Here is a 72,089-nt window from a genome sequence, read left to right as displayed (position 1 = left end):
ACACTGAAGAAAAACAAAGATTATCTAAAACCCAAAAAAAGAAAATAAATAAAAAAAATTAAGAAAATTAGGGGGGAAAAAAAAAACCACAGGAGGGGGTGTGGGTGTGGGTGTGGGTGTGGGTGTAGGGAGGACTTGGGCTTTGGTGCGTGGGAGTGGAATTAGCCAAAAGATGGTGAACGAGAAGGAGAAGATTATTAGTATTAGCCCTTCTCTTCTTTACCACCTTCACCTTCTTTATTTTCTTCCTCTCATTACCCAAACTTCTCTAACCCTAGAAGAAGAATCCACTCCTCCTTCTCTTGTAACCCTTTGTTACGCCATTGAAACTAGACCTCAGCCCTTTTCCTTTCCTTCCTTTCTTTGTTCTCTCCTGCGATTCTTTCTTTTTCTCTTGTTTTGCTTTCTGGGTTTTGGCTCTTTCTTCTATTTGACAGAAGAAGGTTCACGATTTCCCTTTCCCCCCCGGGGGTGACGCCTGGTGCTCGGATTGTCTTCGACCCAGAAGGTATTTCGGGTCGTTGTTGTATTTTGTTTGATTTAATGGGGATCTTCTTGTGTCGGTGTCTTGAATTCTTTCTGGGTTTGTGGGTTTCTCTTCGTTTATGGTTGGTGTCATTGTGTTTGTGTTTATGTTTTGGATGATTTTTTGTTTCCGCTTTAGGGTTTGTTGTTTGTAATTTAGGTATTTTTGTTTGGGTTTGCTTTCGATTTTTTGTGTGTTTTTGCTATGCAATTGATTTGATTAAGTATAGTTTTGTTAATGTAGGATTGATGTTGAACCGTTCGCTCTCTTAGTTTTGGGAAAGGGGTTCTTTTCTGTTTAGATGATGCATTCTTAAACGATTTGATTCAATTCTTCTCTTTTGCTGCTTGGTTCCTTTTGTGGTGTTAAGGATTTTAATGTGTCTCGATTCTTATATTGTAGTTTTGCACTGGGGTTGTTAACTACGATTTTATCCAGCATATTTGTTTGATTGTTCCATTGTAAAGTTAGTAACCTTGTTAAGAAAGCAATGATTGGCATCATTCTCTCTAAATCTCATGTCAACATCTCACAATTTGTCTTAACTCTTAGATGGGTACACTTATTACGATCCCCTAATTTTTATTGTATATTTTAATTTTGTTGAATACTTGATTTATGGGGGGTCTTTTCTTCTTGTGTAATGTGTAGAGTAGCATTGTGAAAAGAACCAAGTATATAGAATTGTATTCTTCTGATGGAAGAGTTTGGGGCTGCTGCTCGATTTGATGGTATCAATGTTGCTGTGAGGAAGAAGAGGAGCCAAGCTTGTCGTCGCCCTCGGCCTGATTCACAGCCTAATGCTGAAATTAATGATGATTCACCCATGTCTTCAACACCACCTTTTGATGATACAAATAAGGCATCTAGTGATGACATTGTTGGTTGTGATTCAAATTCAAATGGGAAAGAATTTAGTCTTAATCATTGTGGATCTACTGTTTCTCATTCTAATGGTGATGAAGATGATAAACTCCATAAAATGGATATAAATGATGGTGGGTTTAATTCATATTATAGTAATGAGCATGGACGAAATGGGTTTAGTAACAAGCGTTCAAGTGAAGGTGTCCTTGCACCAGCGAATTGGAAAAGCACGAATGCAATTAAAGATGGCGTTGAATCAGAATTAAGAAATTCTGATGTAAGTAGTGGATGGAATGGTGAAAGCTCCACTTCTAAGCAGTCAGGAGATGGATTTGGAAATGAAAACAAGGTTAAAATGGTTAAGTTAAAGGTTAATGGTGTGACACGTACAATTCAAGCCAACTCTGCCTCCAATGGAGTTTCGGGGGTTGCTGAATCCTCTTCAAAGAGTTCTCGGCATTCAGATGCTTCTAAACTGCGGCATAAGCAGGTATTAAAGGGTCTTCTTATCAGCTTGAGTGTAGAGTATTGGTTGCATTTTTGTAAAGAACTTTTCCTTTTTAAAGAAAGAAGTCATCTTATTAAGTTTAAATCGGTTACAGAATCTCATTTTTGTTTATCATTGAATAATTCCTTTTTGATGGATTCGTACTTACCATATACAAAATGGCGCTTTTGTTAGTTTAGCTAACAATTTCATTATTTGGCAACTGAAATCTCAAATTTTATGTTTATGGAATAATATCTTTCAAATTAATATAAATGCTTTTGTAACTCTTAGAATCCAGGGGTGATCTTATTTTGAACATTTTTTTTTGCAGGCAAATAACGGTGACATTTCCTCTTCGGATAAAAAGAGTGGCCTACAAGGTATTCCTTGGAACTCAAGAGCTGGTTTTAGTCTTGGTAGGGATGATTCTATGATGGGAAAGGTTTCTCGTAAGAACACCTCTGGAAAGGAGGAGGAGAAGTCGGTGCGCAAGAGCAAGCGGGTTCCAAAAAGGCGAGTACTTGATGAGGAGCTTGGTGATGATGAGGATGATGAAATTCGGTACCTGGAGAAACTTAAGACATCTAAGGTAGCTGCAGTTTACAAAGAAGACGATGAAGATTTCAGCAGGAAACATAGAAAACTTTCCATGGTTTCAAGCATTGAAAATGGTGGTGCATCAAGGTCAGGTGGTAAAGATGGGAAGAAAAAGTCTAGAATAGACGGAGTATCTGGGGACAATGATTACGAGGATGAAGAAGATTCAGCATCTGATGGTGAACTTGATGGTAGTAAGAAGAGGAAGAAGCCGAGGAAGGAATCTGTAGATTCATTGATGGATGGTAGGAGGGAAACGACCCTGACAACACGTCAACGGGCCCTGCAGTCCAGCAAAGATTCATCAGCAGCACCTGGTGCTAGCTTTATCGAGTTTCCAAATGGTTTACCACCTGCTCCATCAAGAAGTGAGATTTTTTTTTACATGATTTAAACTGTGGTCTATAATTTATTTGTAGGATTTGTTAGTTATAAATTTCAATATATTGATTGCCTTTGGTGTCTTTAGAGCAAAAAGAGAAGCTTACAGAGGTGGAGCAGCAGCTGAAGAAAGCCGAGGCTGCCCAGAGACGTAAGATGCAAGTAGAGAAGGCCGCTCGGGAATCTGAGGTTTGTATATCTCATTCATATTTATTTTGACTTGTTTTGGAGATTGTATTGTGAAATGGCTATTGCTATTGCAGTTTGCTTATTTCAATCATATCTTTCAGGCTGTAGCAATTAAGAAAATCCTTGGACAAGATTCTAGCAGGAAAAAGAAGGAAGATAAAATAAAGAAGCGTCGGGAGGAATTGGCGCAGGTACTGAAACAAACCATAACCCTCTCTCTAGCTCTTGTGGGTTAACAAAACTAGCATTAGTTAATACTTACATCATTGTTCTAATTCTAACATATAATGTACTATACTCTCCTCTCTGGCAGGAGAAGAATGCTAATGCTTTGTTAAATGCATCACACACCATCAGATGGGTGATGAGTCCTACTGGGACTGTAGTAACCTTCTCCAAGGACATGGGTCTCCCAAGTATTTTCGACCCGAAGCCTTGCGGGTAAAATATCACCTCTCTTGTAACCTCAAATTCTATTATTATATCTAAGGGGTAGCTCAAATGGTCATTCATGTAGTTTGCTCCTACAAATGTCTTAGGTTTGAATAGGATTAGGCAAGTCTAGTTTTTTCTTCTTCTTTTTTTAATGCTTTGTTATGTGGTACTGGTGATGTTTCTAAAATGGTTTTATTATGATGATTGTTCAGTTACCCTCCTCCACGGGAAAACTGCGCTGGTCCTTCGTGTAAAAATCCATACAAGTACAGGGATTCCAAGTCAAAGCTTCCTCTTTGCAGCCTCCAGTGCTACAAAGCTATGCAGGGAAAGATGGTACCTGAAACTACCTGCTGATGCATCCGTCTATTCTTGCACATTTTTATGTTAATATTATATTATATACCCTTCTTTATATCTATATCTAATCTATATAGCACTCTGAAATTGGAGGATGGTGAGACTGAGCCGTCTTTGTTGAGTTGCAACTCTTTTAACATGTTTTTTGATCGATTCCTCAGTTGATGTAATTAGCTTAGCTTTAGTTCCTTTTATATATATATATGTATGTATGTATGTAGTTAGATAATAATACTTGTTATTAGTATTTTTTTAGGGAGGGTTCTTAAAACCTTTGCGGCACTCTGTTGTTCTAATTTTCCAAAGTGAGGATTATGCATGTGTTTATGAGCCAAAGGAATATATTATGTTAATGACTATTTCCACCCATTTGATTCACTCAGACTTGTCCCAAAATATTCGACTGTTTTTTTTAACTTCCAATTGTTGTCATAACACGCAATGTATTTTATATTCGAAGCCTCTAAATGTTGGGATTAAACATGTGCTATTATTTTTTTGTCAAAATAAAATCACGTGCTATTATTTTATTATTTTTACAACTAATAAATGAAAAATATCCAATTCTAATTAAATGCATGTTGAGTATACAATTTTCTATAACGTAATTATTGATTTTATAGTTGGTATGTAGTCATGTTAGTTAAAGGGAATATCTATATAACAAAGACCCGAAATTGGTTTTGTTTGCAATAAATAAATAATTTAGAGGAAGGGCAGGGCAATATAATATATTAAAGGGGCTTTTACAACTAACTATCTTTGATAGGAGCATATGGAGAGAGATGACCTCTTTTCAATTATTTAGTAAGAAAAATATCTTATTTTATTCATGAAATTATTATATGTATTTTTTAAATAATCTATAAAAAAAAGGACATAAAAGTGTAAATTTTGTTCCATTAGAGATGTTTTCGATTCACGTGGTATGATTTGAGGTTTTTTTTAGGTCATCGTCGTAATTATCTAATATGGTGTATGCAATTTATTTTTTTATTTTAAGTAAAAAATAATTGTCAAATCCTAACAAAAATTCACAACATATGAAATAAAAACTATATTTGTAGTCTTAATACTTCAATAAAATTAATAAGACTTACTGAAAAAAAAAAAAAGATAAAAGACACAAAAATCTTAAATAGTCACAAAACTCTATTCGATTTACATAAAGTTCAAAATTGCATGATGTAGTGCTGTAATTTAAGCAAGCTGGCAGTTTTTTTTCTTCAATAATTTGGCTCAAGAGTGTGTTGCTCGGGATAATACATGACAAGCATAAAAAGACTCAGAGAACAAAATTATCATGAAAATACAATATAGTCATATAAAAGTTTTGACAAATTCTCGGGTGCACCTCTGGAAGCGGCACACCGATGCACCCCCTAATATTTTTTACTTGAAAAGTATTTTCGATGATTTTTTTTTTTATGACTGTGTACATTATTATTATTTAGAACATTCTGCAAATTTTCAGAAAATTCTGAATAATTTACAGTGCTGAAAATAAGGTTCAAACATGTTACATTACACAGGCATAAAAAAATTAGTCACACGTGTAACAATCTATTTTGAACATAGTTTCAGGTACTGTAAATTATTCAGAATTTTCTGAAAATTTGCAGGATACTCTAAATAACTACAATGTACACGGTCATAAAAAAGAAATTTGCCGAATATACTTCCCGAGCCAAAAATACCAAGGGGTGCACCAGAGAATTCCCATAAAATTTAGTCTCAATTTAATATCAGTTATAAATATGAATAAACTCTACATTATAATAAGTTATTGTAATGCCCTGAATTCTCCGATATGGTTTAATGGCGGGATTAGTAGGCCGGGAGGGCCATACTTGTTTAATTATGCCATTAATTGATAATATGCATGTATATGTGAATTATATTATGATATGATGTTATATGCCTGCATGTGGGTCAACATTTGAATATTATGTTGTTTTGATGATTTGGCCCTTTAAGGGTAAATTTGTATATTTGGGTGCATATTGTGAATTGTGAATGAGATTCCATTATTATGGAGATATATTCGAGCTATTCGGCATGAGACGGTCATGTATAACGGATTAGCGATTTTGTCATAATGGGGTCAATTTTGGGGTAATAGAAATATTTATTTGATGATAAATTGGGAATATTTGAGATCAGGAGGAAATTTTCGGGACCCCAAGTACTAGGTTTTATTTGAGGTTACTTAAGCTTGAAGTAGCTTATCAGATAGAACGTACGTTAGAAAACCTCTCGTTCTCCCTTTCGTCAGTTTGTTTTACCGTTTGAGCCTTTTCGAAGAAATCTCGAGTTCTAGGAGTCAGAATCAAGCGAGGATCGAGGCATAGCGATCCTAGGAAAGATTAGAAGCTTCTTAACCGAAGGATTTGACGGAAAACAACCCAATCGAATGTAATCGAAGTTTAAGTTTTGAGTTTCTCGAGTTTTTAAGCTTTGAATTAGATTTTGTAATTGTTGAGTTTTTGGTTGATTTGAACCTTGGGTTTTGAGGGTTTCGGAGCTTTGGGAAGCTTGGGAACTTTGTTTTGATGATTGGGGAATGTTTAGGTATGATTTTGGAAGCTTTGGAGTGTTAAAAGCACGTTTGGGAGTGGCCCAGAGTTAGGGGTCGCGGCCCTGCTTTGAAGAAGCAGGTGGGGCTTTTTGTGCCTGCTGGGCGCCGCGGCCCTTGCTTTAGGAAATTATGGGGGTCGCGGCCCAAGGTGCCAGGCCCGCAGCCCTTGCCCAATTTTCACCTCGTTTGCACGTTTTGACCCCGGGAACTTAGTTATAGGCCTCGGGAGTGTTCCTACTACTTGGATTAGTTTGGATTGATCTCTCGGAGGCTAGATATTGGTTTGGGAACCTATGTTGATCATTATTATTAATGATGTCCCGTGTTTGGTTATGATTAGGTGACCTCTAAAGGACTAAAGGTTGATCGTTCTCAAGGGTCGTTCTTTTAATCATTCTAGCTCGAATCTGAGGTAAGAAAACAGTGTATGAATACAATTGCACCCTGTATATGTATATGACATGCGTGATTGTTATTGAGGCATGTTGGTTGATAAATGTGGACATGGATTGCATATTATATGCTAGCGAATGTTGTATACTTGTATATGTACTGACTAGTCAGGGACACTGACCTAAGAGTCAGAAATGGCATAGCGTCGTGAACGCCAAGCCAAATGAAGATTAGATCTAATCGATATCAGTGTTGAATGGCTCTAAGGCATTAACACTGGACCAACCCTAAGGTCGATGAACTTATAAACGCTTGGCTAGTCTAAAACTAGTTACTCAGAGCCAGGGTATAAGGCCCCGGTGACTATTGTCACATGGCTAGGAAACGATGTTCCAGGGTTATGACTCTATGGTCATGAGGAGGGTTATGTTGGTGACTAGTCACCATACACCTATCCTGGTCAAACTTATGAAAGGTTCACTTATCAGTTAAGCCCGAGTGACCCTATCATCACATGGCTAGAGGGGGTTGTACCCACTATTGTGACTTTTGCGACTATCACCTATCTGTTTTGGACTGATAGTCCTGAATGATTATTATGATCATTGTTGATATTATATCATACTATATTATGTTTTCTTGCTGGGACTTGGCTCATGGGTGCTATGTGGTGCAGGTAAAGGGAAAGAAAAGCTCACCCAGCCTTGAGTGGAGAGCTTAGGTGGTGATGTGTACATGTGCGACCGCTTGACCACCACGGCCAAGGCGTTCTCAGAGAAACTAGGGGGGTTTACCCTATTTTTGCCGCTTAGGTCGATGGGATTGTAAATTTGAAGCAGTAATGACCATTTTATACTGAAAACAACTTGTAAATGTTTTGATTAGCTCTGCAGAGCAGTTTGTAATGAAAAATATCCATTCCTTTTTATTGGTTTTCCACCTTAACCTGTTAATCACATTTAGAGCACGTTTTTAACCAAAGGACTCGGGTAGCGAGTCAAATTTCTGATTCACTATAACTGTTCTGGGGTAATCAGGACGTTACAGTTATAATATTTATTGACCCCGCTTTTAAAAAATATACCTCTATATGATAATAATTGTCTTAACATTAAATATATTTATATATATGTTATCTTATAGATGCTAAAAAATCATGAAAAAATTAGGGCATGATTGGTATAGTATTCAAGAATGATTTTATGTTTTCAAAAATTAAAAGATGTGGGACCTACAAATAAAACTTGATTGGTTAAATGTTTTTGGAAACTAATTCCAAAAACTACTTCAATTTTAATGAAGGATTTTGAAAACGAAAATTTATTGTTTTCAGTATAATCTTACTATTTTAAAAAATATTTTTTTTCTTGTTAATTTTCTTTTATTTTTCTTATAGTCTTGATTTTTTTTTTCTTTTGTCATTTTCACAAGTTAATCTACTTTTTAAAATTTTTATCTATATAAATTTAGTAAAATAATTAATTATAAAATCATATGATATAATATAATTTAATTCTAATTTACAATATATTTGCTAAAAAAATCATTGATCAAATAAAAATTACAACAAATAAAGGAAAAAATATTTTCACTTCAATTATTATTATACCAAAAATAAAAAATATATATTACATATTCAATTTTTAGATTTTCTACTAAAAAATTATTCAATTTTATAAAACTCAAAAATAGTTAATGGACAATACATTCAATCACATTTTCATAAACATATTTTCAGATACTAGATCTAGATTCTTTTTTCAAAATCATACTTTGTCAAAATACAATTTTTAAATTACTAATCAATCATGCCTTAAAAAAATATAACTTTAATATAAAAAAAATCAAAGTTAATGATAATGCAATATTGTTATGAATTTAATTAATGCACTATTATTAAATTTTACTTTCAGCTAAACCAATCACGTATTCAGTTTCTGTTATATTTTCAAATTTAATCTCAATCACAGATTCAGTTTTTCAAAACTCAAAAACAGTTTACTGACATTGAACCAATCACATTTTCAGAAACATGTTTTCAGTCACTAAATTCAGATTTTTATTTCAGAATCCCACTTTTCAAAAATACAGTTTTCTAATCGCGAACCAATCAGACCCTTAATTATTAATTTAGATTTCTAAAATAATTTTGTATATTTTCAACATTATAGAGATATGTACATTGTAACTATATATTTATGTTATTTTCGTTTATCAATTATTACACATTGAATTTAATATGTTTTATCAATTATTATTTAATTTAAAATTTAAATAAGTATATTTAAAATATTTTATAGACATAATTCTATTAAGTTATAACATACTCGTACGTCCCATCATTATTATTATTATAGAAGTCTTACTGTACTTAGATAATTTCTCTCTAATGAGTACTAAATGCATTAACAATTCAAAATAAGCTCGAACCCATAATTAATAAGTTCTTACATTCCAAAATTTGATTGTCATGGCTAGCCGAATTTATAAAAATAATAAAGGAGCTGAAAAAAAATAAAGAAACTATTAGTTTGAGTAAGGATGAGCCTGAGCAAGTGGCATTGTTCCCGAGGAGATCTTTTCATCATTCTAAGGATGGATAGGGTAGAAAGGATGGATAGGGTAGAGGAGTGGAAAGAAAATGAATATTCTATTATGTTTTTTTGGTAAATTAGTAAGGATGGAAGCTAATTTTCTATACTTTTATATGGTATTAGAGGAGAATTGGAAGGATATTGGGTAATTTGATTATAAATTTTTTTTTTTAATATATTATTAATTATATATATTTATTTTAACTTAATTTGCTAAGAAACATTACAAATATTAATTTTCTTTTAATATATATTACTTATTTATTATAGTTTGAACTATTACAAATATTATTTTCTGCATTAGAAACTATTGTTTTTTAAGTATAAATATTTGTATTATTTATATTTTCAAACACACATATATATGTGCTTAATTTAATTCAGAAAAATCATCATATAAATTTTAAATAAATAAATAATATTATATATAAAAGAATAACATAAATATATTAAAATAAAAATTAAACTAAAACATTATTTGTGGTTTTTAAAAAATATATATATAATGATAACATTTTAGATCACAAACTAGCTACCCTATTTAAGGTGCAATTCATTCATGATTGTTGACCAGCATTTTGGTCAACGACACTAAGTCAAATTAAACAAAAGTAAATAATTTAAAGAGCTGAATTCAAGTAAAATGACAAAGAATTTAAAGTGGTTCGGCCTCAAGAGTTGGTAATGACATTGTTGACGCGGTTCTTCGCCAACATGTAATTATACGAATAAATAGGATGGATTAGTGCTAATTGATGAACCGTAATATGAAAACAATTATATTCTGGATTTGAGAAACTAATAGCATGGGAAGATGGTCACTCCTTTCTTTTTAGGTGATTTGAATGTTAAAATTTCTCTAGTCCACCAGTCGATATTATTGATATCTCTTGACTATTTCTTACAGAGTGTTTCTTTACAAAAATATGCCAACCCCTTGCACTACCTAGGGTCTTGGTATTTATAGGAAGAAGATATCTGGGTTGGCAATGGGGCCATCCCGTGATCTCTTTAACCTTCACGTCATCTCTGTGACACTGATGATTAATTCATAAACCTTACAGGGAAGTGAGGTCTAATCAAGAGGTAAGAATGGGTACTGGGCCGCCTGGCCCAAATCAGATACGGGATGTCCGAATGCACACGTTTATACTGTGCATCCGAGAAATCAGGAATAAAACAGACATGTGATGTCTGATATATGCACGTTTATATTGCGTGGTTGACTTTACAAGGATTAGGGTGTCAGATCTTTGCCGCATCACGAGCTTAATGTGGTGTCAGCTCGTGACACTCATACTGCTGACACGATGCCTCTGAGTAGTAGTTAACTCTCTAATCAGCTCGGGCTGGACAGATGGAGGCCCGTAACAAAACAACTTCGGGTGGATGATTTACACGTGGCAGATCGAATTAGGCCCTTTTCTAGCTCGCCAATAGTGCGCAGATATTTAGGGCGTACAAACCTACGTCCACTTGTACTTAATTAATAAAAAATGTCTCAGACTCAAGATCAAGAAGAACAAAGTTCAACTGAGTTTCCTAAGCCTGAGAGATAATACGTTTCGATAGAGATTTTGTATGTAAAGTGCACTCAAGAGAATAATGATTGTGAGAGATCTCTATTTATAGAGTCTTTTAGTGGGCCATGAGCCTTATAAACATGATATAGGCTCTACACGTGTAGCGTGCACTTGTTACAACTGATTACATATTAAGATTATACAAAAAATATATTTAAATATTAGTTACATAAATATCCCTTAAAACTAGGATCAATCTAATTGTTTGACACATCGTACGAGTAGGATCCATCTTCGAGCAGCTTTATGAGATTAATGGACCCTTCGAGCAAGCTATTCTGTTCAATTTCTTCAAGGCGGATAACTTCCTTCAATTTGATTATGCTCGATCAGCTCATGCAGCTCAACCAGTACTTGCAGATTTTAATATTGTCTGTTGTCGTGTGTCATTTTCATATGCCACATCATGATGTCTAATTTTGGGTTAAACAATGATATTATTCAAATCAAATTTCAATGATTGAGAAAAAATTTGTTTATTCTTCATTGAAGATAAATATTATTTTAATTTCTTATGTAGTTACACAGTCATACTATTTGTTCACATACAACACATATATATGATGTATTTATAATATTTATTGTTATTTAATATCAATATATATTTATGTAAGTTAGATTAAGTAATAAAAAAATATGTTTACTTTTTAAATAAAAATAATAATTTTTTAAATAAAAATTTAAAATATATATTGTATATTATTATAATAATAATATTTAAATTTATATTAATATAATTATTAAATATATATTATATATTATTTTTAATAATGATATTTTATAATATTTAAATTTATATTAATATAATTAATAAATGTTTATTTTGAAAAATATATTCTATTAAATATTTATAATATTCTATTAAAATTAACGAAACATACTATTAAGAAAATATAGAATAAATATATATATATCACGATATCACAAATAGAAAATATGTTGTATATCAATCAGAACTTATTAAAAAAATCCAATAAATACATAAAAAAAAGAGCTAACAATTTTATTATTTAAAAAAAAAAGATAAAAAAATATCCGTGAGACAAGAGTCTACACCATATTCTTCAAGCCCATACTGTTTTTTTTCTTTTCGAATATGAGCCTGATAACCATATATATTGTTTTTTTTGTTTGAAAAAATATATTCATTTCTTTAATATATTAGTTTTGGAGGATAATGAAAACGAATAAATATTAGATACATATACTTTGGATAATTCTTTTACAGGCTCTACCGGTAGGATTTTCAGTATTTCTCGACCTGTGAATAGTTTTCGGTGAGATTTTTTTTTATGACCGTGTATATTGTAGCTATTTAGAACATTATGCAAATTTTCAGAAAATTCCAAATAGTTTATACTATCGAAAAGTGGGTTCAAACATGTTGCTTTCCACTTGCATAAAAAAAATTAGTCACGCGTGCAACAACATGTTTGAACCTAGTTTTCGGTATTGTAAACTATTCGAAATTTTCTGAAAATTTGCAGGATACTCTAAATAGGTACCATATACACAGTCATAAAAAAATTTGTACAAAAAACTGTTCACGGGTCGAGAACACTGAGAGCCCCATCAGTATGACTTAAAGTGAAGTCCCTATAGGAGAATTTTCCCGTATATTTATATAGATATTATTTGAGTCCTTTGTCTCCTTTCCGTATATAAGAGTACTCCCAGCAATATATTTTTTCTCATTACTTCAAAATACATCACCAATTTTTCTTTTTTTTATATTAAGCCATCATCTAATAATTTTTCTATTTCTTCTCTGCATCATTCAAATATTATATCTTTTAATATATTTTATTCATTTTAAATATATAATATGATAGATTGTAAACAATATTATAAGCATTAAATCCATAAATCAGATTCAAAACAACATTATATGCTCATGCAACAATCCAAGAACACATTTTATTTAGAGCATTGATTTAGAATCTAGAGAGCATACCTCCCATATTGCCAATCCCTTCTTGAGCCATTTCCTCCCTTAACAATCTTCAATTCACCTACAAAAAATAAGTGCAAAATGCAAGAGGAAACCAATGGATAGCAAACCCTTTCCACAATACCACATGCTTATCTTCACCCAACAACATATATGTTCTATATATATGTCTCGTATGCCTTCTTACCCTAAGGGGTATATTGGGCCTATTGGGCTTATATTATTAGATATGGTGCACTATGGTTTAATGTGCCAACCTATAGTCTTTAGGGTGCTACCATGTGCCTCAAATGCAATTAGATTAATATTAACCATCCCATTATGATCTTTAACTATTCGTAGACACTCTAAAAAATGATTGTGATAATAGAATTATGTTTGTAATTATATTAGTCCATATAAAATTCTAACATAATATTCATATGAACACATATATATATATATAAAAATAAAATAAAAACTAATAACATAATTTTAGTGCAATGAATAGTGTTGCTCTACATATTGAGCAATTACTATTTATTATTGTAAAAAATATATAAAATAGAACATATGTTGTATGCTAATTTTGACCTTTTTTGATACTTCTTTTCTCTAAAATAGAGGAGCAGCTGCTTACATCAGCTGCTGGGAGTGCTCTAAGAGAACAGATCAAAAAAAGTGGGCCTAGGTGGATTGTAAATCCACTTGACTTTCCCATGTTGGGAATTTATTTAGGGCCACAATTGTATATATAAATGTGTGTTGGGTCATTATATAAATGAGTCAAATTTATGTGGTCTATTTTGAAATAAAATTTATGACTTAAGGGCATGATTGTCATGATTTTAATATGTAGATACCATAAAGGCAATTTCTGATTTGATGAGGGGTCAAATTAGAAATAGTAAATAAAGATTAATTACTGATTTGTCAGTTATTAATAAAGAGGTAATGGTCCCCAATTTGCATCGTATCTTTTCACTCTTGAATCCCCATCATCAAGAGACAAAAGTTTCAGAGAAAGTTTTGATGCAAAATTGGAAGATCATACTACTCCAAAATCGATTCTATGGACTCCGGTACGCTTCCGCTAATCTTTGGCTATTTATTGTTTGATTCTCTTGAATTAATTAGGGATAAATTCAGATTTACAGTATTATAACATTTGGTACCAGAGCATCCCTGAATTAATTCTTAAAAATATATAGTAGTATTGGTCTATCATGAAATTAATTTTTTGCAGTTGTGTATATATATATTTGGATTAAATTTACCAATAACGTGTTCTGGTTTGTTTTTCTGGAATTATAATCATATATATATATTTTATTGCTTCATGCGATTGAAACAATAAAGTTTATAAAAGTAATGTGTTTTGTTTTTCTGGTTTGTGTATTTTGTATGTTGAAACAATCGTTTTTTTCTGGTTGTTTCATATAAAAGAATTATGATTGGTATATATGTAGAGGATTAGTTTATATACATATCCAAGATATATATGTATATCTGTTTTAGTTTATATATGTATATTGGTAAGAAACTGTATGTGTTTCGTTAATGTATATAAGGATTAGTTATATATATATAAAAAAAAGTAATCATTGGTTCCATTGATACTGTAATGCAATGCGATGGCTTATATTTGAGGAGAATTTGATACAGTAAGCATTTTTTTTTTTTGTTTATATTAGGAATTGCTTATATACAGTTTATTAATTTTGAAATAATACAGTAATAATTTAATTCAAATTTTGGTTTTAGAATTTATTAAGGATATCTAATATTTAGTTAAATTAATTGAAACAAAATATTACCAAAGTGATCTCTTTTGTGTAGATTAATTTAATAAAAATATTAAGATAATTGTGTGTATGTAATTCATGTGTTTATTAACTGACCCAAAGGTAAGTTAATATTTGACAGAGTTTCATACATATATATGATGATAAATGTGTGACAATTATAATGTATTTTTGTGTGAATAATATGTTAGTCCAAAGATTGCATATTATTTGACATAATTTATTGTCAATGTTTGATCGCTATAACAAGAGTACCGCTTACAATTAATATTATTGTCCAAAGACTTGATATTAATGATGTGTTTGGTATCTTGAGATGAGATTAACCATTATTTGATTTTATTGTTTTATATGGATTCTTATGTGAGCTTGTTTTTGTTATTTTGTTATATATTCAGTTAATTCATCTACTCCTGCCACAATAACTGCCAACATTAACTCTATTCTCATGCTTAATGGGACAAATTTCAAGGCTTGGAAAGGAAAATTACTTGTAAACCTTGGTTGCATGGAATTAGACTATGCATTAAGGCAAGAACAACCTTCACCTCTTACTGCAGAAAGCACTCCTGATGAAAAGATGGAGTTTGAGAGATGGGATCGTTCTAATCGCATGAGTCTAATGATCATGCAACAATGCATTCCAGAAGCCTTCGGAGGCACAGAATCTGAAGAGATCACTAAGGCCAAGGATTTCCTCGATGCAATTGAAAAACGTTTCGCTAGAAATGATAAGGCTGAAATGACTTCACTTCTGGCTTCCTTGATGTCCATGAAGTATAAGGGTCGAGGAAATGTTAGGGAGTACATTATGGAAATGTACCAAATTGCTTCAAAACTTAAGGCACTTAAGATCGAGCTTTCTGAGGATTTGCTTGTTCTTATGGTTTTGATATCGCTTCCTGCACATTTTAATCAGTTCAAAGTAAGTTATAACTGTCAAAGGGAGAAATGGACTCTAAACGAGCTCATTTCTCATTGTGTGCAAGAGGAAGAACGGTTGAAGCAAGATAAAACTGAAAGTGCTCACTTGGCCAGTGCCTCTAAGGATAAGGGCAAGAAAAGAAAGCATGAAAATGAAGCTGCTAAAGGTCTAGTGCAAAAGAAACAACATAAGGAACCAACAGGTTGTTTCTTTTGTGGCAAGCCTAGACATGAGAAGAAGGAATGTACAAAATATCACGCATGGCGTGCAAAGAAAGGTATGTTTCTTACTTTGGTCTGTTCTGAGGTTAATTTATCCTTAGTACCTAGAAACACTTGGTGGATAGATTCTGGTGCTACTACTCACATAAGTGTTTCTATGCAGGGTTGCCTGAGCTACCGAAAGCCAAGTGATGGTGAAAGACACATCTTTGTGGGCGATGGACAATCGGTAGAAGTTGAAGCTATTGGGTATTTTAGGTTGTTATTAGGAATTGGTTTTTATTTGGATTTAAAAGACACTTTTGTTGTACCGTCTTTTAGACGGAATTTAGTTTCTGTTTCATTATTGGACAAATTTGGATATTGTTGTTCTTTTGGAAACAATCAATTTAGTTTGTCTTTAAATTCAAATGTTGTTGGAACTGGTTACTTGAATGCTTATGACAACCTTTATTTGCTAGAAACAATTGCATCCTATAATGAAACCTTGCATGTGGAATCACGTGGTACTAAACGCAAATTAAATAAGGAAAATTCAGCCTCATTATGGCATAAGCGCTTAGGTCATATCTCAAAAGGTAGAGTTGAGCGTCTTGTGGCTGATGGCATTTTAGAGTCTCTTGACTTCACAAACTTTGATGTTTGTGTCAATTGTATAAAGGGAAAACAGACCAAAACTAAGAGATTAGGTGCCAACAGATCTACAGATGTCTTAGAATTGATTCATACAGATATTTGTGGGCCATTCCCTACAGCATCATGGAATGGTCAACAATATTTCATATCATTCATAGACGATTACTCACGTTATGGGTACCTATATCTCATTCATGAAAAGTCACAGTCTCTGGATGTGTTCAAAGCTTATAAAGCTGAAGTTGAGAATCAACTCAACAAAAGGATTAAAAACGTCAGATCCGATCGTGGTGGTGAGTACTACGGTAGATATGATGGCTCAGGAGAACAACGTCCAGGACCATTTGCTAAATTCCTAGAGGAATGCGGTATTGTCCCACAGTACACCATGCCAGGATCACCTAGCATGAATGGTGTAGCTAAAAGACGCAATATGACTCTTAAGGATATGGTAAGGAGCATGATTGTTCATTCTACCTTACCTGAGTCCCTCTGGGGAGAAGCTTTAAAGACAGCAGCTTACATTCTAAATCGAGTACCAACTAAAGCAGTTGCAAAAACACCTTATGAGCTTTGGACAGGTCGAAAGCCTAGTCTAAAACACTTTCACATTTGGGGATGTCCAGCTGAAGCAAGGCCTTATAAGCCACATGATAAGAAATTGGACTCCAAAACAGTGAGCAGCTACTTTATTGGTTATTCTGAGCGATCTAGGGGCTATAAGTTTTATGATCCCACACTTAAAAATATTTTTGAGACGGGTACTGCAACATTTTTCGAGGATGTTGAGTTTGGGGGGAGAAATAAGGTTAGAGATATTGCTTTTGAGGAGGAATTGAATTCAAACCCAATTTCTACTATCACTTTTGACAATATTCAGGTTCCTACACCTATCATTCATCAAGAAGTGAATCCAGAACCTCAACAAGACAATGTTGAACAAACCCCTATTCCAAATGAGGAAATTGTTCCAGAAGAACAAACTCAACAACCTCAAGAACCAGTGTCATTAGGAGATCCACGAGAGAAAGGAGAAGTGCTATTTCAGATGATTATATTATATTTCTCCAAGAACATGAGGATGACAATGGAATGATGGAAGATGACCCAATCAACTTTCATCAGGCCGTGAAAAGTTCTAACTCTCAAAATTGGATTAAAGCAATGAATGAAGAGTATAAGTCTATGCAAGACAATAAAGTTTGGGAGCTTGTCCCATTACCAGAAGGAAGGAAACCGATTGGTTGCAAATGGATTTTTAAGACAAAACGGGATTCAAAAGGTAATGAGGAAAGGTATAAAGCTCGTCTTGTAGCAAAAGGATATACTCAAAAGGAAGGGATTGACTTTAAGGAGACCTTTTCTCCAGTTTCATCAAAGGACTCTTTTAGGACAATCATGGCACTTGTTGCACATTATAATTTAGAGCTTCATCAAATGGATGTGAAAACAGCATTTCTCAATGGAAACATTGATGAAACAATATATATGATGCAGCCTGAAAACTTTGTGTCGGGAGACCCAAAGACGATGGTTTGCAAATTGACCAAATCCATTTATGGGCTCAAACAAGCTTCCCGTCAATGGTACCACAAATTTCATCAAGTGATTCTCTCGTTTGGTTTTGAGAAGAATATTGTTGATGATTGTGTGTATCACAAGTTCAGTGGGAGTAAACATGTTTTCCTGGTTTTGTATGTTGATGACATACTGCTTGCCACAAATGATATAGGCATGTTGCACGAAACCAAGAGATTTCTGTCAAGAAATTTTGAGATGAAAGATCTTGGTGACGCCTCTTTTGTTTTAGGAATTCAAATACATCGAGATCGTTCTCGGGGTATTCTTGGATTATCACAAAAGAGCTATATCGATAAAGTACTAAAAAGGTTTGGCATGCAAGATTGTAGACCAGGTGATACCCCTGTCGTTAAAGGAGACAAATTTAGTCTTAAGCAATGCCCTAAAGCAAGCCTTGAAATTCAAGAAATGCAAAAGATTCCCTACGCTTCAGCTGTTGGGAGTCTAATGTATGCTCAAGTTTGTACGCGTCCGGATATAGCGTACATTGTTGGAGTGTTAGGCAGATACTTAAACAATCCAGGAATTGATCACTGGAAAGCAGCCAAAAAGGTTATGAGATATTTGAAGAAAACAAGAGATTACATGCTCACATATAGGAGGTCAGATCACTTTGAGATCATTGGATATTCTGACTCCGACTTTGCGGGATGCCAAGATAGTAGGAGATCCACTTCGGGCTACATATATCTGTTAGGTGGTGGAGCTATATCATGGAGGAGTGCAAAACAAACACTCATAGCTTCATCCACCATGGCAGCAGAGTTTGTTGCATGTTATGAGGCATCCAACCATGGCATATGGCTGAGAAACTTTGTCACCGGGCTGCGCATTGTGGGTGGAATTGAAAGACCACTTAAGTTGTATTGTGACAATAAGTCAGCTGTATTGTATTCCAACAACAACAGGAGCTCGACAAAGTCAAAACATATTGACATCAAGTTCCTTGTTGTAAAAGAAAGGGTACAGAGTGGACAGATTTGTATAGAACACTTAGGTACAAACTCCATGATTGCAGACCCCCTTACTAAGGGTTTGCCACCCAAGGTCTTTCATGAGCACACTGCTCGTATGGGTGTTTTAGAGTATGAGGATATATAGATTCAGTGGGAGTTTGTCTTTATTATCCTTTGTGTTTTTTATGTGTTTCATGAAACTTGTATAATTGGATATTTTTCTGATAAGAAATTATGTTATTCAGTTTATTTCACTTTGTACATTAAGCTAAAGTTTTGATCTCTATAAAGTAAAGTAGGACCAATTGAAAATTGACATGAATAGATCACCATGCATGTAATTTTCATACCACATTATCATGATTGATCTATGTCATTTAACTGTATAGATATATGTGACCATTGATGGGTTTAGTTGTGATTGATACAACGAAAATCGCTTTGATCCTATGTTGATATTGTTAATGGACGAGATTGCACATGCCTATGGTTATGATGATAAAGTTATGAGCTCAATAAGGTTAACACATTTATATGTATACATATGTGGCCCAGTGGGAGATTGTTGGGAATTTATTTAGGGCCACAATTGTATATATAAATGTGTGTTGGGTCATCATATAAATGAGTCAAATTTATGTGGTCTATTTTGGAATAAAGTTTATGACTTAAGGGCATGATTGTCATGATTTTAATATGTGGATACCATAAAGGCAATTTCTGATTTGATGAGGGGCCAAATTAGAAATAGTAAATAAAAATTAGTTACTGATTTGTCAGTTATTAATAAAGAGGTAATGGTCCCCAATTTGCATCGTATCTTTTCACTCTTGAATCCCCATCATCAAGAGACAAAAGTTTCAGAGAAAGTTTTGATGCAAAATTGGAAGATCATACCACTCCAAAATCGATTCTATGGACTCCGGTACGCTTCCGCTAATCTTTGGCTATTTATTGTTTGATTCTCTTGAATTAATTAGGGCTAAATTCAGATTTACAGTATTCTAACATCCCATCCTTCCCCACTCTACTGAGTCAAACAAAGGATTTATTCTCGTAAGTCAAGACATTGTCATTCTTTTCTGGCAACTTTTGCTCCTTATCGAAGCGGGTTCAGACACTCCATCTAGTGATCGAACTTAGCCAATAAAAAGCTAAAGTCTTCTGCTAGTTAGCCTTCCAACACTGATAAAAGACATCCTTAGTGCTAGTCGAGCTTCTCCTTAATAACAAACCTTTTTTTTTCTTCCTTGAAGCTTGGCTTTCTCCCACTCGAACTCCTCTTGGTTTTTTCTCATGCCCCCCTTGGCCTCATCGATAGGTGTCCTCAACTCCTTGACTTCTTACTCAGTTTTGGCCAACTTCTCTTTTATGGTCCCAAGATTAGACTAAAAAAATGAAGCCTCAATGTTAGTGTTGTAGCGCTAGGCCTTGGCCTAGTCGATATCAAATAACGCTTGATCACACTTAGGTATTGCTCGATACCCAAACTTACAAGGTCTAAAAATATTAGTAATTATACGCTTATTATTAATTCTTTCATAGAATCTTAATTTGATAATAATTTATTGAATAAATAACAATTTTGCTCCCGGAACTATGACTATTATATGATCGTGTCCTCCGAATAATTCACGATGTTAAAAATTCCTCCCGAATTATACACTTTACTTAAATATGAGACTTCTGTTAGATTTTCTTCTAAGTAGCTAACATATTGATGATGTAACATTTTGTAAATTAATGTGGTGGTGCCATGTGTAGAATAATTAGTAATTTTGCCTCATAAACTTTGACCACTACCAAATTGTGTCTTTTTTTTATTAAAACTAATTTAAATTTTTTTAAGAAAATCTATTTTTTTCTTAAAAATAATAATTAAATCCTTAAAAATAAAAAAATTCATTTTAAAAGATTAAGAAAATAAACAATACTAAAAGTTTCAAATTAATAAAATAAATTTTTAAATATTAAAAATTAAAAATCTAATTAATAAAAAATAGTTTTTTTTACTTTTTTTTACAATATAAAATAAATATATCTTAAAATGAAAATTAGAAATAAATCCTAAAAAAAAGTTGTTTTCCCATTGGTCATCCTCATTTTAAATTATTATTTTTTATTTGTTTAAGTTATTTGTCATTCGTCCTCCTCTTTAATTAAAAGTTTTTCTTTATTTTAGTATTTATTTTAAATTTTCATTCTAAAATAGATCTATTTTATATTGTAAAAGAAAAGAAAAGTAAAAAGTAAAAAATAGTTATTTGTTATTAATTAGTTTTTTAATTTTTTAAGACTTAATTAATATTTTTAAGGAAAAATTAGATTTTTTTAATTAAAATGACACAATTTGATAGTAGTCAAAGTTTAGGGGGCAAAATTGCTAATTATTCTACACATGGCATTGCCACATCAACAATCAAAATGCCACATCATCATTCTTTTAGCTACCTAGGACGAAATCTAACAAAAGTCTCATATTTCAGTAATGTAACATGTATAGTTCGGGGTAATTTTTAACATCGCGAATCATTCGGGGGCACAATCATATAGTGATCATAGTTCGGGGGCAAAAATACTATTTATTCTAATTTATTTATTCATTTTGTAAATCCAATGCTAGGAAATACTAAGATATATTGAAGAAGTATAATTTATAAAAAACAAAGGGCTTTGTGCAAAATGACCCTTAATAGTGTGTGAAAGCAAGTAAATGTCAATATTTTTAATTTTGTAGTAAAATAGCCTAACCACCTTTTTAATATTACATATTACTAAATATGTCCTTTAGCAAATTATTATTTTATTCTAAATATTTTAATATTATGGCATATGTATATTAGTTTTGTTTAATTAGTTTTTATTTTAAAGTTATTTTGATTTTTTTATTTTTTATGGTTTGTTGAAGATATACCACACTACAAAATATATATACTTAGTTGAAAAATAATATACCAACAAAACTTACAAAATATTTATTAAAAAATATATATACTATATTAACAAAATTATATACTGCCATTAAAATGTATATATTATGATACAAAATTATATACTACCATTATATATAATAAAATGGAAACTAAATATCATAAAAAAATAATATACCATACCGCAAAAAAATATATACATTAGTTGAAAAATAATATATTAACAACCTATAAAATATTTAAAAAATTAATATAATTTTAAAATAAAAACTAATTAAACAAAACTAATATGCACGTACCACTATATTAAAGTCATACACTCCTAGATAAATAAAAAAATTATAGAAATTTACAATTTAGTTAACAAAAAATGTAAAATGATAATTTATCTATAATTTTAAAAATGAACTATTTTTTTTTGACCATTTACTATAATTTTTCATTAAAAATATATCAATTTTGTCTCTAAGGAAAGTTACAAAAATACATAAGAAGAATTTTATTACTATTATTTTTACATTCAAGAGTTTGATTACTACATTTTGTAAGGACTGTATTGTAACTTTTTCTATAAATCATAAATAAGATCGTTTCATTTACTGTACTTCCCAGGCATAAAAAAACAGATAAAGAAAAAGTGTTTAATTGTCAGATTTAAGAAGAAGAAGATGATGAAATTGAATTGGCGTGCTCTGTTTCTTTCTCCATTATTCCATCTCATTGTTTCAGTCTCACTCGATTTTAACATAACTCGCTTAATTTCATCAACAAAACCTGAACTCGGTTAGTATAAATAATGCTTTGCTTTGATTTGCTTCACATAAAAAACGGCTCACACTTTCATGGCGGTGGTGGTGGTCGTCTCCATCTCGGCGTCGTTTCTCCGTTTCGATTCTCACCCTAACTCTCACACTTTCAAGCTCTCTTCTCTCCTTCACAACTCCTTGCCTTCAGCGCACTCTTCTTCTTCTTCTTTACTGTTTTGATTCCAACTCTCTTATGTTAGCTCACAGCAGCGTGATCTCGCCGTCCTTTCGATCTATTTTTGCAGATCTGTAGCTTTCGAGCTAGTTGCTGGCGTCGGTGATGTCTTTGCTTGCAGGTACTTTCGATTCTGGTCATTCTTGGTTTGGTTTTGGAAAAATTGCTGTGTTTGTTAGCTATTGGTTTTGGAATAATTGCTATTTTCGTTAGCTATTGGTTTCAAAGTTGAGTTCCGTTTGGTTTTCTAAAAAATGTGAGGAAACGGAAAGAAAATCAAATGATGACTGATGAGATAACCGACGGTTTGTTGTTACTAAGGGAACCGAATACGAAATGGAAGAGGAATTCGACTAGGTTATTATAATTATGGAATTTGGTTATATTACCGTTTTGTTATCTAAAATTGACTTGACCAAAAGTTTAGGATAAATTAAATCTTTAATCGATTATTTGACTAGAATTTGGACTTGCTTGAGCTAGGGTTATTAAATTTTTAGTGGATTGATTTCATTTGTTTACTAATAATAGAAAGTTTTTTTAGAAGTGGTTTCCTTTTTGATGATATACTGCAGAAAGGAAAAAAGGAAAGGAAAAGAATGGAAATGAACTTTCTATATTAGTTTACTTGGAAATTTGAGATCGTTATAGCTTTCATTTCTTTTAGAATATATATTTATGCTGTCATTACTAGATAGAGAAATTGCGAGAAATTTTAATGCTAGCAGCTTCATATTGAAAGATTTTGGATGCATAATTCAGGAATGTTGAAAGAGTCCCAATGGTTGTGGATGAAACTGCTCCTTTTTTGGTTCTTGATATCAATTTCCGAAGCATATGCACCCGATAATCTACTGATAACAAGTTCAGGATCTCCGATTGGTGTCCCTAAGGTAGCACCTGCTATGCCTAATCTTCCCCTTCCAGCCAATATACAGGAGTCTAATGGGCCATGGCGAAAGCATTTCTTGCAGCTTGGTTCACCTATTCATTTATCGCCGTCTCATCCCCCTTTGACTTCGCATTTCTCAAAACCTTTGATGAAGAGAAGAGACTTGGCACCTTCCTTTGTCGGCTTCAAAAATATTGCTCCAATGCAGTCTGACAATGGCGTGTTGCCTTCTGGTTTAGCTCAGCCACCACTGTCTCCTTCTGTCTCCAGTAAGTCAGATTATGTATAATTGTGTTTAAATTTTAATTTTATTCAGTATTTTAAATGTTAATGTATTTTTTTCTTCCGTCGTGTATGATTTTCACAATCACGAAGATTAATTATAATGCAGTACATTCATTTTGCCCTATTTACTCCTTTAAATTAATTGCTGTGTGATTGTTTTATCACATACTTGCGTTGATATAGTAAACTCAATTAACTCTGGTATCTTTCTTTTCATCAAAATCCTTGCTATAAATATATTTATGTTATTTTGTCTGTTCATTCAGATTGCTGCAAACTAGATATGGTGATGCTAAGGGGGAGTAAAGAATGCCACTGTGTTTATCCCATAAAAATTGACCTTCTGCTTCTAAATGTCTCACAAAATCCCAATTGGACTCTTTTCTTAGACAATTTGGCTTTGGAACTTGGTTTGCAAGTTTCTCAAATTGAGTTGATAAACTTTTACGTACTTGGCTTGTCAAGGTTAAATATTTCAATGGATATTACTCCACGCACGGGAATCAGTTTTTCTTTCACTGAAGCATCTGCTATAAACTCTTCTCTTGCCATGCATAGAGTTCATTTGAACCCTAAGTTAGTGGGTGATTACAAACTTCTCAACATTACCTGGTTTCAGGCTCCACCTCCTTCTCAAGGTATGTAACAAGTTGGACCTACCAATAATAGCTTTGAGGAATGTGATATGCTTATTAGAGTTTTTTAGCTAAAAAAATTGATGTACAATTAATTTGGAAGGTGAAGAAATTTTTTTGTGTTGGAAGTTTTTTTATTCTAGGCTGGAATTTTTTTATTCTAGACATTGAGAGTACCTTTTATCTATCCCATAGCTTTAGGAAAGAGCAACTAGATAAGATATGCTGATTTTAATGTTTCTGTATATAAAAAAATTGCCATCTGGACCAAAATATGCCTGGTTTATTTAAAATAATTGAAAGTGGTCGAAAATCATAAATAATGATTGAAAATCATTGAAAACATTGGGGCATTTTGGTCTTATTCAGTCCACAAATCATAGAGAAACATTATGACAAGCATTGTTTTCAAATCTGGGAGCATCATAAAGCGTATTTAATGAAGTTTCTCATAACAAAGTAGTATGCAGTGCAAGTTTTTCATGGGAGATGGAACCATACATATTAGTTAATAAAAGACAGCGTGTTTCATTGTATTTAAAGATATATATGTATTTATGTGTGTCAACAATAAGCATCATACATGATGCTGTGTAAATGTTGATCACAATTTGTTGGTAGCATATTTTATGGAAAATGTCGATGTTAGTAATATAACGCATGGCTATTTGTTTTCTGATTAAAAATTAAAAATGCAGGGTAATCTGTTGAGTGCCTTTCTGTACCAATAGCAAGAAGCTATCTAATCACCTTAGAGTTGCATTTAATAATAAATTATTATTATTTTTAAAGCTTAGCATCCAAACCAGTAACCTTAATATTTTTTTATTTGCTATAGCATAAGCTATATGATAACTGGTGTATAGAACTGCATCTTGCTGGTATGACTGAGCTTGATTTTTATTCCATCCTGGTTTAAAGATATTACTTTTAAATCATCAACTTTGGATTTTTTTACGCTACTCTGGATGTAATTATGTTGCATTTAATTCAGTCCTCCTTGCAGCCAGGGTTGGCCAAAACGATCAATTTTATGAATATTGATATGGCTTTTGTGTTTGTTACACAGCTCCCCACATAGCTACAGCACCAGTAAAACCCCCACCTCATCATTCTGCTGCTTCAGTATCACCCAATACTTCAAACAAAGGGAGGCATCCGAATTTGATTCTTATCCTTGGTATTGGTGCCGGTGTGCTGATTATTGCCATCATCTCTTTGTTTATTGTTTGTTTATGCATGTTCAGTCAAGATAAAACAAAAGCACCTCCTATGGAAGCAGGTACGTGTCCAAAATAACTTTCGATCATCTTCTTGTAGTTAAATCCCAAATTATGAGTTGTGAATCTTCATTTTCTTTTGAAGCTTAATAGTTGGTGGTATATATATATATATATATATTTATACATATATATAGATTTTTCTGCTATCCCCTTCCCCTTAGACAAATTATACATGTACTTGACTAAATTGGAAAAGAAAAAGAAAAAGAGTGTAAATTAGTAAGTACCTTATCGTGAATCAATCAAATTGACATTTTGGAGTACTGCATTTGCTGAATTTCTCAGAATAAAATCTACTTCACCAGAAAGATGCATGTACCATTCAAACATAAAACTTTTTTTTTTTTTTAATTTCGAGTACACTGTGTTGCAAATCTAATTTGGGTTTTGTTCTGCACCTGTGATGGTCTTTTAGTTTACTCGATGGGTATTTTATTGCAGAAAAGCAGAGGACCATTAATCCAGTTCCAGTTGTAGGATCTTTACCCCATCCAAGTAGCACACGATTTCTGGCATATGAAGAACTTAAAGAAGCAACGAATAACTTTGAATCTGCAAGCATACTTGGAGAGGGTGGGTTCGGCAAAGTTTTTAAGGGTGTCTTAAGTGATGGTACAGCTGTTGCAATCAAGAGGCTGACTAATGGAGGGCAACAAGGGGATAAGGAGTTTTTAGTTGAGGTGGAAATGCTTAGCAGGTTGCATCACCGTAATCTTGTGAAACTTGTTGGTTACTATAGCAATCGTGATTCCTCACAGAACTTACTTTGCTACGAGCTTGTTCCAAATGGAAGCCTAGAAGCCTGGCTCCACGGTACAATTCTTTTCCCAAATAACGTTTTCTACAGGAAACCCTGTTTTTGATATATATATATATATTTGGTGGATTTTCTTTAGTTGGAAAGTTTTAGGTTGAGTATATATCACACATGCAATCCTTTTCTTTTTCATTATTTTTTTTTATTTCTTTTGATTGGTATTAGTGCCAATGATCATCTGCTGTCTCAGGCCCCATGGGAGTAAATTGTCCTCTTGATTGGGACACCAGAATGAAAATAGCACTTGATGCTGCCAGAGGACTTGCATACCTGCATGAAGACTCACAACCCTGTGTTATACACAGAGACTTTAAAGCATCTAACATTTTACTTGAGAACAACTTTCATGCCAAAGTTGCTGATTTTGGTCTCGCGAAACAGGCACCTGAAGGAAGAACAAATTACTTGTCTACTCGTGTTATGGGCACATTCGGGTCGGCCTCACTCTAATTCACTTGTTATTTACTTATTTTTACAAATCTAACTCGTGTTGACATGGATTTTAATTAATCTACAGGTATGTTGCTCCTGAATATGCCATGACTGGACATCTACTAGTCAAGAGTGATGTTTACAGTTATGGGGTCGTCCTACTTGAATTACTCACCGGAAGGAAGCCTGTAGATATGTCTCAACCGGCTGGCCAGGAAAACCTCGTCAGTTGGGTTAGTATTATTCATAAATCACTTCCTCATTTCCTATTTATAACTGTCCTAAAGATAAAGACTTCTTCCAATCATTCGTGTAACTATTTTGTCTCATGGGGAGATGTTCTTTTTCACTTAACAAATGTGTTATAATCCTTTCAGGCCAGGCCCATTCTTAGAGATAAGGATCGGCTGGATGAGCTTGCTGATCCAAAACTTGGAGGAAAGTACCCCAAGGAAGATTTTATAAGGGTTTGCACAATTGCGGCCGCTTGTGTAGCTCCTGAGGCAAACCAGCGCCCTACTATGGGGGAAGTGGTACAATCACTTAAGATGGTTCAACGGGTCACCGAATACCAGGATTCCATGGCCTCCTCCAATGTCCGACCAAACTTCAGACAGTCATCAACTACATTTGAGTCTGACGGGACATCTTCAATATTCTCTTCTGGTCCCTTCTCTGGTCTTAGTGCCTTTGATAATGACAACATCTCCCGTACAGCAGTTTTCTCTGAAGATCTTCACGAAGGACGATGAATAATATTTTGTCTCACCCTTCATTCTATTTAGCGAATCTTGAGACTCACTCATCAAGGGTTGGAACTCATTATGTTTTATGTGGGTTAAGACTTGCACACAGCAAGGTTGAGTTTTCCCCGTTCAGAACTAGGACATAAATTGGAGCATAATCATTTGAGAAAAGGGTATATTTTTGTAGTTGTGTGATTGGTTGGGGGAAAGAATGAGCATAATCACTTGTGTCCTGTTTATTGTTTCCCGAGGCATTAGGCAAATGGTTCATTTTGGTGGGTGAAATTTTGTATATATATTCCGTGTAAGGTTTTATGATATTGGCTACTTAATGTTTTTTCCCCTTTTAAAATATTGCCAAAATATATTTCTTTATCAATTCACATCTGCATTGAACGTTAAGTTCTCAAAACTAACTTAATTCAGATCTCGAAACTAACTTAACACTACACTTAAGGTAGTTATCATCTGTGCTGATTTGATAAAAGTGTATAGCTTTCCTATTCTAATGGATTTCAAGCCAAAGTTGTCGAGGGAAAGATATTAGCTAAAACTATTTACTTATGCTTGCCTTTTCTTGCATCGTTTAGCACTCTACAATCTAGTAGGATAAAATTGCACAATTGTTAGTGAAACAGAGAGATAGAAGTAGAAATGGTGAGTTTTTGTATTACTTAGCTAAGAATTTGAGAGCCTAGTTCTCTCCCACAAGGGGTTACTGTTGGGGTTTTATGTCCTAATTAAAACTCAAATTCTTTGTAATATCATTTTATTATCAATAAAAGAATAGAAATCATTTTTTGACTTGGTCAATCACTTTGCTCACATGTTTTATTTTCATGATTATTTGTTTAATATAAACTTCTATTAAATCCCGAGCATATAACTAATCTTATTTATAGTGACATAATCACAGTGGAATATAAATATGATTATATGTTCAAAAATAAGTTACTCCTAAGATTAGTCAGTGCACCGGATTTACACTGACTTGCCAATCTACGATATGATCTACTTACACATTACAGTGTTATGTTCTTTCCAGAACATTAGCAAAGTAGATAAGATCAGATGTATTTGTTACATCAGACAGGACCGATATTGACAGTTGATAAGATAAGTAAACATACCGTTATTATCTATTCTAGTCATATCATATAGTTGACCATAGGTCAATTCAATCTCAATTCTGAGTGGTTAGTATTCTAACTAATTGTATTATTTGAGTTCTTTGACTTGTTCGTTACCAGCTTACCCTACGGACTAGCCCATACTTACATCTTGGGAACTCGGTAGTATAATTGAGTGGGAGTGTTAATCATAGATATGAACATCTATAGCTTCTGATGAAGAAGTGAAACGATGGTTTTCTTTTAGTTTGGTTTCAAGGTGATAAATGATAGAGATCTCATTTCAGTAATTAAATTAGTTTACTGAAATATCATTTACAAGGAACTAAGTGTTTTAAGGATAAAATACAATGAGGGGTAAAACGGTATTTTAGTCCTATCTCATTGTAGACCGTCTATAGAGGATTGAGTGACAATTATGGTTGTAACAATGGATAATTAATATCGTATCTATATTTGTTATAGAGCGTTCTATGAATTCAAGAGTGCAATTCCAAGTCTATAGTGGAGTCACGAGGAATTAATAAGTTAGTAAATTTATTTGTTAGATTTATGATAACTTATTGGAGCTTGATTTCATAGGCCCATGGTCCTCATTGTACCTTGGATAAAATCATCTAGATAGTCTCAATTAATTGATTTAATTATCAATTAGAATTATCAAAGTTGACCAGGTCAATTTTGGATAGTTTCACAGAGTTGTGTAATTTTGAGAAGAAAAGAGAAATTATGGCAGATTTATTAATTAAGATAAATTCGTATCTAAATTAATAAATAAATTTAAATCAAGGTTCAAATTATAAATAATTAATTTGATAAAGGATTTAAATAATTATTTAATTAATTAAATCAATAGAAAATAATACAGGCTTTGATTTTAAGTCCAATGAACTTATAATCAAATGGGAAATTTCACGGGCCTATAGCCCATGATAATTTCGACCTATTTTATTGATTTTTTAATTAAATTAAATGGCCTAATTGAGTCTATAAAAGGAGTGCTTAGAGAGAAGATTTCGGAGACGACGGATAAGTCACAAGTCAGATTTTCTGATAGTTTTATATTCTCTCTAAACACAAGTCATTTTCTAAGCTACTTTGTTATTTTCTCTTCTTCTCTCTATATCTATCTCAAGTGTTGAGAATTGCCCACACTAGTCTAGGTGGTTCTAAGGATACATTGGAAGATCGTGAAGAAAATAGAAGATCGGTTCAGTTTCTTGGTAATACTTTGCGACAGAGAGGATACAAGAGTTAGAGAAACTGAAGGAATGACTCTTTAATTCCGCTGCGTATACTGTAAGTATTATATTTTTTTGTTTCTCTTTGAATTCAATTTTAGAAACATGTTTTAGGCTATCTCGTATTAATTTGTTTAATATTAGATATACATGAAAATAAATAAAGATCCTTTATAAGCTTTTTCCAACAACTGGCCTCAGAGACTTTGGTAATCTTTATTTTCATGCATGAACATGTTTAAAATTAGATTATTTGATATGTTTGAATAATTGGATGGTTTTCATGTTTTTATGAAGCATATTGATTTTATGTGAATTTTAGCAATTTTTAGGTTATTTTGTTGTGTTTTCTATGCTATTAATTTCTATTTATGCTTTATTTTGTGTAAAACATGTTAAAAATTAATTAGAAAATGGTTTTGGTTGAAAAAATTGCACAAATTTTTTTTTGAAATTTTTTGTTCTGGCTGCCATGCGCGCGCGCGCCCCGCCAGCGCCCAGCACGCACCCCACCAGCGCCCTGCGCGCACCCCACCAATGCCCTGCGTGCTTCCCTCCGTGCGCGCGCGCGACACCAGCCAAAGTACACGGGTGAACAGTACCCCGATTCGGGTACTGTTCATCCATAATTTTTAAATTTTTTTTTTTTTTGAAAAATAAAGAAAATTAAAATTGTGAAAATTTATTATTTATTATCAAAACCAAAAATATCTTCTTTGTTTCATCATTTAATTTTTTTTAAATAAAGATATTTTTGTTAGTTGGGATTTAAATAATTAGATATTTTCTACAAACATTCAAATTCAAATTTAAAAATAGACTAACAACTTAATTTTAAATCTTTTAAAATATTAAATATTAGAATTATGATATCAGATATTTAAGATATTTTCATTTAAATTCTTGATTTTGTTTTATTAAATCTTTATTTGAAAATATAAATATATTTTTATTCTATAGTTTTTTTAATATTTAAATTATTTGAAATTTGAACATTGTTAGTTAGATATTTTTATGGATATTTGAATTTGTTTAACTATTTGAGATATTTTAGGCTTGTTATAACTATTTGTATTTTATTGTTTTTAAATGGTTAAAATATTAGATAATAGTTGTAACAACACAAGATATTTTTTAAAAATAGTTTAGATATTGTTTTTAAATTTTAAAATTGGTTAAATTTTGAAAAATATCATTTTTTTTTTCAGCCAATTAATAAAATATTTTTTTAATAAATGGGATTTAAATTAACTTTGGTTAATTGTTGATAAATCCTATTTAAATTAAATTAATATATATTTTTTCAAATTAACCTAAAACCAAGTTGATTGTTGATAAATAAAATTTAAATTAACTATTGTTAATTGTTGATAAATTTCATTTGAATTGACTTATTTTTTGTAAAAATTTAATTAATTTGAATTTTTTTTTGATAAATTCTAGATAATTAATTGTGGTATTTTTGCAAATGAAATAAATTGTGGTATTTTTGCATAAATTCATAGAATTGCTCATATAGTAACATGATTAGGCCCATCCAATTATAACATGTATGTTTGCACTATATGTGGTATTTTTGCAATTGGGCTTAGATGCATATAGTGGCCCATATGTTTGTTAGATATATGATATTTTGCCAAATAAAATATTCATAAAAATGATAGGTTTTATTTGGGCCCATTAGAAAATGTAAAATTTAAATTCCTCTCTTGTGGGTGATTCCACTTGTGAAGACCCATTTACTTTGCATGACTATAGTGGGCCTAATCAATTAATAACAATTAATAAAACGAAGGTTTAAATTCTTGTCTTTTGGACCTTGTATGGAAGATAGGGGGCCTTTGTAGTGGGAACGACATACTGGACCCAGCCCTCCTCCATACAAGCCCAATTGTTAAGGCCCATTTACCTGAGTTGGACTTAATTGTATAGGTTCATTATATTAGTTAAACCTAAATATTGATTAGCAACAAATTAATTCTAAATTAATTGAATTTGTTTCAATGTGACACTTTAGAATTAATAAGAAATTATAGGACTTTGGTTTTAAAAATTTTAATCTGTTTAATTTTTTTTGGAAAACCATAGTCATTAATTTTCTAAAAATAAATAATAAAAATACTAATTCTAATTTTATAATGAGCTTATTTTAAGAATTTTATTCGATCTCCACCGTTGGTTTAACATAGTCAATAGCTTAATGGGGCCTCGAGGCGCTTTGATTCGTCCCCCTAGGAAAGGTGTTCATTAGTTATTTTGACAAGGTTAGATTTCGAAAGATAGATAATTATAGGTCAAATTCTACTAGACTCACCCCTACGGTGACTACTAGGACTAAATCTATGATTATTGAAACCGTGGGTCTAGCTCATAAAATAAGAGATTTTGTTTTCTTATTTTGATCGAATAGTAGGTTGTTAATAATGGCGTCCATTATTAAATGAGTTTACAACTCTATTTAGCTAGTGGTATTTTTTACTCTCGCCAACCGGGACAAGGATATCATATATTAGTTAAAAACCTAAAGAAATAGAGATATGATTGTTTTTGGTATTTTTTCTCATATCTTACACATTTTTGGTATATGTTGTGCTATTTCTTGAAATTTGTGTGAATAGAAGTTTTATTGAGCAAATGTGATTGATTTCTATTTTATTGGTACTTTGTAGTTTTGAGTTATGGCTGTGTCTACTCCCATCCTTTCTCAACTTTCGATGGAGAAACTCACTGGAGAAAACTTCCTTAAATGGAAGCAAAACATCAACATTGTGTTGATAGGTGACAACTCCAAGTTCGTCATGACTGAGGAATCCCCGGAAGTTCCAGCTGAAGGAGCTACCAAGTCTGTGAGGGACAAGTATGAGCGTTGGCAGGCGGCTAACAACAAGGCGCGGTACTACATGTTGACTAGTATGGTCGACACTCTCAAGACAAAGATGGAGAATGTCGAGACAGCCTACGAAATCATGGATCAGCTCCAAGACATGTTTGGTGCCAAGTCAGCGCAGACTCGTTTTGAGGCCACCAAGAAATATGCCAATGCTCGAATGGCACCTTCTCAACATGTTCGTGATCACCTGATCAAGATGACAAACTACTTTCAGGAAGCTGAACTGCACGGAGCCATAATAGATGAGGAAACTCAAGTTGGCTTAATCCTCAACAGTCTTTCTCCAGCTTTCCTTCCATTCACCACCAACTATGTGTTGAATAAACTCAACTATGGTCTGACGCAGCTCATGAATGAGCTTCAGACTTTTGAGTCTATTATGGGTGGACCTAATAAGGGAGGAGAAAAGAAGACAACTACTACTACTGCTGCTGATCCAGCTAAGGCTGAAGCTAACCAAGCTTCATCTTCAAAAGCTGGAAACAAGAGGAAAGGTGGGAAAAACAATAACCCCAAGCCTGCAAAAGCTGCAAAGGCGAGTGCACAACCAAGTGCACAGACGCCTAAGGGGAAAAGCAAGAAAAACAAGAAAGGTAAAGGTAAATGTTTTCACTGCAAAGAAAAGGGGCATTGGAAACAAGATTGCCCCAAGTTTCTAGCAGATAAAAACAAAGGTAATGATTATAGTTCATTTATCTTAGAAACATGTGTTTTAGAGAATGATAACTCTGTTTGGATTATTGATTCTGGATCTACTAACCATGTTTGTAACTCTTTACAGCTTCTTGAATCGTGGGAGGAAGTGAACGAAGGCGGCTTAAAGCTTAGAGTTGGGAATGGAGCGTTCGTTGCGGTCCAAGCTAGAGGAAGAGCTCGTCTGAAGTTCGGAAATAAATTTTTAATTTTAAAAGATGTATTTTTTATTCCGGATTTTAGTAGAAATTTAATTTCAGTTTCCATGTTGCAATTAGAACGATTTTTATGACTTGCACAAGTTTTAATATATCTATTTCTTTCAATGGATCACAATTGTGTATTGCATGTTTGGAAAACGGGCTTTATATTCTGCGACCTAATAAACCCCTCGCTCTTAACAATGATTTATTCAAAGTAGCTAAACCTAGGACCAATAAACGTCAAAAGAAGGATAACAATAATATGACGTATTTATGGCACTTGAGACTAGGTCACATTGGCTATGATAGGATTCAAAGACTTACAAAGGACAGACCTTTGTGGGAACTCACCTTAGGTGAATTACCTGTCTGTGAATCTTGTCTAGAAGGCAAACTGACCAAGCGTCCATTCTCTGCAAAGGGTGATAGGGCCAAAGAACCACTTGGTCTTGTGCATTCAGATGTTTGTGGACCTTTGAATATACAAGCCAGGGGTGGTTTTGAGTATTTCGTCACTTTCATTGACGATTACTCTAGATACTCATGTCTTTACCTAATGCATAGGAAATCAGAAACATTTTCAAAGTTTCAGGAATTCCTAGCAATGGCTCAGAACCAATTAGATAAAAGGTTAAAGATCTTGCGATCTGATAGGGGTGGAGAATATTTGGATATGCAGTTCCAAGATCATTTAACTGAACTTGGGATTTTATCACAACTTACTGCCCCAGGTACTCCGCAACAAAATGGTGTAGCGGAACGCCGAAACAGAACTTTATTGGAAATGGTTAGATGCATGCTTAGTTACTCAAATCTACCAACTTCGTTATGGGGACATGCAATTGAAACCGCAAATGACATTCTCAATGTCGTGCCATCAAAATCAATCCCCAAAACACCTTTAGAACGCTGGAATGGTCGTGAACCTAGTTTACGCCATTATAGAATCTGGGGGTGTCCCGCTCACGTCCTGAGGAAAAAGGAGGGAAAGCTAGAACCGCGAACTGAAGTTTGCATGTTTGTTGGCTATCCTAAAGGTACTCGGGGTGGAATTTTCTATAGTCATTCAGAAAAGAAAGTGTTTACTTCTACAAATGCTACTTTTCTGGAAAATGACTATGTCCAGAACTTTAAACCTCGCAGCAAAGTAGTTTTAGAGGAGATGGTTAAAGAATTGACTCCAACCAATGTTCCATCGTCATCAACGCGAGTTGATGATGAAATTCCCACTCTTCATGTACAACCGACGCAAGTCGATTTAAATAAAGAAAGTACCACTGTTCCTGAGCAAATAGTCACGGAGCCTCGTCGTAGTGGGAGGGTTTCTAGAAACCCAATTCGCTATGGTTTGGATGGTGAAACCAATATGGTTGTTGGTGACACTAGTGATGATGATCCATTGTCTTTCAAATAGGCAATGGCTAGCTCTGAAAAGGAACTATGGCTCGAAGCCATGAAACAGGAAATGGAGTCTATGTACTCAAATTCCGTCTGGGATCTTGTGGAAGCACCTAGTGACTTTAGGGCCATTGGATGCAAGTGGATCTACAAGAAGAAACGAGGTGTTGATGGAAATATCGAGACTTATAAAGCTCGATTAGTGGCAAAGGGTTATACCCAAAGAGAAGGCGTGGACTATGAGGAAACTTTTAGTCCGGTAGCCATGCTCAAATCCATTCGCATCCTCCTATCCATAGCATCCGCTCTCGACTATGAGATTTGGCAAATGGACGTCAAGACAACTTTTTTTAATGGAAAGCTTGACGAGGTCATTTATATGGATCAGCCAGAAGGATTTAAAGTATTTGGACAAGAAGGAAAAGTTTGTAAGTTAAATAGGTCCATCTATGGACTTAAGCAAGCTTCTCGTTCCTGGAATCTTAGGTTTGATGAAATAATCAAAACCTATGACTTTGAAAAAAATATTGATGAGCCCTGTGTTTACCAACTAAAGGCAAATCAAATAGTGGTATTCCTAGTTCTTTACGTAGATGATATCTTACTCATTGGAAACAATGTTAAGAAATTATCAGATGTGAAGAATTGCTGAGCACTCAATTCCAGATGAAGGATTTGGGTGAAGCAAGTTATGTTCTAGGTATCCAGATCATCAGGGATAGAAAGAACAAACTTTTAGCTCTATCTCAAGCAGCTTGCATTGATAAAGTGCTTGAACGTTTCTCAATGACAAATTCCAAGAAAGGGCGTCTACTGTCCCGCCATGGAATTCATCTTTCAAAGAAGCAGTCTCCCCAGACTCCTGAAGAGGAAGATGCAATGAGAAAAGTTCCTTACGCATCTGCAATTGGAAGTCTAATGTATGCCATGTTGTGTACTAGACCAAATATCTGCTATGCAGTGGGAGTAGTGAGCAGGTATCAGTCAAACCCAGGACCGGAACATTGGATAGCAGTTAAGCATATCCTGAAGTATTTGAGACGGACTAGGGATTATATGTTAGTCTACAAGGGTGGTGTTCTGAACCCTGTAGGCTACACCGATTCAGATTTTCAGACTGATGTCGATGACAGAAAGTCTACCTCTGGAATGGTGTTTACTCTTGGGGGTGGAGCTGTGATTTGGAGAAGCGTAAAGCAGTCTGCAATCTCAGATTCCACCATGGAGGCTGAGTACATAGCTGCGTCAGAAGCAGCTAAGGAAATAGTCTGGCTAAAGAAGTTCTATTCGGATCTTGGAGTTATTCTAGAAATGGATAAACCGCTTATGTTGTTTTGTGACAATACAGGAGCGATAGCCAACTCGAAAGAACCTCGAAGTCACAAGAGAAGTAAGCATATAGAAAGGAAGTATCACATTATTCGAGAATATGTGGCTAGGAGAGATGTGAAGGTTATGAAGATTGCAACTGAAGACAATCTTGCGGATCCGTTTACAAAGACACTACCAGAAGCTACATTTGATAAGCATATCAAGGAGATGGGATTAGTAGAATTAAGGCATTAGTTTCAATTAGTGCAAGTGGGAGTTTGTTGGGGTTTTATGCCCTAATTAAAATCCAAATTCTTTGTAATCTCATTTTATTATCAATAAAAGAATAGAAATCATTTTTTGACTTGGTCAATCACTTTGTTCACATGTTTTATTTTCATGATTATTTGTTTAATATAAACTTCTATTAAATCCCGAGCATATAACTAATCTTATTTTTAGTGACGTAATCACAGTGGAATATAAATATGATTATATGTTCAAAAATAAGTTAGTCCTAAGATTAGTCAGTGCACCGGATTTACACTGACTTGCCAATCTACGATATGATCTACTTACACATTACAGTGTTATGTTCTTTCCAGAACATTATCAAAGTAGATAAGATCAGATGTATTTGTTACATCGGACAGGACCGATATTGACAATTGATAAGATAAGTAAACATACCGTTATTATCTATTCTATTCATATCATATAGTTGACCATAGGTCAATTCAATCTCAATTCTGAGTGGTTAGTATTCTAACTGATTGTATTATTTGAGTTCTTTGACTTGTTCGTTACCAGCTTACCCTACGGACTAGCCCATACTTACATCTTGGGAACTCGGTAGTATAATTGAGTGGGAGTGTTAATCATAGATATGAACATCTATAGCTTCTGATGAAGAAGTGAAACGATGGTTTTCTTTTAGTTTGGTTTCAAGGTGATAAATGATAGAGATCTCATTTCAGTAATTAAATTAGTTTACTGAAATATCATTTACAAGGAACTAAGTGTTTTAAGGATAAAATACAATGAGGGGTAAAACGGTATTTTAGTCCTATCTCATTGTAGACCGTCTATAGAGGATTGAGTGACAATTATGGTTGTAACAATGGATAATTAATATCGTATCTATATTTGTTATAGAGCGTTCTATGAATTCAAGAGTGCAATTCCAAGTCTATAGTGGAGTCACGAGGAATTAATAAGTTAGTAAATTTATTTGTTAGATTTATGATAACTTATTGGAGCTTGATTTCATAGGCCCATGGTCCCCATTGTACCTTGGATAAAATCATCTAGATAGTCTCAATTAATTGATTTAATTATCAATTAGAATTATCAAAGTTGACCAGGTCAATTTTGGATAGTTTCACAGAGTTTTGTAATTTTGAGAAGAAAAGAGAAATTATGGCAGATTTATTAATTAAGATAAATTGGTATCTAAATTAATAAATAAATTTAAATCAAGATTCAAATTATAAATAATTAATTTGATAAAGGATTTAAATAATTATTTAATTAATTAAATCAATAGAAAATAATACAGGCCTTGATTTTAAGTCCAATGGGCTTATAATCAAATGAGAAATTTCACGGGCCTATAGCCCATGATAATTTCGACCTAGGGCTTCAAAATGGCTGTTATTTTATTGATTTTTTAATTAAATTAAATGGCCTAATTGAGTCTATAAAAGGAGTGCTTAGAGAGAAGATTTCGGAGACGACAAATAAGTCACAAGTCAGATTTTCTGATAGTTTTATATTCTCTCTAAACACAAGTCATTTTCTAAGCTACTTTGTTATTTTCTCTTCTTCTCTCTATATCTATCTCATGTGTTGAGAATTGCCCACACTAGTCTAGGTGGTTCTAAGGATACATTGGAAGATCGTGAAGAAAATAGAAGATCGGTTCAGTTTCTTGGTAATACTCTGCGACAGAGAGGATACAAGAGTTAGAGAAACTGAAGGAAGGACTCTTTAATTCCGCTGCGTATACTGTAATTATTATATTTTTTTGTTTCTCTTTGAATTCAATTTTAGAAACATGTTTTAGGCTATCTCATATTAATTTGTTTAATATTAGATATACATGAAAATAAATAAAGATCATGTATAAACTTTTTCCAACAGTTACACCCTACCAATTACTACACATCCTACTAATGAACTCTTCTCCTTACTTTTATCTCAATACCTCAGTTGGTACCATGTACCCTATTACATCCTAACACAACTCACATAACATATTACTAACCCTCTCAACTAAATATCCCCTACTGCACCCTTACCGTTACCTTTTCTGCCCCTGCGTGCGTAGACAAAGGTCAAAGGTGGTCTATCAATATCGCTGGCCAAAAGTCTCACCTTGTCCTCAAGGTAAAATTAAGGAAACTAGTCTTGAATAACTTGAAAATCCTCCCATGTTGCCTCAAATTCAAGTAGATTTGCCCATTTGATAGGTGCATGTGGTGCTGCCTTATGCGTGCCTGACCTAACCTCCAAACAACCTCAGGTTCTAAGATCTATTCCAGCTCAACGGATAGACCAGGTGGAAGCTCAGTAGCTTGCTGATTCAGACCAAGAGCTGCCTTGAGCATGGAGACATGGAAAATCGGATGGATAGACGCATCTGGCAGAAGCTGAAGTCGATATGTTGTTGTACCTACTCGAGTCGTGATAGAAAAAGGACCAAAAAATCATGGAGCTAGCTTTTCATTCAGCCTCTTTGCTACTCTCCTCTATCTATATGGCCTTAGTTTGACATAAACCAAATCTCCCACCCCAAATTGAACATCTCTTCTCTTACGATTTTCTTGGACTTTCTTTTTTTGTTGGGTGCCGTAGAGGTTCTGCTTCAACAAGCTGAGTATGTCATCCTGAGCCTACAAGTTATGCTCTACTACTGAAACCCGAGTACTTGCTGACTCAAAATGTATAAGGGGTGGAGGGTCACAGTGGTACAAAGCTCTGAACGGTGTCATTCTAGCCGACGAATGGAAAGTTGTATTGTAATAGTATTCAACCCAAGGAATCCATTTGGACCATTGATTGGGCTTGGAGCTAACAAAACAACGGAGATATGTTTCCAAGCAGTGATTAACCACCTCCGTTTGGCCATCAGACTGAGGGTGATAGACTGTGCTATGCTTCAGAAGCGTACCTTGCAAGCGAAACAAGTCCTTCCAAAAAAGACTCAGAAAAATATTGTCTCTGTCCAACACAATGGAACGAGGGATTCCATGTAGCTTGACTATTTCTCGAACAAATACTATGGCTATTGTAGTGGCTGTGAATGGGTGTCATAGCAGAACGAAATGAACATACTAACTCAAATGATCAACCACCACCAAAATCGAATCGAATCCATTTGAAGTTGGTAATCCTTCTATAAAATCCAATGAAATATCCTCCCAATCCTGGTTCGGAATAGGTAGGGGCTACAGCAAACCAGCAGGAGACTGAGAAATATACTTGCTTTGTTGAAATACCGCACACTCAGCCATGAGTTTCTGTACATCTTTACGCATGCCCGACTAATACAAATCAGCTGTCATTCTCTGAAAAGTCTTGAAAACTCCTAAATGCTCGCCCACACTACCGATGCGATATTCCTGAAGAAGTAGCAGTATAAATGGCAAAGTAGCTGGGAGTACTAAGCATCCATTAAACTTAAGGCAGCCTTGAACCAAGGAATATCCTCCACTATCTCGATCATTCTCTAAGTCCCGAACCACCCTTGACAAAGTCGAATCTGAAGCTATATGTGTTATATTATTTTATAATATAATGTAATATTATATTATATTATATTATAATATAATGTTTTAGATTAAATAAATGTGACAAAGAGTGTCACATATTGTAACATATAATAGAGAGTTGCAATTTTTAGATATATGAGATATATCCAAATAATGTAACATATTTGGTGTTACAAATTTGTAACTTCCAAATATTACCCTTTATTGTGTAAATTTGTTGTTACACAATATTGAGATGAATTTCATAAAGCTATATGTGATATGGCTGTTAGAGATATGATTTTAACCCCAATAATGTGTTTTGGGAGTTACAAATTCATTTGGGAGGGTTTGGAACCGTTTGGAAAAACAACACATTTTTTAGTGCTGAAAATGGTCGGTGGCCGCGGCCACTGAATGTTAGTGGCCGCGGCTTGTGGGACAGAGGCTAGTGGCCGTGACCACTAATGTCTCTGGCCGCGGCCACAGGCTAAAAACTGACCATTTTTCAGTTTTTTCAATTTTTGTTGAACGGCTCAAAAAACCCAAATAACTCCCAAATCTCATTTTTAATTCCATATTAATCCAATTAAACATGGGTAATAGCCATGGGGGTTGGTGGAATTTGAAATTCAAAGGGTGTCTCTAAACTTTATAAATAGGAGCCTATAGCTCACTTGTAAGACACAACATTTCTATCCATTAGAGCACTTGGCTAGAAACACCTTGAGGCTTGATAATTCCATAAAGTATTTCCTATAATCTGTGAGAGATCCCTTAGTGCTTTAGTTGGGGGGAAATAAGGTTTTGGATAAAGATTTCAAACCTTGTTCAAGTTGGTGATCCCCAACACTCTTCACTTTGGTAGTGTGAGTGAGAGTTGTTCATCTTTTGTTTCTTGTTCCTTTCTTTCATTCTATTGCTTTTCATCTTTATATTGTTCTTCTCTATTTACTTGTATTTCTTGTTCAAGAGTTGTAATCTTTTCTTTTCTTTTGTTTCAAACACTTTACTTTATTTGTAACCTTTTGCTTAGAGTTGTATTTTACTATTATCTTATTCTTCATCATCTTCTTCTTTTTCTTTGTCTATTTGTAATTTTCAGTTATAGAGTTGTAACTCTTTTTAATCAATCATTATTTATTTGTAATATATTGCATAGAGTTGTAATTTATTGTAATTTCCATTGAGGCAAATACATATTTTCCTAACAATATGTGCCTGTAAATCTTGTATGGACAACACGTTAGGAATTGAAATAGCAGCCCGAGAAACTTCACTGTACATTCGAGATAAGGCGTCTGCAACCTTATTTTCCATCCCATGCTTGTATTGACTGTCAAAGTCACAGCCAAGCAGTTTGGTTAGCCATTTATGATATTTCGTTGCCATTAATTTATGTTCCAACAGGTACTTAAGACTTCTTTGTTCTGTCCTTACCATAAACTTACGCCTTAATAGGTATGGATGCAATTTTTGGATTTCCAACACAATAACCATTAACTCCCGCTCATAAACAGACTTGGTTTGCACCCGGGGGGATAATACTCGGCTGTAAAAAGCTATGGGCCACTGGTGTTGCATCAGAACTGCGCCCAATCTCAACCTCAAAGCATCGGCTTCCAAAACAAATGGTGATGTAAATTTTGGTAAAGTTAGAATGAGTACTGTGCACATGGCCTTTTTAAGCTGAATAAATGCCTCTTGTGCAGTTGGGGTCCAACCAAATGCATATTTCTTGAGTTGGTCGGTTAGAGGCCGAGCAATGTGCCCATATCCTTTAACGAATTTGCGATAGTACCCCATGAGTCCTAGGAACCCCCTTAACTCCTTAATAGACTTCGGAACTGGCCAATTTTCCATAGCATCTAATTTGCTTGGATCCACTGCAACATCTTGGGCTGAGATGATATGACCAAGATACTCCACACTTGCTTGAGCGAATAATCACTTTTTTCTATTTGCATACAAACAATGATGGTCCAGCTTCTCCAAAACAAACTCTAGATGACGTAAGTGCTCTTCCAAGGACGAACTATAGATCAAGCTATCGTCAAAAAACACCAAGATGAATTTCTGTAAAAATTCTTGAAATACCTCATTCATGAGCCCTTGGAATGTGGTTGGTGTGTTGGTAAGGCCAAAGGGTATAACCAAGAACTCGTAATGACCTTCATGTGTACGAAACACCATCTTCTCAATATCCCGAGCTGCAACCCAAATCTGATGATACCCTGACTTCAAATCCAACTTGAAAAACACTTGAGCACCATGCAACTCATCCAACAGTTCATCGATCATTGGAATTGGGAACTTGGCAGCCACCGTCTCCCTATTCAAAGCTCAATAATCCACGCAAAATCTCCAATTACCATTCTTTTTCTTAATCAACAAAGCTGGGCTAGAAAAAAAACTTGTACTCAGCCTAATGATCCCTGCCTGAATCATCTTGACTACTAATCTCTCAATTCCGTCCTTCTGTACTTGTGCATATCCATATGGTCACACCGAGATTGGTCCCACTTCTTCACGTAAGGTAATTGAATGTTCCCGAGCTCTACTTGGGGGTAAACTGGCTGGCATTGAGAAGACTTTACTGTAACACTGAAGAAGATCTGCTATGGGCTGAGGAAACACTTGCTGTCCACTAACTTCCTCTGTCTTCAAGGCTCCTATTTGAACCCAAAACCCCAACCCATCATATTCCAATGTATGAGTCATTTCCTTCAATGAAATAAGTGACTTGCATAAACTTGGGTCCCCTTGTAACGTTACCCAAGCCCCGACCATCTCAAAATGCATAACCATGGTCCTCCAATTCACTTGCATATTCCCCAAAGTTTCCCGCCACTTAATTCCCAATATCACATCCACACCACCTATCTTCAGTGGAAAAAAATTAGTGACTACTCTCAATTCTCCCAAGTCCAACTCAATTTGAGCATAAATGCCCTCGGTCCGCACCTTCGCGCTAGTCTATAAAAGGATGCCATAACACATTTTTGGTGTTGTAGGAATGCCCGCAGCTGCCACCACGTCCATGGAAATGAAATTATGAGTTGCCCCACTGTCAATAAGCACTGTAACCGGCTGCTGCCCAATGTGACCAACTAGCTTCATCGTATGGGTAGGCGAAATTCCCACCAAGGGATTTAAGGATAACGTAGCTAAAGTCTCCTTTGAACCCATTGTCTCCTCAGAATCTGGTGTTGGTGGTGGTGATTCCGACGGTGAGATAGGCTCCTCCTCATCCATAGTTAATATTACTTGTAAAAACTTTTGTTCACACTCGTGCCCACGGTGGAACTTCTTATCACACTTACAGCGGACCCCCCCCCCGCTTTCTTATCTTGGTACTTAGCTTCTGTCAAACGACGAGTTGGTGGAGGCTTAGTGTTCTTCAAAACCCCTGTGCTTGAACCTACAGGAGAAGGCATGGTATTGGCTGAAACTAGTTGCAAAGATTTTGTAATGAACAGGTTCATCACAACCCAATATGGTGTAATTGGACTGATATTAGGCCTAGTAATCGAGATCTTTGATCCTTGGCCTGTTGCAAATAGATGGTGCCCTTCCTCAATTCGTTGGGCCGTCTCCATGATCTGGGTCAAGCCCATGGGCTATAGAATGTGAAGAGCCCCCTTGATTTCTTCCTTTAGGCCATTGACAAAACTTCCTTCCAATATGTGCTTGGGCACGTCGACAGCCGTGAAGCTAAGGCCTCCCATCTAGGGTGGTAGTCTCTGACGGTGGTGGTCTGAACCACAAACATGAGTTCTTCCGATACAGAGCCGATTGGAACTGCACGAAATCTAAGGAATATTCGTTGCTTCAGTGTTGCCCATGAAGCCACTGGTCTTCTCTGATTTTCCCATGGAAACCATGTACGAGCATCACCCTCTAATCCCAACATAGCTGCCTCAAGAATTTGCGATTTTGACAAATGGGTTAACAAAAAATACCTCTCGGTCCTATATATCCATCCATTGGGATTATCACCCAAAAATAATGGGAGTTCCATCCGGGGGTCGAAAATCCATACCGTAACCTTAGGCCATGAAAATCGAATTCGGTGAAGCCGTCGATGGAGGCAGAGTGTGGCCAGTTGTAAGTGGAGTCGGAATCGCTGATGAACTCAGAATCGCAGGTGAAATCGGACTCGGGTTTGATGAAACCTCTCCTTCAACCGCACGTCTTTGCTAATCTTCACTAATTGTGGTTGAGTCCGTAGTAGGCTTTCCCGTAGCTTGCAGAATCTAGGCTAGATGAGCAACTAGGTAGTCCATCTTCTTCTCAATGGACGGTAGATGTTGATTGTAATGCCCCGAAAATCTCTAATGCAGTTTAATGGCTGGATTAGTAGGCCGGGAGAGCCATAACGGTTTAATTATGCCATTAAATGATTATATGCATGTTTATGTGAATTATATTATAATATGATGTTAAATGCATGCATGTGGGTCAACATTTTCATTACAGGGGTGTTTTGGTAATTTGGCCTGTTGAGGGCGTTATTGTATATTTGCATGCATGTTGGTGACATATTGTTGAGACCACATTATAATGTGGATTTGTTCGAGCTATTCGGCATGAGACGATCTTTGAATATTAATTAGCGGTTTAGTCATAACAGGTTTAAGCTCGGGGTGAATCTCGGGGTGATTTTAATGATTGGAGCGTTGCTGGGAATTAAAGGGTAACGAGATATGAATTATTGTTGTTCGGGAATATCGAGAATAGCGGGAATTGGAGAGTGTTAATTATGATTAACGAAATAGGTGGAAATGTCAATTTTGCCCTTAGGAGCCTTTAGAAATGTTTATTTGACCTAGGGGTATTTTGGTCTTTTCACCACTAGGATAGATTTAAGCCATTGAAGGCTGTAGAAAGAAGAGGAAACAGAGCATAGAACAAAGCTTCTCCCGTACCTGTTTTTCCTTAGTTTCTCTTTGGATTTTTGAGCCTGACTTGAGGATTCAAGCTTGGGAAGTAAATCTTGAGAGCTTGGGAGTGTGTTCCACCATTGAAGAGCATCATAATTTGAGCTTGAGGTAAGTTTCTAGCAATTAAATTTCCTGGTTTGCTTTGTTTTAGCTTTGGTTTTTCAGTTGAGATTTTCTAGGTTGGATGATTGGTTTTGTTGGGAGTTTTTGGCTAGGGTTCTTGTGGTTGTGATGCTTAGGGCATGTGAGGATGGTTTTTGGGTTCATTTGGCACCAAAAATGAGGTTTGGAAGCATTGGAATTGAGTTGGAATTGAAGGACTCAAAGGAGGAGGTTTTAGGGGAGAATCTGGCTGGGTGTAGAGCTACAACGCCCACCAGAGGGCGCTGTAGCGCTACCCAGTGTTCTGTTGGGCAGTTTGGGGTTTTGAGTATAGCGCTGGGGCGCTAGTGAGCAGCGTTGTAGCGCTACTCTGTTCCTTCAGAATCCCGTTTTGAGTGTTTTTAAGGGGTCGTTTGGTATGGGGAGTTCACAATTTTCATATTACTGAGAAAGTTGAAGAGGGTAATATGATAGCCTGGAAACTTACATCATTGTGTTTAGTTGTGCATTGTAATCTTATCTATGATTCTTGGGAATATCACTTTCTGTGTTTGGTTGTGCATAGGAATCTGTTAAGTTTTCATATTTTCATAAAATTAATATAATAATATATTTCATCAAAATAATTTATAAACAATTTTACTCGTGAAATATTTTTTAACAGAATTAAAAAAATACATCTATTGAATACTAAATCAAGTATAATTTTTAAAATTACAAAAATACCCTTATTTTATTTTTAATAATATTTCATTTGTTATTTTAAATTAAAGTAATGATATAAAGGCTTTAAAAATCAATTTCTTTAAATAAAAAAATATTATTTATCATTTTATAGTTTGATATATATATTTGTTTTTATATTATAAGCTTAAAAAATAAAATAAGTCATTAACTAAAAAATTATTGGTTTAAGATTTAAAAAAAAAAAAAATAATAATAATTTTGAAGTGTTTCACATTCCTGGGTATCTGAAAACCACTTGTCAGATGGGTTTCACTTGAACCTAGAATCAGGAAAAGTTAAAACCCCTGGAGTACAAATTTCCAGGTTAGAAAAATTCAAACCCAGTACCAAACATGGGAAAGTGTTCAGATTCTCATTCCCGTGTCCAGATTCCTGCATACCAAACGACCCCTAAGGGTTTTTGGCTCGGGGTTTCAATCCTTAAGGTTCGAGATTGAATCTACTCACCGTGTGGGCATGTTTCGAGGTCCCGAGAGTGGGGTTTAGGTTAAGAATCTTTCATTGTTGATTTTCATTAATGGAGGTTATAATTGGTTATGATTAGGTAATCGCTAAGGAATCAAAATGTTGATCGTTATCAAGAGTCGTTCTTATTATATTTCTCGCTCGAACCAGAGATAAGAGAACTGCACCCCATATGTGTGACATGCGTGGTTATTCATGAGGCATGTTGAATGTTTAAATGTGGACATGGATTGATTATTGAATGCTTAGCAAATCTTGCTCACTTATGCATGGTACTGACTAATTAGTCAGAATTGGCAAATGTGTCAGTATCAACTGTGAAGCTGTGACTCATTAGCAAGTTCGGCAGTGGTACTGGGCACTGGTCACACAGTGCTGACTCATAAGTCAGGAACGGCCTTAGCGTGTTCAACGCAAGCTAATAAAGATTAGATCTAATCGACATCTGCATTGAATGACTCAAAAGAGAATTAATGCCGGATCGACCTCAAGTTCGATGAATACTATAAGTGCTTGTCTAGCTAAAGGCTAGTCACTTAGAGCCACAGTGACTAATTAGTCACATGGCTGTGGGTGTTGAGCCCGTGAGACTTACCCATCAGTCTCTCATCTGTTAAGCTAGTGACTTACCCATCAATCACTCATCTATTAAGTTAGAGACTTACCCACTAGTCTCTCATTTGTTTGAGTTAGTGACGTGCTTGGCAGTCACTCATTATGGTTTACCAGAACCTCAAGTGTTTAACCACTCATCTGATTGAGAGCTACAAGCTCCTTCAGAGTTAATGTAACCTCAAAGTGATATTCACTCATCTGTTCAGAGCTATAAGTTCTGCATGATTACTATGATCATCATTTGATATTATATGTTTGCTATATTGTGTTTTCTTGCTGGGTCTTGGCTTATGGGTGCTGTGTGGTGCAGGTAAAAGGAAAGAGAAGCTCACCCAGCCTTGAGTGGAGAGTTTAAGTGGTGCTGTGTACATATGCGGCTGCTTGACCACCACGACCAAGGAGTTCTCAGAGGAACTAGGGGGTTTACCCTATTTTTGCCGCCTAGGTCTAGCGGGTTGTAAATTTGAAACAGTAATGACCATTTTGAATTGTAAATAACTTGTAAATGTTTTTATGGACCCATGAACAGTTTTATGTTCTAAATAAAATATATAATTTCCTTTTTATTGGTTTTCCACCTTAGCCTGTTAATAACACTTAGAAGCACGTTTTTAACCAAAGGACTCGAGTAACGAGTTAAATTTCCGGTTCACCCTAACTGTTCTGTGGTAATTAGGGCGTTACAATGATCTTCCGATTTAAGCAGCTCAATTTCCTTGGGCAGCTGCTGAAATTCCGTTCGAACCTCAGTCAATTCCCTAGTGAATTCCGACTAAACAACTTCCAACTTCTCATCTAACACTTCCATTTGCAATTGCTGCTTCGGTCCCATTGTGGATGTACACACCCTACTAATAAGCTCAACTCCCTACTTTTATCTCAATACCTCAGCTGGTACCATGTACTCTATTACATCCTGACACAACTCACATAACATTTTACTAACCCTTTCAACTAAATATCCCCTACTGCACCCTTACCGTTACCTTTCCTGCCTCTGCATTCGTAGACAAAGGTCAAAGGTGGTCTATCACAATCATTTTTTTGTGTGAAATTTATCTATATGATAATATTTTTGCAAGAACAAAATAAAACTCATAGGAGCTTCTGTTTTTATTTTTACAGCTTTTATTATATTCAGTATGTAATACATCGAGGAAAGAAGAAAAATCCTCAAATCAGACAAACTTTTCGTCCACTAAAAAAAACCATGTTCAACTAATTTAGATCTTGAAAAGTATTCTTTACTAAAAATCCTAACTTAAATAAAATACAAGGATGACTTAGAGAATACAAAGACCACTCATAAGTGTCTATGGTTAATATATAGTTCAGTTTATTACTGAGAAATTAAAAAGGAAAAAGGTATTTTTTTGGTAGTTTGTAAAGAATCTCTACTAATACTTATATAATGGGCCGGATAAATGGGCTGAATAACTGGGCTCATCCATGGGTTGGAAGGGTAAAAATGTAAACGCAAAGGAAGATTGTCTGATAATGTGCCTGGAAGAAGATACAATCGAATTGGGGGAGAGTTGCTGGAGAGGTCCTGCTTAGTTGCTTCACTCACTTGCCTTCTCTCCGTTATCGTCTCTTTCTGCGCAGTCATCGAGCGCCTTCGTTTCAGTGGATAAGGCCCCATTACTCTGGAAAATCCCGAACTCGCTTCCACATATTAATTTAGAAAAAGGTATATATTAAAAAAAAATGGCTCACACTTTGGTCTCCACCTCGGCTTCGTCACTCCGATTCAACTCCCTAGCTTTGGCTCCAAACCCTACCTCTTACTCCGACTCTCTCAAGCTCTCTCTCCCTTTCGAACCCTTGCGTTCAAGGTACTCACTCTTTTTCTTCATTCCTTTTTAGCTATTTTTTATTTGTTTTGTTCGCTCAATCTACGGAGTTAACGATTTTGGATGCTGTGCATGTTTTATGTTGTAATTGGTCTTCATAGATAGCTGATTTAAAAGTATTGTCGCCTTTAGCTAAATACACTTGTTTGGATTCGTTTAAGATGCATATATGTATATATGTATAATTATGGGAGGAAAGAAAAGAGAATGAGCCTATTTTGATTTGATTTCTAAAGATTTGGAATAAGAAATTGAAAAATGTTAACGAAAATATTGAATTAGGATACTCTTTTTTGGGTGTACGTATGCTCTTCAAACTCAACCAACCGGAAAAACCAAGTTTTAATTTTATTATTTTTATTTTTTATGATTTATTTTGGTGAGCCATTTATTATGTATTGCAGGAAATTAAGAAAGCTAGTTGGTAATGTGAAGAATGCTCAACAGTCATCCATCAAGGCCGTTTACTCTAGTGAGTATTGGGTGCCAGAGAAGAACTCGCGTGAGGGAATTTGGTCCATAAGGTTGGTTTTATGTAGTTGATTAAGTTCTCATATCAATTCCTGTTTTTTTTTTTTATTGTTTTACTTATGATAGATTTTGAAAATTGGTGACTGGATTTTGTAGGGAGGATTTGCAAACCCCATCGTCGCCGTACTTCCCCACATATGCACAGGGACAGGGGCCACCACCAATGGTGCAAGAGCGCTTTCAGAGTGTCATTAGTCAGCTCTTTCAGCATGTAAGGGAGTAGTAGGTTTTTGATATTTTAACTGATTACCTTGGCTTTGACTTGTTAGTCTTAGTCAGTTTCTTCTTGTGGGTATGACTTTCAGAGAATAATTCGATGTGGTGGTGCTGTTGATGATGACATGGCCAACATAATTGTTGCTCAACTTCTTTATCTCGATGCTATTGATCCTAGCAAGGTCTGGTGATGGATGCCTTTGTTTTTGGTTTCTCAGATTAATTTTCAATATTTTCTCTTAGCTATTAAAATTTGAAAGATTTTCGTACAGATGATTAGTCCATATTACACTTTCTGACACTAAATTGTGCTCAGGATATTGTTATGTACATAAATTCCCCCGGTGGATCGGTTACTGCTGGTAATATATACATCCTGATCTGGTTTTGCATTTTTCATTCTTATGAAATGTATTGCCAATTAATTTATTAACTTGTTCTATTTATGTAGGAATGGCCATATTTGACACAATGAAGCATATCCGGCCTGATGTCTCCACCGTATGTGTTGGACTAGCTGCCAGGTACTTGATTGATTAAATACAGAACTAGTCATCTCTTGGTGACTTTTAATTGAGATCAATTACTCTTCATGTGCTAATTTTGTATCTTCGCTTTTCTGTGAACAGTATGGGGGCGTTCCTGCTAAGCGCTGGCACTAAAGGTAAAACACAGTTTCGATGATATGTCTGTTTGTAGTTTTTCATTTCATGTTTTCTAAAATAAGTCTTCTGTCTGCTATATTACTGAAGGAAAAAGATACAGTTTACCGAACTCAAGGATTATGATCCATCAGCCGCTTGGTGGAGCTCAAGGTGGGCAAACTGATATAGATATTCAAGTAAGTAATGTTTTCTCTCAATTTCAACCCTTCGTCATACCTTTTTAAGTCTTTTTTGTCTAACGTGATTAAAAGTGGTCTCTCGATAGAGTTCTTATGTCCAAATAGTGGCCTATCACGTATCAAGTTACAAATTAGGACTGAACTTATTTTCTGTTGAACTTCATTTTTCTCTCCATTCTTTCAAGTTCCACTTAGAAATTTATATAAAAAGGGTAACTGCAAAAATGTTGTTGTACCTGTGTTTTTTTTGCCATAATTGGTTTATGACTAGTCAGTCCCTAAACACATGAGCTCTTTGTATAGGCAAATGAAATGCTCCATCATAAGGCGAACTTAAATGGCTACCTCTCCTATCACACTGGTCAAAGTCTAGACAGGATTAACCAGGACACCGATCGCGATTTCTTCATGAGTGCGAAAGAAGCTAAAGAATATGGACTTATAGATGGTGTGATTTTGAATCCTCTCAAAGCTCTCCAGCCTTTGCCCGTTGCAGCAGCTGACAGTGAAGCCGATAAGTCTACATCAGACAGCTAAGGTCATATGGCCTGTAAACTTCTCCCCCAAAAAGCATATGATTATGAATGACTGTTGTAGAGTTCGATGAAAGGATTATTATAGTTTGCCCATCTCATCTAATGCTGAGTGATTTTAGTATCCTTTGTTAAGACTTGAAACAGAGTAGTAGGAAAATCTTTAAGTTTTGACATTTGGCCACTGCGAGTCAAATATTGAGAAATAGATTATTTGCAATTTACTTATTTGGGTCATTTTTTTTTTCGGTGAACTAATGCTGCTGGAGATGCTTAATATTTAAACAGTGTTTGGTTCGTGAAAGAGGAATAGAAGAGACGAGAAGAGAAGAATAATAAGAGATATTTAAATTGGTGCACTGGGCGCTTTTCCTTTCTTTTACCATTCATTTAATTTAAGTGTCAATGTGGCTGTTGCTTCATTAATATTAATTTAACCACCATTTTTATGATAATGTTTTGCACACTCAAATATTATGGTATAACACCGAAAGCTATAATTACATTTTTCAAAAATTATAATTACATCTATAATTATGTAAATGAAAATTTTATTTATGTATTTTTTATCACTTACATTTTAATTGATGCATTAATTAATTTTTATGTATGAAACTATAAAAATATTCTTTCAAAAATTTCAATGGACTGTTTTTTAATATATTAAAAAGTTATGAATAATTTTCTTTTTAAATGTTATAAAACTTATCTTAATTTTAAGCATGTTCTTATAAATTATTTTTATATGAAAAGATTGAAAAGATAAATTTATAATGTGGAGCTGGTTGAAATATTTAAAAATAATAATAACAATAACAAATGGAAGCATACAAAAGGAAGCCAATACACATATCCATGGCAGGAGCACGTGATTACAAGAATTCTTTCATCCATTTTTCTTATTTCAGAAGATGATTAAAACAACAAACAACTCAAATAATAATGATAATATTTAAGATAAGGATATCAAATTCCAAATATTTCTAAAGAATCTATATAATGTCCCTACATCACATATCTTACGGTCTAAGTTTCAAGTTGAAACTTAGGTTTATAATAAGCTTTGTTCCGATTCACTTTAAGTATTTTACCAAAGTAAATTGAGCATAAAAGGAAAATACGTAGTTTTTTTTGTTAAAAAAAAAGGAAACATATTTTATGTTTTTTTAATTTTTAGTAATTGAAAATATGTTCATAAATTATTTATGGTTCGATATTTAAAGGATGCTAAGCAATGTGAAGTTGTGGTATGTAAAAATGTTCCCGTCCAGATCCTTTTATTTGGATGGTGGTACTTAAAATTGCTAAAATATATATAAAAAAAATGACGAGCAAATCTTGTCAAAAAACAAAAAAGAAAAAAATAATGCAACTAATATTATTTTTTTTAGGCAAACTCCCTGAAATCATCTAAAATCCCCCCCCCCCAAAAAAAAAAAAAATTCAAATCACAACACTATAAAAAATAACGATCATGGACAACTCATTAAATATAAAACTGAATCTCACAAGCAAAAAGCAACTTATTTTCTTCATACACTCACTCGTGAAGCTCGTGTATCTTCTCTTCTCCCAAAAGCACTCATTTTTTCTCCTAATGTAATTGTGTGTTTGTGGGTGGGATATGGGACCAAAGACCAAAGACCAAAAAAACACATGTTCCACTAACTTGGGCTTAACCCTATAATATCTCATTCTCATATATCCATACATTATGCTAACCCCAAAAGATGCCAAATTAGAACAACAACAACAAGAAGAACAAGCTAGTAATTAATAAAGTAGTACTACGTACTCCCAATCCAAGAGGGAAAATGTCTCATACATACATAATGTGATAACATTTTTAGCTTTAGCTTAAGGCAGTAGCTAGCTAGGTACAACATACATAACATAGCCTATATTATATACATACCTTTAAGGGAAAAAAGAAAAAAAAAACACTTGGATCAAGAAGGGACAAGAGGAATCGTTATCTCATTGGAAAGAAGGAAAGTACTACTACTTCTCATGAAGCTTGAAAAAGATGTAGTGGTGGGCAATTCTTCAAGCTCATCAAAGAAATCATTTTCTTTATCATCTTCATGATCTTCTTCTTCTTCTAATGATGATGGTTTTGATTTGGGTAGTGTTGGTGAGAGGCACCTGACCGGTTCTAGTTGCTCCCCAAGAAAAGGGTCTTCTTTAAAGTCTATCACTATGTCTTTTTGGGGTGACTCTATATAGTGGGAAGAATCCACTGCCCCTTCACTTACTTCTTTTTGTTTAGTTATAACTTGTTGATCATGATCATGACGAGTAATATTAAGCTCTTGATCGGTTGTATTTGATGAGTTGATGATCATGTCAGAATTAGGACCAGGATGGTTATGGCTACAAGTGTAAGTGATAATAAGAACCGAAGCATCAGTTTTAGATCTCTCCACTTGTTTTTTGGCTGAACAACCCTTTGAGGTACTACACCTATAATAACCCCTGCATCAACACAATTTTTGTATACATATATACAATTATATTTAGTCTATTTTGGTTAAAGTTTCAACTAATAATGAATGGAACTAAGAAAACCCACATCTCATTATGAAGTAAGAAGTTGAATTTTTAGTATATATTTAGAAGAAGAAAATATAATTACCTTGGATAAGGAGAACCCTTTATAGGCTTTTGACCATATTTTCTCCAAGACCAGAAATCTGAAGGGGGTCCTTCGTTTTTAGCTTTCCCAACATTATTATTATTTGTTGTATCTATTCTCACTGTTACAACTTTTCTCTCCACCTTCCTATAGCAGTTTCATTATCACCCAAATTTTTTTAAAAATGAAAATTCTTAAAAGAACAAAAAATATATATATAAGAACGAAGATTATTTCTCAGCACCTTTTTTTGGAGGCCTGAGCTTCTCCTATGAGTACTTCTTTTTGAGCCTTTGCAGATTCCATGCATGTATATATAGAAAAAAGACTAACTAGTTGAGAAGAGTAGTTTTCTTTGTTCTTGTTGTGCCGGAGAAAGGAAGGAGAGAGATATATATTATTGAGAGAAGTATGCAGAACCAACAGGTGAAAAATGGATCATATGTATCATGATCACAGCTCCATAAAATAGAGAGAGAGAGAGAGAGAGAGAGAGAGAGAGTCTAGCTAGCTAGGCAAGATGGGTGATGACATGATAATAATCTCAAGTTGCTTTCTCTCTTTCTTTCACTCATTTAATATAAAGATATGATGAGCTAAATAGAAAGAGGTAGATATATTTATATTTTTCTTTTAGACACATGTGTCATTGTATATATATATATAAATGTTTGGTAAAGTATATAGTTTTCTTCACTTTGTAAAATACTATATTTTTTTTATAATTGTTGTAAAATGATTTTATACACGCTCGAGACATTGTTTAAATTTCTTTACAAAATGATATTTGAGACACACTCAAAACCCTATTTAACACTCAATATCCTATAAAAGATATTTGATATATAATGCCATTTTACAAAAACAATAAAAAATATATGCTTACCAATAATATCTTTTGACATTGTATGAGGAAGATTTGAACTTAATACATCTTATTTGTATAGTAACATAAATTTACCCCTTACTCATATATAATCTATCTTATCTCTCTCTATACATAGGGAGCGATTATGGTATAGATATTTAAAAAAAAATACCTACCGGTAGGATTTTTTATTATTTTTGGAATATGAATAAGTTATAAACCCAATTTTTTTATATGACGATATACATTGTAGTTATTTAGGACATTATGCAAATTTTTAAGTAATTTTGAATAATTTAGAGTATCAAAATCTAGATTTAAATAACATGTTACATGCGTGTGGTGTGTGAAATAGGTTGTTTGAAAACTTTGTTTTCAATATTTCAAATTATCTAGATTTTTTTTGAAAATTTTCCGAAAGTCCTAAATAACTACATTATAAACTATTATTATTTAACAAAAAAGCCAGAAACAAAATAAAAATCCTAGTCTTTTTTTTTTAGCAAAGATACCACAACCACTCCCAAATCCCTATATATATTTATAGGAGCCCCACCCTTCACCCACCTTCCAATAAATATAAATAAGCAGCCAACCATAAAACTATAGGTTGAAAGATATTTTTCATGTCATCTTTCATGATCATGGGTTGTCTCTCTCACGTACAATCGCAATATTTTCCATAAGTGGGCCCTTCTTTCTCAACTTTTTTCCCACTCAATATCTATTCTAGTTGCATAATAAGCCACCCAACCAATCATAGTACCATACTACTATGTATCTCTCTCTCTCACTTGTACAATATTACTCTTCCTACGTAGTTATTACCATTAGGCTCCTGCATCCATATCCATTAATTTTGCTATGCCATGTCACAGGGTTAATTTCTCACTCACAAATTTTTCCCGCGATGGCCTAGATTCCTCAATCCAGTTAGCCAACCCAACACTTAGTTTCACACACTCACTCACGTTTCGAGGTTTTCCCAGCGTTCACTCAACAACACACTCTCGTTATCAAGTAAATAAACACAATGCACACAATATACAGGAATCCCTCCCAACCTTGTTATTTCACACAATATCAAGGATACAATATGTTTCAGTGCTGGACATCACATGCTGATGACTCAAGCACACACTGCCTATTTATAACCCAACACAAGGGTGCGGTTGACATCCCCAACCGCCTAGGCAATAACACATCAGCATCCCATGCTGATCCTAAGTAACACGCCTGTGTCACATGGCCATGCCTTCAGCCCGAAGCATTGCATCTGCTCCCCAACAGATGTGTCCGAACCCATGCATCCGCTCACCAACAGATGTGACCGAACCGTTGCATCTGCTCCCCAGCAGATGTGACCAACCAATGCGCCTGTTCCCCAACAGATCTGGCCGAAAGCATTACACCTGTTCCCAACAGAGGTGACCAACTGATGCACCTGTTCCCCAACAGATGCGCATCACCCAGCTGCTGCCACCAGCTGACATGCAACCCTGAGTGATGCCTAGGTCCGCCCGGCGGACCTGAGTGAGGGTCTCACAAACCACCTCCACCAGAAGAAATCGACGCCCTCGTCGACATACTTCTGAGGTACTCGTTCACCTTGTCCTCAAACTGCCACAAGGTGACGACTTTCTCCCATGAAGCCTCAGCTTCGCTTTCGCCTTCCCACAAAACCAAGTACTCCGTTCTTTGGTTCTTCTTACTAGCTCCGAACGTACGATGATTAAGGACCTTAGCCAATTTCTTCTCAAATTGTTTCCTTACAGTAGGAGGTGCTCGTACCACCTGCTGTCTTCCTTCGGTCTTGTCTTCATGAAACTTCTTTAAAAAGCTAACATGAAAAGTCGGGTGCACCTTGAATCTCTCAGGTAGCTTCAACTTGTAAGCCACTGCACCCACTTTCTGCACAATCTCGAAGGGACCATCATACTTTTGAACCAGCCCTTTTTGGTAGCGCTTGTCTGTGATTTTCTTCCAAATCTGGGGAGTGAGTTTTAGCAACACTCGATCTCCCACTGAGAATTCCAAGTCTCGCCTGTGCTTGTCGGCATATTTCTTCATTCGCCTCGAAGCTTTCCCTAGGCTGTCCCTGGCAAGTTCCAGCAACTCGGTTCTATCCCGTGCAAACCGATATGCTGCAGGGCATACTCCTTGAGACTTCTGTTTTGCAACTTCATGTGGTGTCAGCAGCTGTCTCCCAAAGACTATCTCTGCTGGACTCATTCCTGTGGCAGAGGACTGTTGAATGTTATAGCAAAACTGTGCTGTATCAAGCAACTCTACCCAATTCCTCTGACTGGCTGTTACATAATGCCGTAAGTATTCTTCGAGCAACTGGTTCATTCTCTCAGTCTGACCGTCAGTCTGAGGATGGTTGGCTGTCGAGAACTTCAAGTCTGACCCCAACATGTTGAACAACGTGGTCCAAAACTTCCCTGTAAATCTTGAATCATGGTCACTGATGATATCTTCAGGCAACCCGAAATACTTCACAACATTCTTCATAATCAGCTCCGCAGCCACATCCGCTGGACATGCGTTTGGGGCAAGAATGAACACCCCATATTTTGAAAATCGATCCACCACCACTAAAATGGACCTGAACCCTTTAACGTCTGGAAATCCCACTATGAAATCCATACTGATTGACTGCCACGGCTTCTCAGGTATTGGCAGAGGTTGCAACAGCCCTGCTTCCTGTCTCCGTTCAGTCTTATCCTGTTGGCATACCAGACACGTCTTCACATAGATCTCGACGTCCTGCTCCATCTTCGGCCACACGTAGGACTTAGATAGTAATGCCATCATTCTAGCCACCCCCGGATGACCAGCCCACTGAGGGTCGTGGGTTTCTTTGAGTAGTTCCTTGCGCAAACCACCACTACTAGGTACGAACAATCTGCCACCCTTGGCATAAAGAAGACCATCTTCTTCCCAGTAGCTCATCAATTCTCCCTCTTTAGCTTCACTCAAAAGCTTCATGTAAACGGGATCGAGCAGTGACTGCTCCCTCACCCGGTCAAGAAAGGTTGTGCTCACTTGAGACAACGCACCAACAAAAGCCTGTACTTCCTTGCGGCTCAAAGCATCAGCCACCTGATTCTGTTTCCCTGGTCTGTGCACCCACACAAAATCAAACTCCGCTAGATACTCTTGCCAACGAGCTTGCTTTGGAGTCAACTTCTTCTGAGATTTGAAGTAAGTGTTGGCAACATTATCCGTCACCACAGTAAACTTTGTGCCCAGTAAGTAGTGCCTCCAAACGTCCAAACAATGCACCACTGCCGCCATTTCCTTCTCATGGGCCGAATATCTCTGCTCAGCATCTTTTAACTTTCGACTCTCAAAAGCTATCGGATGTCCCTCTTGCACAAGAACTCCCCCTAGCGCACAGTCAGATGCATCTGTCTGCACTTCAAATGGTAAGTCAAAGTCTGGCAATTTCAAGATTGGTTCTGAAGATACCGCCACCTTGAGCTTCTCAAAGGCCTCATCGCAGTCTTCAGTCCAACACCACTTCTGGTCTTTCTTGAGGAGATCCGTCAGTGCACTCACCTTCCTTGAGTATCCCCTGATGAATTTCCGATAGTAATTAGCCAATCCTAGAAACGAACGCAACTCCGGCACTTTCTTAGGAATAGGCCAATCCATAATTGCTTTTACTTTGCCCTCATCCATTCTGAGTTTCCCTTGGCCAACCCAGTGACCCAAGAATTTTACTTCTTGCTTGCAAAACTCGCATTTCTCCTTCTTTATGTACAACTTTTCTTCTCGCAACTTTGACAGCACCTTCCTCAGATGCTGCAAATGTTCTTCTAACGAATTGCTATAGATCACAATGTCATCGAGATACACGACAACAAACCGGTCCAAAAACTCATACAACACATCGTTCATTAGATTACAGAATGTTGCAGGAGCGTTAGTTAAACCGAAAGGCATCACTAAAAATTCAAATGAACCATACCTCGTAACACAGGTAGTCTTTGATTCATCCCCCATCGCAATTCGAACCTGCCAGTACCCTGACCAGAGATCTAGTTTGGTGAAGTATGATGCTTTCGTCAACCTATCAAACAAATCCGCAGCGTTTGGAACTGGGTATTTGTTCTTTACCGTGACTTTGTTCAATGCCCAGTAATCAACGCACATTCTCAACGACCCGTCTGCTTTCTTCTGAAACAATACTGGCGCACCATAAGGAGCCTTGGATGGCTGAATAAACCCGCTATCAACCATCTCCTTCAACTGTCTCCTGAGTTCATCCAACTCTGAAGGTCCCATTTTGTACGGTGCTTTGGCCGGTGGAACCGCCCCTGGTTCCAACTCAATTCTGTGATCAATCGCCTTCCTCGGAGGAAGTTCTTTAGGCAACTCGTCGGCATTGTGTCAGCAAATTCTCTCAGCAACGCCGCAATCTCATCAGGTACCTCGACCCACTGGTCTGGCTTCACTTCTATCAGGGCGGCCACATAAGCTTGATTCCCCTTCTTTCTTATGGAGTTCCCGAACTGCGTAGCTGTTTCCAACACAATGTCTTTCCCTTGATTCTGGACTGAGGAGATTGCTTCAACAAAACAAGGACACTCCTCGTCACAGATCATTACACCCTTAAGGTGTGGTGCAACCATTTCCCTTGCTGCACCCAGAAATTCTATTCCAAGAATCATCTCGAAATCATCCAACGGAACCACCATGAGGGTGCACTGAGACTCCCAAGCCCCAACCTTCAATGTCACTGTAGCGGATCCTTGAATCGGTTTCGCCTCTGAATTCACTGCTTTCAATCTAGTTGAACTTTGAACAACATCCAGGCCAAGTCTTTCTGCTTCTCTCGAGGACACAAAATTATTCGTGGCCCCCAGTCCACCATAGCTTTCACTTCTTTTCCGTTAACGAACACCTTCACGTACATTAAGCCTTTAAACTGACTTGTTTTCCCCGTAGTGATTGCATTCAGAAGTTGCATGGGGTTCATCCTAGAAGGAGCTTCTTGATCACTGCAATTCTGAGCTTCCTGTGTGATCATAGCATTCAGCTTCTCCCTCTTCGGACACTCCCTTGCCATATGCGGACCGTTGCAGATAAAACACCCAACACCTCTCTTGTTGGTTGCCTGGGAAGATCCGGTCTGGTTGTTCCCTCCAGAACCCTCTTTCTTCTTGCCATCGTTATTCTGTTCACCCTTGGACGAAGATGGTTTACCGCTGTTCTTTTTCCCTCCATTCGACTTCTTTGAAGCATCTCCTTGTGAAGTCGGAGTATTACTGTACTTGTAATCCACAAGTTTCTCGGCAGCCACTATTGCCGATGGTAGATCAACTACCGCCTGTCTCCTCAACCCAGCCTGCGCCCAAGGCTGTAGTCCAGACAGAAAATTGAACATCTTGTCCTCCTCGGACATGTTCCTTATGTCCAGTAACAAAGAACTGAACTCTTTCACATAGTCTCGAACTGTACCGGTGTGTCTTAACTTCTTCAGCGACTCCCGAGCAACCCATGCAGTGTTGCATGGAAGGAATTGGTCCGTTAATTCCTTCTTTAGAACATCCCACGTTTCGATCTTAGGCCTACCAGCCCGTGCATCCTCCTCCATACGGGTTCGCCACCATAACTTGGCGTCCCCCTGAAGATACATGCTAGTGATCGTCACCTTTTCCGAATCCGGTATCCTTGCAGCCTTGAAGTACTGTTCGACGTCCCAAAGGAAGTTCTCCAACTCCTTTGAGTTCCGACTGCCATTAAAAGCTTTCGGTTCAGGCACCTTGATCATGGAGGACTGAGACGCAGAAGACTCAGTCATCGTGGCTGAATTCGCTATGGCCCTCTTCAGCAATGTCACATCCGCATCAAGAGCAATGAATCACTCTTTCACCGAACTTGACAGGTCCATAACACTAGTCATCACTTCTTTCCTCTTCTCGCCAAATTCCTTTTCCAAGTCAATCATGGCCCTTCCACAAACAGTAACTTGGTCGGATGCTTCCTTCATCACATCACGAGCCAACTTATCAAGCGCGTCAAGTTGTTCAGAATGTTGTTCATACAGCAAGAACAAACTCACAGGTTCTTCGTAAGTAGGAGTCCCCAGCAACTCCTCGAGTCTCTCGACCCGAGTTGATAATTCAGCATTCGTCACCATGACTATTGCTTCTCAATACAAACAGCCTAAGCTCTGATACCAGTTGTCACAGGGTTAATTTCTCACTCACAAATTTTCCCCGCGATGGCCTAGATTCCTCAATCCAGTCAGCCAACCCAACACTCAGTTTCACACACTCACTCACGTTTCGAGGTTTGCCCAGCGTTCACTCAACAACACACTCTCGTTATCAAGTAAATAAACACAATGCACACAATATACAAGAATCCCTCCCAACCTTGTTATTTCACACAATATCAAGGATACAATATGTTTCAGTGCTGGACATCACATGCTGATGACTCAAGCACACACTGCCTATTTATAACCCAACACAAGGGTGCGGTTGACATCCCCAACCACCTAGGCAATAACACATCAGCATCCCATGCTGATCCTAAGTAACACGCCTGTGTCACATGGCCACGCCTTCAGCCCGAAGCATTGCATCTGCTCCCCAACAGATGTGTCCGAACCCATGCATCTGCTCAACAACAGATGTGACCGAACCGTTGCATCTGCTCCCCAGCAGATGTGACCAACCAATGCGCCTGTTCCCCAACAGATCTGGCCGAAAGCATTACACCTGTTCCCAACAGAGGTGACCAACTGATGCACCTGTTCCCCAACAGATGCGCATCACCCAGCTGCTGCCACCAGCTGACATGCAACCCTGAGTGATGCCTAGGTCCGCCTGGCGGACCTGAGTGAGGGTCTCACAGTACCATACTACTATGTATCTCTCTCTCTCACTTGTACAATATTACTCTTCCTACGTAGTTATTACCATTAGGCTCCTGCATCCATATCCATTAATTTTGCTATGCCATTTCCCCACCAAGTTCTACCAATTACTAAATCCATGTCCCAACTCTATTATTTCTTTAGGAGTGCTAATTTCTCACTCTTCTCTTACATTTTTTTTTTAAATTTTATTCATTATTCGTATAATACTTTTAAAATATAAAATATTTAAACAATTGCCATACATTTATACAAATAAATGGAAAAAAATATATTGAGTTTTCTTATAGAATGATTGTGAATTTGACTTTATCCATCATTATTAGCGAGATAGTAACAGTTCAAGTTTAAATTTAGAATATATATGATAAAATTTTAGTTTTAATAAGGATATTTGCAGCATTAATACTACATCTTTACTAATTAATAATTGCACTTAAACTTTAATTATTTTATTTTGACCATAATAATATTAAATATTTTTTAATAATTGTACTTAAATTTTAATTATTTTATTTTGACAACAATACTGTCAAATATTTGTTAATAGTTGTACTTAAGTATTAATAATACTTACAATAATAATACTAAATTTTTTCCAATAGTTACACTAGTACTAATTTTTTATGACAATAATACTAATTCTTTGCTGATTTTCAAAAATAATTATTGCCACAAATATTTTTAAATAATTTTCAAAATACATAAAATTAAATTTTAAAGTATAAAAATCTAAAAAAATAAATGAAAAAAATAAATTGTATGTAAAGGTAATGATTTAGTATTATTGTTGCAAATATGTATAAAATCAATTTAAATTTATAAAAATCTAGAAAAACTAAAATAAATAATTATGAAAATTTAGAAAGAAAAAAATGAATTTAAATTTAGGTAAAACTATTAGTAGAGATTTGGTATTATTATTGCAAATATTTGTCAAATAGTTTTTTTTTTAAATGTATAAAATCAATTTTGATTTGTAACAAAAAAATTATTTTAAAAAAAGTGGTACTTAAGTACAACTATTAGTAAAAATTTAGTATAATTACCATCAAAAGAAAAAATAATTATTATTTAATTATAACTATTGACAAAGATTTTATATTATAAGCGTCAAAATAAAATAATTAATATTTAAGTGCAACAATTAGCAAAAAATTAGCATTATTGTTGCAAATATCTCTTTTTAATATGTGTATCTTCATTTTGTTTATTAGATCAATTTAATTAGTGATATTTATTATGATATAAAAATATATTTTTACAATAAAGTTTTAATTGTTGCTATAAATATTCAGTCCCCATTGGCACCAAAGAAACTACATTGGGCTATTTTGTCGTAGGCTTATTAAGTTGGGCTTACTTTGTGATTAGAATAAGAGAGAAGACTCTTAAATTATATATATTTAGAGAAATAAATTAAGCTCTACTTGATTGTTTGATGGGTTGAATATTGTTGTCAGTATACCCTCTTGAATAATGTTCCTCTCCCTTTCAAACAAAAAAAAAAAAAAAGAAAAGAAAAGAAAAAGGAAAAAAGAAAAAAATAATGTTCGTCTAAAAAAAAAAAAGAAAGAATAATGGTCTTGATCAATAACATTATGTAACAAATTCAAATTGTTAATTTAATAATATAAGTCAAACAGACACAATTATCTAGCTGCAACTTCCCACGTTGGAATCAATGAAGAAATAACTTTAGTTTAGACTTCAAAATCATAAATTTTTACATTAAATAATATACATGTATACCCTCTATCTGAATTGAACAAACGTAATAATAATAATAACAACAAACAAAGAAAAATTAGAATATTATGTAGATAATTATTGCCATATATGTAACTTGATTCCTAATCATGACTTTCATAGACGTGGCAACCACTCTATCTAGCTATAACATATAATATATAATATATATGTATATGTATATGTATGTGTATATATAAATGTAGGTTCTTCTAATCCAAACTACAAAGAAAGTGATTACACTCTTTGTATGCTATCTTTAAATTTGTTTTAAGAATATACAAGAGAAATGGGTGATCAAAATTTGGAAGAGAAGGCTAATGATCATGATCATCACAATTATCAGAAGATCCTGATCATCACCAAATCAACGACTGTGAGAGTCTCATTTCGCATAATCACACAAACCCTACTAAGCCTTTTACTCCCTCTGGCTTTTCTCAACCTAGCAAAGATTGTTTTCTCTCGTTTTCTCCTAAGCCAGCTAGCCCTAATAACACCAACCTCTTCTTCTCAATATCCCAATTACTCTCCTGTTTTTGATCTCCACACCCCAAACCTAGCTATCCTCTATCTCATAGTCTCCACCATAAGCCTCGCAACACTCCTCCGCACCCTAACCTATGATAAACTCACTACTAGTCTCATCACCACCACTGCTCTAGGGCATTACGTAGCATGGATTTTCCTTCTGACTATGCAAGTTTCCATTGGTTTAGGGTTAGGGAATAACGACTTATTGTTAGATAGTACTATTACTAATAGCGATTATTTGATCTCAAGCGTGCTCATCCGTACGGACAGGACTTTGTATAGTAAAGCAATATTTTTTCTTGGTTTGCATGAGAGTACGATTCATTGGTCAAAGCTAGTGGTGGAGCCGGTGGTAAACGACGCTAGTTTCGGTGTCGTTTGGAGAAAAGAAGATATGGTGAAGAGAGTTATGATGAGTATTGGGTTTTGGTGTTTGTGGTGTTATTTGGGGTTGAGAGAAGAGGTTGAGGGTTTGGTGTTTGTGGCTGAGGCTAAGTGGAAATTGTTTGATATGGATTTGGGAATGGCTGACTTTGTTGGGTGGTGGTTGTATTACATGACGGTGATGATTGGAGTTGTGAAGGTCGTCAAGGGACTTGTATGGGTCGCCATGTCTCTTTTCTATTATTGCTTGAGAGTAACAATAAATAATAATGGAGTTGGAATGTCATCATCATCATCATCCGATGAGGCTGAGCCATTTTTTTTGGATATTGATGACAAAGTCTGAGTTGGGTATTTAAAAGTCAACTTATTTTTATGTACACATTGTATAAACCTTCCAATGTTGTATAATTTATAACGTCCCAACTATGAAAACATATAGCTTGACATAAATATTTTCCTTAGTTTAAGTACGATTGCAAATGTATATAATGTTTATTAAAAAATAAAATAAAATGTATTATATATATATCTTAACTTATACTTCAGTAACATTTGTAATATATAGGAGTTTTTATTTGTATAATGATAATGGTAGCTTTATACAACTTGAAAAATACTCAGTTTTAGGATTAGTTAACTAAAAAGAGCTACTAATAATATTTAGTTGAATATTACTCACTTTTTTAAACACATTTCCCATATTACCCTTAAAACACTACTAGAAGTCTAATGTAAAAATCTCAATCTTTGCCTCTGTCGTGTCATTTACTTCCCTCTTTAAATAATATTCCACTGTCAGTTCCACTAGACCACTGTATAATGGGTAGAATCATTAATAGTTTGGGTATTAATCAAAGAGTTTTAAAAGATGGGTAAAAATTAAAGAGGTTAACTTAAATTGGGTACTAGGTGTAATTTTCACTTTATACTTCCCTTATTAAAATAAATTGTATAAGGCCTCATATTTTGGAACATTATTGCACGTAATCATTCTGAGCTTTTCATTTGGGCCTCAGAATGGATTAGGCCCTAATATGGGTGTTAGTTATTGGTCCACTGGACAATCATTTTTGTGAAAATTACATCTTATATGAGTTTTTTAATAAAGTTATAAAAAATATGGCTTATTTTTTACAAGTATTATTTTATGACTTTTTAAAACTTGTATTCCCTTTTATGAGATTTTTTTTCTATATTTTTGTAAAAAAATCATTATTATGCCATATTTTTGTAAAAAAACATTATTATGCCATATTTTTTTCCCATAATTTGTTTTTTTTTAATTAAATTTGTCTATACAAACCAAGAAAAGTTTAATTACCATATTTTTGCATATTAATGGCTAAAAAACCATATTTATGAAAAAAATCCCATCATTTTTCAACAACCTTTCAGTTAGTGCCAACTCTCTTTCTGTTTGGTTCTTTTAAGCTGGTTGTTATGTACTATATATACTTACTTGTATAATTTTAGAGATAGGAAAAATCTTGTTGTAAAATGGGAAATTTTACACTATATGCATCATAATATAGTTAATTTTTTTAACATTCCATCATAAAAATTCTCCCATTAATGTGCCTCCTCCCTTATTTTGGACAAAAATACCCTCATGAGTAAAATTTAATCCTTCACACATTTCTCTCTCTATCTCTCTCTCATCCATCATTTACAGCCATTTTCACAGCAACCATTGTCGATTTTCACAGCCAAACCAGTGAAGAAATTGGACTGCTCGGATCTAGAAGTTTCATTTCAAGTGAAGAATTCATTTCAAGTGAAGAAATTGTCATTCTTGACGTTTTTTAAGAGAAAAAATCATGGGTAAGTATCCTTTCATTTATCTACTTGTGAATATGAAATGCCATCATTAGATATTAGATTCGAATTGTTCTGTTGTTGAGTGTGGTATTTTTTCTGCATTTTTGATCTGTTCTTCGGATTTGGAAATATGTGGGTGCCATTCCAAAATCGATGGTATTTCGATGGTACATCGATGGAATGTTGATGCTGGCGCGAACATCTAATTTAGATGTTATTTTTGATATAATATCGATGGTATATCGATGTTGAATCAATGCCATATATGTTGATTTGGTTCAGCGTCGATATGGCATCGATATACCATCGAAATGGAATCGCGTACAGATGGCAACCATCAGCATCGATTATACATCGATGATATTTCGATGGTATATCGATGCCATATCGATGGTACATCGATGCAATTTCAATGTCATTTAGATGTTATGTTCGATATAATATCGATGGTATATCGATGCTGAATCGATGCCATATATGTTGATTTGGTTCATCATCGATATGGAATTGATATGGCATTGATATACCATTGAAATGGAATCACGTTCATATGGCAACCATAAGCATCGATTATGCATCAAAATGTCATCGATGTGGAATTGCAATGCATATTTTCATAGGCATCGATTCATCATTGATTCTTCATCGATTCTTCATTAATTACACTTTATTTTTATAATTTTCTTATGCTTTTTTTGTTGTTGTAAATTTGCAGGTTCCAGAGTCAATATAATTGTTTCTTACAACGGTGTTTGGAAATAGAAATGAGAGAAATTGAATTTCAAAGCTGGTTTGAACACTATAATACACGTACCAATTGATGTTGGTTACATAGAATTATTAGAGAAGTTGTATTCAAAGCTGAAAGTGGATAGGTCATTGTTTGACTTAAAGTTGGAAGTGTCGTTTACATGCAATGATTTTAGCGTAGATCCCATTGAAATCACTGATGATGAAGGAGTTAGTGCTCTTATTCTTGACAATTCGAAGTCCTTAAGACATCGGGTTCGTTTTCTTCAATTTTGTTAACCTCCCGGAACCCCTATAGGTCATATGACCGAAATAATGATCCTCTATAGGGATCTCAAGCGGTGGGATACGTTTGGGTGGCATCTGCAAAATATCAAAAAGATAGAGAATTAGTTGAATTTACAAAAAATACTCAGTCTGTTGTTGTCATCGATGTTCCATCAAAATACTATTGATATACCATCGAAATGCCATCGATATACAACTAACTAAGCCACTTACAAATAAACAAACAAACTATCGATGTGCCATCGAAATGGAATCGAAATACTATCGATATACCATCGAAATAGCATCGATGGAGCATCGAATATCTTTCAAGAAGATAACATATAAAAGTCATCGACATCGCATCGACATAGCATCGAATTAACATTGATGCATCACCATCAAATTAATGTGCTCCTACAACCATCGAAATGGCATCGAAATAACATCGACATAGCATCGAAATTAATAGATTTATCAAAATATAACTAAAACTAAGAAAGCATTGAAATACCATCGAACTATAATCGAAATTGCATCGAAGTCAGCATCGACATATCATCGAAATGTCATCGATTTTATACAAAATAAAATAAAAATCATGCAAGCATCGAAATGACATCGATATACCATCGATTATGCATCGATGGACTATCGCCTTCATTTACAGGTCCATCGAAATACTATCGATGGAGCATCGATTGCGCATCGATGAACTACTTTCAATAATTTAAAAATCTACACATGCACTGTATGTCATCGAATTACCATCGATGAAGCATCGAAATGGCATCGATGTGGAATCGAATGAACATCGACCCACAAATTTTTTGCAGAATTTAAACATAATCTTCCAAAATGATGCACATAGAATCAAACCATTTAAAGCTACAGTTATGCAAAATAAAGATTAAAAATCAAACCATACATTACGATTCAATTTTTTTTTTTAAAAAAAAAAACTACAAAAACTGACTTACCGTTGCCAGGGATGGAGAAGAAGGTGGCGACGACGGCTGTGACGAGAGAGAGCTATGCCTGAGAGAGATGGTGAGAATGTGACGAGAGTGAGAACTTCTACTAAGAGAGAAATGAGAGACTTTAGCTGGGAGAGAAATGAGAGACTTCGGCTGGGAGGGGAGTGTTTAATGTTAGGGATGTTTTGTCCAAAAAACTAGAAATGGCATATCTTTGGGAGAGAAAGTTATGTTGGCATTTTAAAAAAATTAAGTATGTTATAGGAGATATAGTGTAAAATTTCCTTGTAAAATTCTCTAGTGAGCTATCTGATCTGTAACTTGAGAGAAGTAAGATTTGTACTCTTGTAGAGAAGTTCTTGATTAATAATAGTGGCTGCCTAGACCAAGAGATACTTTGTCTCTTTGGATTGAACTACGTAAATTTAGGTATTGTGTTCTTTGATTTCTGATTTACTGTTTAATTGAATTAGTATGTGTTTGAGTAGATTAAATCTTTGATAAGAGTGGTCTAATTTGTGGTGATTTCTGACAAATTGGTATGGTGAGCGTGGAGCTATCAAACATGATTTCAACCAAGTATGAAGTAGAGAAATTCATTGGACAAAATGACTTTGGATTGTGGTGATTAAAGATGAGGGCACTCCTGGTTCAGCAGGGACTTGATGAAGCACTTAAGGGAGAATCCAATCTTGACAATAAAATGGAGGAGAAGGATAAGAAAATGTTTCTTAAGGCTCACAATGCAATTATTCAGAGTCTTGGTGACAAAGTGCTTCGACAAGTTTCAAAGGAGAAAACAGTAGCTGGTGTAATGCCCTACTTCCTTAGAACCGTTACTAAGTGAGTTTAAATCGTGCCATAAGCTTGCTAATCGAGGTTTTAGGGTAAAAGTGTAACTAAACTGGAGTAAAAGACGTTTTAAGCATTAAATATGAAAATTGTGGTCATTCATTGAAATCATAAAGAGTTACACATTTGGGATCCCAAAATATTGTTTAGAAAATACTTTACACATAAAAATATACAACCAAAGTCGACCTAGGTGACAAAACAACTATTACAGAACATTCCTCCAAAATCACCCTGACCGTGGCAGCCAGATAGGCTGAACATGTACCCGTCGCTCCATGCTCTCTATACTCATGGTTGGTTGACTTTACCCTTGCCCTTACCTGCACCATAGAGCACCGTGAGCCGAAGCCCAGCAAGAAAACTCAACACAAAACAAATAACATATCCATATCTATCAACAACATAAAACAAAACAACCAACAGACTTAACACATAGCGGCCATGCCGTCCTAGGCGCTTTACCAGGTCCTGGGTTCGTGGTATTCACCGGGAGGATGTCTCTAGCATCTTAGGAGGTTCTCGCCCTATCGGCCTACACTCTGCATGGTTAACACCGATCCTGGCCCCTTGTCGTACACGACTCCTTGCCGTCCTCGACCTTCACTGTTCCTGGCCTTTTCCGTTCCCGGCCTTCGCCGTACCCCCATAAATATACATCACATAATATAATATCGACAAATATCTAAACATATACTAAACTTAAACACTAGGGCTACGCCCTGCAATTCAATCAATAGGGTTACGCTTTGCAATACAAACAATAGGGCTATGCCCTACAATATAGACAATTGGGCCATGCCATGCAATCAAACAATAGGGCCACGCCCTGCTCTACGGGTACAACAATTTTGTTACCTGTGTCCCGAGCTATTTGAGCACCGAAATCACGAGCACAATCCTCTATTCCGAGCATTGAAGAAATCCCAGTCACAACATAATCATAAAAGCCATCCATTAAGTTCTAAACCAACAAATAACTTTGAGATATAATTCTAGTCTCCGGAACCTCAATTTCTACTAAACTGGGTAGTAGAAATTGTCCCGAGCGCCTAGGTTCGAGCCCTCGAGCCTTACCAAACCTAGAAACCAACCTAAGGCTAAAATCCCCAGGCGGGTCGTGAACTGGCTTAGTGGATCGTGACTTGCCCCCAAGTCAGAGAGCAAGGCCCCAAGCCAAAGGGGAGGTGGGACGCGACTTTCCTTAGTGAGTCACGGCGCGCCCCTATCTCAGAGAACATGCCCAGGCAAAAATGGCCACACGCACAGCGAGGCCCCAGGGCTGGGTCGCTGTGCGCCCCTACGAGCCCAAAAATTATGGGTTTTCCTCATACCTCTTCCAACCAACACTTCCAAGATTCAAGCCAATTGTACATCGCACTTCCAATTAAAACACAAGAGCAAGCCCAGGATTCTAACCATAAATTCTAGGCATATTAAAACACAGAAAGTCTACCCCAAATTATCAGCAATCCATCAACCAACTTATACTCAGAAACCCAAAATTAAACAGAAGTTCTAAGCTTCAAGTAACTCAACTCAATTCAGCAAATTAAGTTAGAATCTTACATGAATTGATTGTCTATACAACTCAGAAGCCCTTGGTTGTCTCTAACCTTACTTCTCCTCAGTTTAAACCAGCTCCAACCCAGCTTGATCACCTCAATTTTCCTTCAGCTGCTCAAACCTCAACCACCAAGGGAGAGAGAGAAAAAATGTGAGGGAGAAGGAGAGTGTAACGCCCTGGGTAGCCACGACCGTTACACTGTGTGATTATAAAGGTGCAAGAATTGCTAATCAAGTCATATAGTTGAAAACATGGTCCTAAAGCCATAATTAGGTAAAGTTTATAAGGTTTCAGTCATAAACAAATAATTTTCATATAAAATGTTTGTTTAGTATATGGGATCCCAAAACAGGGTTTAAAAGACATTTAAAAAAAAATTCCAAAAGTTATAAACAACCATGGCCACTCTAATGGAAAAATATACATTTTAGGTTTCCGTCCCTGTACAAACTCTCGACCGTGGCGGCCGAGCAGCTGACAATGTACACCTCGCCCCCAGAGCTCTCCAACTCATGGCTGAATCGCCACACTGTTGCCTTTACCTGCACCACGAAGCACCCGTGAGCCGAGGCCCAGCAAGAAAACATAACATAATAGCATGATCGATATCAATAACAAAATATTCCACAAAGCATAACCAAGTATTCAACAATTCATAACATTCACCTATCCAGTGATAACAATCAACAAGTTAACAGTTTGTCATCCAGACAGTCAACATATCATATTCATAATCAACAATTATTGCAACCATTACACAATATTCAGGGTCACCACCCTCTGTTCAACCCACTGTCTTCGGCACACTTAGGCCGCCCCAATGTAATACCCACTGACTCTGGCCAGCTTAACCGAGCTCAGTGATAAATAAGCTGTCCTCAGCAACCAGTGGCTGAGCCGCGCCTTGTGCGCAAATATTGATTTCGGAACTCTTAGGCTGTTTATCACATGTCCTCATGGAATAATACCATCTCATGACATTATACAAATATAGGGAGCTCTTAGTCCCAACATATTCACATATGCGGGTGCAGTTTTCTTACCTTTAGATTCCGATAGCTTGATTAGTGAAACCGACCCTCAAGCACGATCCCGTCCGAGCCCTAGCGTATACCTAGTCACACCCATAAATTAGAATCAACACCAAACTTCAATTCCAAAACCTAGCCTCGGGACCAATTCCGAGCCCTCAGGAAGCCCTAATTCCACCAAACAGGGTGGTGGAATCAAACCTCGAGCCCCTGGGCATAAACCCTAAGAAATAACCCAAAAATC

At 35.4% G+C, this 72,089-nt stretch overlaps 5 protein-coding genes across 9 annotated transcripts; 4 read left to right on the top strand and 1 right to left on the bottom strand.

Annotated features, from left to right (window-relative positions):
- The first annotated feature begins 101 nt into the window (after nt 1-101).
- On the top strand, nt 102-4,227 carry LOC133790150 (uncharacterized). 2 transcript variants are annotated; one of them, XM_062227694.1, is made up of 7 exons: nt 102-508; nt 1,183-1,883; nt 2,215-2,848; nt 2,950-3,050; nt 3,152-3,241; nt 3,364-3,491; nt 3,698-4,227. In XM_062227694.1, exons 2-7 carry the CDS (start codon nt 1,224-1,226, stop codon nt 3,840-3,842), a joined length of 1,758 nt encoding a protein of 585 aa, XP_062083678.1. In that variant the 5' UTR covers nt 102-508; nt 1,183-1,223; the 3' UTR covers nt 3,843-4,227. The 2 variants fall into 2 exon arrangements, with proteins under 2 accessions (XP_062083678.1, XP_062083673.1); XM_062227689.1 differs by having other exon boundaries at nt 1,178-1,883.
- Nucleotides 4,228-22,588: 18,361 nt separating this feature from the next.
- On the top strand, nt 22,589-28,450 carry LOC133790126 (proline-rich receptor-like protein kinase PERK3). Of its 3 annotated transcripts, none has more exons than XM_062227676.1 (9): nt 22,589-22,760; nt 23,029-23,079; nt 23,721-24,119; nt 24,402-24,773; nt 25,840-26,052; nt 26,495-26,866; nt 27,061-27,304; nt 27,388-27,535; nt 27,680-28,450. In XM_062227676.1, exons 2-9 carry the CDS (start codon nt 23,064-23,066, stop codon nt 28,052-28,054), a joined length of 2,139 nt encoding a protein of 712 aa, XP_062083660.1. In that variant the 5' UTR covers nt 22,589-22,760; nt 23,029-23,063; the 3' UTR covers nt 28,055-28,450. The 3 variants fall into 3 exon arrangements, with proteins under 3 accessions (XP_062083660.1, XP_062083666.1, XP_062083657.1); XM_062227682.1 differs by having other exon boundaries at nt 22,589-23,079; nt 23,721-23,851; nt 23,933-24,119; XM_062227673.1 differs by having other exon boundaries at nt 22,589-23,079.
- Nucleotides 28,451-49,040: 20,590 nt separating this feature from the next.
- LOC133790090 (ATP-dependent Clp protease proteolytic subunit 5, chloroplastic) lies at nt 49,041-51,743 on the top strand. The gene is made up of 9 exons (XM_062227666.1): nt 49,041-49,373; nt 49,796-49,915; nt 50,019-50,133; nt 50,228-50,320; nt 50,455-50,500; nt 50,590-50,662; nt 50,768-50,802; nt 50,891-50,979; nt 51,286-51,743. Exons 1-9 carry the CDS (start codon nt 49,246-49,248, stop codon nt 51,517-51,519), a joined length of 933 nt encoding a protein of 310 aa, XP_062083650.1. The 5' UTR covers nt 49,041-49,245; the 3' UTR covers nt 51,520-51,743.
- Nucleotides 51,744-53,272: 1,529 nt separating this feature from the next.
- Nucleotides 53,273-54,723, bottom strand: LOC133790106 (probable WRKY transcription factor 69). Of its 2 annotated transcripts, none has more exons than XM_062227670.1 (3): nt 54,395-54,723; nt 54,151-54,293; nt 53,273-53,990 (listed from the first exon to the last, which is right to left on the bottom strand). In XM_062227670.1, the coding sequence occupies exons 1-3, from the start codon at nt 54,458-54,460 to the stop codon at nt 53,465-53,467; spliced, it is 735 nt and encodes a 244-aa protein (XP_062083654.1). In that variant the 5' UTR covers nt 54,461-54,723; the 3' UTR covers nt 53,273-53,464. The 2 variants fall into 2 exon arrangements, with proteins under 2 accessions (XP_062083654.1, XP_062083652.1); XM_062227668.1 differs by having other exon boundaries at nt 54,151-54,297; nt 54,395-54,719.
- Nucleotides 54,724-63,928: 9,205 nt separating this feature from the next.
- LOC133819906 (uncharacterized) lies at nt 63,929-65,014 on the top strand. The gene has a single exon (XM_062253312.1). The coding sequence runs from the start codon at nt 63,952-63,954 to the stop codon at nt 64,924-64,926; it is 975 nt and encodes a 324-aa protein (XP_062109296.1). The 5' UTR covers nt 63,929-63,951; the 3' UTR covers nt 64,927-65,014.
- The last annotated feature ends 7,075 nt before the right edge of the window (nt 65,015-72,089 follow it).

Source organism: Humulus lupulus, chromosome 1 (genome assembly GCF_963169125.1).
Source record: "Humulus lupulus chromosome 1, drHumLupu1.1, whole genome shotgun sequence".
In the NCBI taxonomy this organism is placed as follows: domain Eukaryota; kingdom Viridiplantae; phylum Streptophyta; class Magnoliopsida; order Rosales; family Cannabaceae; genus Humulus; species Humulus lupulus.
This window is presented reverse-complemented; position numbering and strand designations above follow the sequence as displayed.

Excerpts from the sequence above, each read along its gene's own strand:
- LOC133790150 (XM_062227694.1), top strand. The coding sequence starts at position 1,224 with ATGGAAGAGTTTGGGGCTGCTGCTCGATTTGATGGTATCAATGTTGCT. Across the intron at positions 2,849-2,949 it reads ACCACCTGCTCCATCAAGAA|AGCAAAAAGAGAAGCTTACA; the intron begins GTGAGATTTTTT and ends TGGTGTCTTTAG. Across the intron at positions 3,492-3,697 it reads TTCGACCCGAAGCCTTGCGG|TTACCCTCCTCCACGGGAAA; the intron begins GTAAAATATCAC and ends ATGATTGTTCAG.
- LOC133790126 (XM_062227676.1), top strand. Across the intron at positions 24,120-24,401 it reads ACTGTCTCCTTCTGTCTCCA|ATTGCTGCAAACTAGATATG; the intron begins GTAAGTCAGATT and ends CTGTTCATTCAG. Across the intron at positions 27,305-27,387 it reads CGTGTTATGGGCACATTCGG|GTATGTTGCTCCTGAATATG; the intron begins GTCGGCCTCACT and ends ATTAATCTACAG.
- LOC133790090 (XM_062227666.1), top strand. The coding sequence starts at position 49,246 with ATGGCTCACACTTTGGTCTCCACCTCGGCTTCGTCACTCCGATTCAAC. Across the intron at positions 50,501-50,589 it reads CGGTGGATCGGTTACTGCTG|GAATGGCCATATTTGACACA; the intron begins GTAATATATACA and ends CTATTTATGTAG. Across the intron at positions 50,663-50,767 it reads TGTGTTGGACTAGCTGCCAG|TATGGGGGCGTTCCTGCTAA; the intron begins GTACTTGATTGA and ends TTCTGTGAACAG.
- LOC133790106 (XM_062227670.1), bottom strand. The coding sequence starts at position 54,460 with ATGCATGGAATCTGCAAAGGCTCAAAAAGAAGTACTCATAGGAGAAGC. Across the intron at positions 54,294-54,394 it reads GCTCAGGCCTCCAAAAAAAG|GTGGAGAGAAAAGTTGTAAC; the intron begins GTGCTGAGAAAT and ends TGCTATAGGAAG. Across the intron at positions 53,991-54,150 it reads AAGGGTTCTCCTTATCCAAG|GGGTTATTATAGGTGTAGTA; the intron begins GTAATTATATTT and ends GTGTTGATGCAG.
- LOC133819906 (XM_062253312.1), top strand. The coding sequence starts at position 63,952 with ATGGGTGATCAAAATTTGGAAGAGAAGGCTAATGATCATGATCATCAC.